We start from the raw sequence: 60,948 nt of genomic DNA on the forward strand, positions 1-60,948 counted from the left end.
ACAGCCCTAGGCTGGGGTTTTCCCACCTCTAAGGCAAACCAAACCAGCCAGACAAAAAGGACTTTGGTCTCACCCCACTGGCTAACCACAAGTCACACAAGCAATTTCCTTAGACACTCCAGTCTCCCAGTATCACCACCAGTGCACTCGTCCTGGGGATGAATGGTTATGAAAACCAACACCCCAATAAAAGAAAAAGGTTCTCTCGATCCCAAAGGACCAAGCCCCAGACCCAGGTCAATATACACATCAGATCTTACCCACAAATCACGCTGTTGCCAATCCTTTAGAATCTAAAATCTAAAGGTTTATTTATAAAGGGAAAAAGGTAGAGATGAGAGCTAGAATTGGTTAAATGGAATCAATTACATACAGTAATGGCAAAGTTCTTAGTTCAGGCTTGTAGCAGTGATGGAGTAAACTGCAGGTTCAAATCAAGTCTCTGGAGAACATCCCCCGCTGGGATGGGTCATCAGTTCCTTGTGTAGAGCTTCAGCTTGTAGCAAAGTCCCTCCAGAGGTAGAAGCAGGATTGAAGACCAGATGGAGATGAGGCATCAGCCTTATATAGGCTTTTCCAGGTGTAAGAACCTCTTGGTCCTTACTGTGGAAAATTACAGCAAAATGGAGTCTGGAGTCACATGGGCCAGTCCCTACATACTTTGCTGAGTCACAAGGCATATCTGCCTTCTCTCCATGGGTCAATTGTGTAGCTGATGGTCCTCAATGGGCCGTCAAGCAGGCTAGGCAGGGCTAACACCAACTTGTCTGGGATATCACCCAGAAGCAGAGCACAATACAAAATACAGACAGTACAGAGCCAATACTTATAACTTCAACTACAAAATGATACACAGACATACAGACAGCATAATCATAATCAGCAACCCATAACCTGGTCTTAGACACCTTAGATGACCCCCTTTACCTAAGATTTGGTGCCACTACAGGACCTTGGTTGCAACCCATGTTCTATATGGTCCCAATTTATATCAGTAACGTCACAGGAGCCCAGCAGGCTCAGGGAGTAACATCGGCACCACTGAAAACAGGAGTGGAGCAAACCTCACAATCCATGTGGTTACTGCAGGTCTGTCCAGCTGCCCCCCCTCCCCTGTGTCAGACTGTGGCAGGAGGCCTGGCAGCCCCCTCCTCAGCCACAGTCTGTGTGTGTCACAGCAGCCCCCTGCTCACTCCCCCATGGAGCCCTGATCGGGGTAAGCTGGGCCTCTGGTTGGTTTGATCCTTGAAGGGGTTTCTGGGCACTAACTGGGACCCCAAGTTTCTCCTCACTTGAGGAAATCCCTGTGAAACTCCCCCTTTCCGTGTGTCTTTTTCACACCCTCTGCCAGAGATGTTCCCCGCTTTTTCTCCAGTTTGGCTGGCACAAGTCCAGCGCGAGGGGAGGGGACAGCTGAGATTTCAGGCTGTCGTGTTATGGCGGGATTGCTGCTATAAATTGACAGGACCTGCTAATTCTGAGGAACAAACAGGGGAACGGGGCAGAGCTACAGAGTCAGGGAGTCAGGGGTGAAAGTCACTTAAAGGACTTACAGGTAAACAGGAGACCTGAGTGGGGGGGGGGGGGCCTTGACCGGAAAGGGCGGGGCCTCAGGTGGAAGAGGCGGGGCTTTTAGAGCCCCAGGCCCTTTGAATCGAGATTTAAAGGGCCCAGGGCTCCGACTGCAGTAGAAGCGGCTGGGAGCCCTGGGCCCTTTAAATCACTACCAGAGCTACCAGCTGCGGAGGCTGCTGGGAGCCCCAGAGCTTGGGGCCATTCAAAGGGCCCGGGACTCCGGCTGCTGCTACCACAGCAGAGCCCTGCGCCCTTTAAATCGCTGCCCGAGCCCTGTTGCTGGAGCCCCCGGGGCAGCAGCTGCAGCCTCCAGTGGTGATTTAAAGGGCCCAGGGCTACGGGCACGGCCGAGCTTACTCTCACTTCTGCAGGGAGTGAACTGGAGAAAATACAGGAAGGATTTCTAGCAAGGGTGACGTGTAACTAACCAGAATGAAGAATATTCTCTGCCGCCCTCGTCTAACTCTGGGCCTGACTCTCTCCCGTGCTGAGGCCCCTTTCCCTGTCTCTGGCCGTGTCTGGGGGCTTTATGCCACGGTAGAGCCCCGAAGGTAAAGGTGTGATGTAGCCTCAGCCCTAACAAGACTCAGGCCCATGTCACTTTCATCCTGGGTTTCAGATGAGTGACCCCTAGAAGTTGGGGGGCCACCGGTGCCTAGACCATGGCCCGGCCACAGAGGCCCCGCCCCTGCTCATCCTCTTCCCCCAAGGCCCTGCCCACTTGCTGTTCACTGCCCTCTGCCCCCTCCCCCAAGACCCCCTACCTGCCCCTCACTCTTCCCCCAAGACGCCACTCACCTGCTGCTTTCTCCTCTCTGCCCCTTTCCCCTAAGGGGGGCTGCCATGGGGCCATGGGGCCAGGCACCCATCACTTTTTCCTACCTTAGGTGAGCAGGGGGTGGGGTCCTTGGGGAAGGAGGCGGAGCAGGGGCAGGAAGAGGCAGAAAGAGGGCGGGGGATTGTGGGAAAAGGCTGAGCGGGGGTGGGTCGCAGGCCTTGGGGGAAGAGGCGGAGGTGGGATGGGAGGAGGCAGAGAAGGGCATCGGGTTAAGAGGCATAGCGGAGCAGGGTGCAGGCTTTCAAGTGAGCTACAGACCAACAGTGATTCATAGTAACTATTCAGCAAGTATTTTAGAAGACCTCGAACATTAGAGGAAATCATGACCTGCCAAGAGACAATTAATAGAGAGAAGCAGCAAGATTAATCCCATACATTGGATTGGTTGTACATTGGAGTCTCCTCGCTGTCGATAGCCCCCTGCTCGGCCAATCAGCACTGAGACTCTGAGGGGCAGGAGGCTGAGGGGTCTCACCAGATGTCCCAAAGGACGGCCCAGGACACCATCAGAGGGGATCACTCTCAGATCCAGCCCCACCTCTTGGTGAGGAGCTCTGCAATGAGAGCAACCCCCTCCCCTGCCCGCACTCCACACACGTCCCTCCTTGATAGAGGGAGGGAAGCTGGGAAAAGGGGGAAAGAAGCAAGAGAAGAGGAGAGAGGAGGGAGGAAAAGGGAAACCAAAAAGGACAAACCCCAGTGTCCCCAGGGATTCCAACCATCAAATCCTAGGTAGGAAATCAAATTCTGCCACCTGAAGCCAGTGTTTCCTGGGCCTAGAATGCTTCCTGCGCCAGGTGGATCAGCCTGAACAGGTTCCAAACCTCTCTGAGCTGCTTACCTTGTCAAAGGGAAGTTTGTTTTCAGCACAATTAGTGGTAGGAAAGGAAAAAACTCCACAAAGGTTCCTCCTCTTGCTCACATCCGTGAATCCTAATTCTCTCTCAGCCCTCGAGGAGAGACCTCGCGAAGGAGACTTGCAGCAGCAAAGCCGGGGGGTCTCAGAGACTGGCCTGGCACTGCAACTCGGTCCTGCCCGGCTGATGTCAGGGTCTCTCTGTGAGGTCACCCCCTCCCAACCACCTTTGTCCAATAGGCTGAGTTCCTGCAAAAGGCCTTTGTGATGTCACTGCCACACCCACCTCTCCCCTCTAAGCTGATGTCCTGCCGCTGACCAGCCTCGTTGGGTGTTTGAGTTGTTTCCCCTGGATCACCGCACTCAATGACTGTTCAGTCTGTGGATGGAGCTGCTACACAATAAAACATCAGTTTTTCATAAATTAGTAGCCTTAAGGCCAGAAGGGACCATTAGAGCATCTAATCTGACTGTGACGGTGCGGTTCTGGCGGGACCCAACTGAGAGTGCCAATTCAGGACCAATTGCTCAAACAGGGCAGTCACAGCCCTAGGCTGGGGTTTTCCCACCTTTAAGGCAAACCAAACCAGCCAGCCAAACAGGACTTCGGTTTCACCCCACTGGCTAACCACAAGTCACACGAGCAATTCCCTTAGACACTCCAGTCTCCCAGTATCACCACCAGTGCACTCGTCCTGGGGATGAATGGTTATGAAAACCAACACCCCAATAAAAGAAAAAGGTTCTCTCGATCCCAAAGGACCAAGCCCCAGACCCAGGTCAATATACACATCAGATCTTACCCACAAATCACGCTGTTGCCAATCCTTTAGAATCTAAAATCTAAAGGTTTATTCATAAAGGGAAAAAGGTAGAGATGAGAGGTAGAATTGGTTAAATGGAATCAATTACATACAGTAATGGCAAAGTTCTTAGTTCAGGCTTGTAGCAGTGATGGAATAAACTACAGGTTCAAATCAAGTCTCTGGAGTACATCCCCCGCTGGGATGGGTCAGTCAGTCCTTTGTGCAGAGCTTCAGTTTGTAGCAAAGTCCCTCCAGAGGTAAGAAGCAGGATTCAAGACAAGATGGAGATGAGGCATTAGCCTTATATAGGCTTTCCCAGGTATAAGAACCTCTTTGTCCTTACTGTGGAAAATCACAGCAAAATGGAGTCTGGAGTCACATGGGCCAGTCCCTGCATACTTTGCTGAGTCACAAGGCGTGTTTGCCTTCTCTCCATGGGTCATTTGTGTAGCTGATGGTCCTTAATGGGCCATCAAGCCAGCTAGGCAGGGCTAACACCAACTTGTCTGCGGTGTCACCCAGCAGCAGAGCACAATACAGACAGTACAGAGCCAATACTTATAACTTCAACTACAAAATAATACACAGACACACAGATAGCATAATCATAACCAGCAACCCATAACCTGGTCTTAGACACCTTAGATGACCCCCTTTACCTAAGATTTGGTGCCACTACAGGACCTTGGTTGCAATCCATGTTCTATATGGTCCCAATTTATATCAATAACATCACACTGACTCCCTGCATATCCCAGCCCGTCTGTGTATCACAATAGCTTCTTTTTGACTAAAGCATCTTCCCAAAGGCCTCTAGTCTTCATTGGAAGACATCAAGAGATGCAGAATCCATCACTTCTCTTGGCAGCTTGTTCCAGTGATGAATCACCCTCCCTCTTACAAATCTCTGCCTTGTTCCAATGAGAATTTTTCTGATTTCTGCTTCCAGCCATTGGTTCTTGTTATGCCTTTCTTTGCAAGACTAAAGAGCCCTTTAAATACTTGGTGTTTTCTCTCGCGAAGGCACTTGCACACTGCAATCAGCTCACCTCTAAACAGATTGAACTTTTCAATGCCTCCTTATAAGACATCTTCTCCATCCCTCAAATATGGCTCTTTTCTGCACCCTCTCCAATTTTTAAAACGTTATTTTTGAAACGTGGACACCAGAACGGGATGCAGTGTTCCAGTATCAGTCTCACCACTGCTGAATCACCTCCCTTTCCAGCCTCTGTTTATCTATCCATGAATGGTGTCACTGCCTCCCAAGACTTGTGCAGTCTCTCCGCCCCGTACAGTCCTTGGAAGGAACCCCCTTCAGTGTGACAGCCCTTCTTGGAGAGTCACGCTCTCTCGAGGGTAAAGGCCCCTCTGCTTCCGTGAGACCTGAGCATGCCTGTCTGCCATGGGCCCCTCAGGGAGTCCCCTCCCTCTGGACCCCCGGGGCCTCTACTCCCAGAGGAAGAATGCAACCCCGTTGTCTAGACTGCAGTGATGCTCAGCCAGTATAAAAAAGAGGAGTTTATTGAACATCTGAACACAGCACAGGAAACTCTCAGGGCCTCAGGCCTAACCTCCCTCTGCACAGCCCAGCTAGGTCTCTCCTGCATCCATGTGGGCTCTGGCTGTTTTCTCTCCCCAGTCCAGAAGCCCCCTCTTTCCAGCTAAGCATCCGATATCATCTTCCCACGAGCCTCTGTCCTTTGTCTTCTGTCCCAGAGAAACTGGCTGCCTGGGTCTCCTCTCTCTCTTTAGCGCGAGGGGAGGGGGAGAGCTGAGATTTCAGGCTGCTGTGTTATGGCAGGATTGCTGCTATTATTTGACAGAACCTGATAATTCAATGGCACAAACAGGGGAACGGGGCAGCGCTACAGAGTCAGGGAGTGAACTGGAGAAAATACAGGAAGGATTTCTAGCAAGGGCGACGTGTAACTAACCAGAATGAAGACTATTCTCTGCCCCCCTCGTCTAACTCTGGGCCTGACTCTCTCCCGTGCTGAGGCCCCTTTCCCTGTCTCTGGCCGTGTCTGGCGGCTTTATGCCCCGGTAGAGCCCCGAAGGTAAAGGTGTGATGTAGCCTCAGCCCCAACAAGACTCAGGCCCATGTCACTTTCATCCTGGGTTTCAGATGAGTGACCCCCTAGAAGTTGGGGGGGCCACCGGTGCCTAGACCATGGCCCGGCCACAGAGGCCCCGCCCCTGCTCATCCTCTTCCCCCAAGGCCCCGCCCACTTGCTGTTCACTGCCCCCTCCCCCAAGACCCCCTACCTGCCCCTCACTCTTCCCCCAAGACGCCACTCACCTGCTGCTTTCTCCTCTCTGCCCCTTTCCCCTAAGGGGGGCTGCCAGGGGGCCATGAGGCCAGGCACCCATCACTTTTTCCTACCTTAGGTGAGCAGGGGGGTGGGGTCCTTGGGGAAGGAGGCGGAGCAGGGGCAGGAAGAGGCAGAGAGAGGGAGGAGGCTTGGGGGAAAAGGCTGAGCGGGGGTAGGGCGCAGGCTTTGGGGGGAAGAGGCAGAGGGGGGATGGGAGGAGGCAGAGCAGGCCATCGGGTTAAGAGGCAGAGAGGAAAGGGGTGCAGGTTGGGCCCCCACTTCTCTGGAGCTTCGCTTCCAGCACTCGAAAGATGACAATGGGCCCACAGAAGGGTGACTTGCCCCACATCCCCAGTGTTCCCCCCTGCATGGGCGGCCGTTTCGGGGAGGCTCAGCCACCCCTGGCTAAAACACAGGCCTCGCTGTGAGCAAGATTTGAACCTGCACAGGGAAACCCTATTGAATTTCAAGTCCAACACCTTAACCACTTGGCCAGCACAGCTGTGAGCAAAGCAGGCCCCTAAGGCCAGAGAAACACCCAGGCCTGATGTCATCTGAACTGCAGAATTCAAACAGCAAACCTGGCTCCCAAAGCACCAGGGGGAATTTGGGGCTCTCGTTCCTTCGCCGTGTGGTTAAGCACCAAACCAGCACCCTCCTGTGGGGTCTGTCATTGTTCCTCTCCACACTGTAACCATCCAGACAGGGAGAGGTTCCCTGACCTGACCAAGGTCAGACAGTGAGGTAGAATCCAGCTCTGCCCCCCACCAGCTCCCGGCTCTATCCGCCAATGGACTGACTTTCTCGCTGGATTAAACTGTTTGTACTGGACTCTTTTCTCTATGTATAAACAGGACTAAGCCACAACTGGACTGTCCGACAGGAGAATGGGCCATGGCTCCCTTCCCCTGGACCCTGGATTTCTCACCACTTCAGAGAAACTTGTTAGTGGAAAAATGAATCACAGTCAAATGACTACAGATTATGAACCATTTGCTGTTGCCTTGGCACATGGCCCCACCCAGCCTTTTCCCCTGAGTCAGGAATGATAATTTATTGGTTCACTCTGATTTGTTTCAGTTTTATGTTAGCATCTATTGCCACTAATTGGTCAGAGCCCGTCACTTCCGGAAGTCCAAAACGTTTCCCCCCTAGCTCCCATTTCGGTACCTTTGATTTTCCTCAGTCTCCTTCAGAGCACTGGTTTTCTTGGCACCAATAACCAAGACTGATTTCCAGATCAGGAGACGTGTCCTCCAGCTGCTGGAACTTCCCTGTATCACACCTAGAAAGAAACAGGATTTTCCCCATTAATCATTATCATATTTTATTGTCGTATTTTACTCTGAATTTCTTGCCTGTGACAAATGCTGAATTGAGGGACTGGAGAATGAGTCTCCGTGTATCCAGCCACAGAATAGCTGCAGCCCCAGCAATGGCTCTGCAAGCTTCCCCGAGGTGTCCCGTCAATGTGCTTCACCCCGATTTACCGTGACCAGCTCTGGGGACAGGATGAGTTCGGTCCCATGGGCAATTCACTCCTCGGCCTCCATGCTTTGATGGCCAATAGATTCCAGTGTTCCTGCTGGTCATTGTTCTGTGGCCATCTGCCCACCTGCCAGTGGACCGAGATCAGCTCCTCTCACACCAGCTCATTCCTCACTGGTCTGTGAATGGTCACCACGTCATACAGACGTTTGTTCACTCCTGCCGGCAGGGCCGGCTCTAGGTTTTTTGCCGCCCCAAGCAAAAAAATTTTTGGCTGCTCCCCCCCTCCCCCGCCCCCAGACATGAGCCCTCCCCCGCCCACCAGTGCCCCCCAATCACACCTCCTGTTGCCCCAGGACTGGGCTCCCCCCCAAATGTGGGATCCGCTACCAGCACATTGCAGCCGAGCTGAGACTCCATCCCCATGCGGGTGGAGCTGCTGGGCAGCACGGAGCGGGAGTACTTCCAGGTGGCGGCGCGGCTACGGGGTGGCACAAAGAACACGGCCCCCTCCCTGGGCTTCGCAGCACTGCTGGTGGCCAAGGTGGATCAGTTCGCGCTCACCGCCCTCACCCCCGACATGCTGGCGGCCGAGGACCTGCTGCTCTTTATTTATTTAGAGAATCTAAAAGCATTATCTAGAATCTCTAAATGAATCAATCTAAATGAATTTATTTAGAGATTCTAAAAGCATTTAGAGAGCTTTGAAGCTAAAGTTTCCAACGAAACCAACACTGACCAGACTTAAAAAGAAAACATTCACTGCTAAGGAGATCCCAAGCTGAAGTCGCACAAACAGTCCTGACACCAACCTTAGTGCTCAGTTCATGCCCACGCCAGTGAATAGAAACAGATAGTGACCAACATCCAAACCCCCTTAACTCTGACCCTGGGGTTTTCATAGACATCCATAGGCCCTTTCAATATTAAATTGAGAGGAATGCGTAGAGAGCACTCTCCCCTTAGGGCAGACACATCCCTCTCCTTTACCCTGGCAGAGGGGGGTCTCCCCCATAGCTCTTCTCCAACATCCGACCTTTCCTTAGGCCAGGGCTGGGCTCTCCCACTGGAGCTACTCATTGCTTCATGGATTGTGCTCCGAAATTCAGACAAAAAGAGGGCAATCCCAAGGCTCATGCAGACCAGGTGAGAGATTTCAGGAGAGATTAACTTTCACTTCAGAGAAAAAAATGCATGAAAACAGTTTTATAAACAAGTAGCTAAAGACACAAACCAAACCAACACTGACTGTGACACCTCCCCCTCCCCCTGAAATGCAGAGGAGATCCCGTGCTGAAGTCACACAAACAATCCTGCCACCAGTTCTTCTCCGCTAGAGATACAGTGTCCCTCTGACGCTGCCACCTCCTCCCTCCCCTCTTCCCAAGGCCAGCCCCTACTGACCACTCTCTGGGCTGGAGTGGTTCTGCCCCTACACCCTGTCCCCTCCTCTTCGCCAGGCCAGGGACAGGAGAATGGGCTCAGTGTGCAGCTCCCCCCTGGGTTTATATCTGGTGCCTCCCTCCTCTCACTCCCCTCTGCACAATGTCAGGTTCCTCCTCTCTAACCCTCCGAGGAGTAGCCCCAGCAGGGAGATGCAGCAGGGGCGGGGGGAGAGAGGCAGTTTCTGCAGCCCTCACAGCAGGTCCCAGCAGCCGGGAGAGGAGCTGCCAGGGCATCTCTGCTGGGTCCCAGGCACTCAGGGCAGAGAAGCAGCTCCCCAGGCTGGCGTCGTAAATCAGAGACCAGGTGCGCTCATCTCTCTGACCCTTTTCCTCTCCAGACCACAGGCGCCAACTTCCCTCAGTGCCGGTGGGTGCTCGCGCCCCCCGGTCCCACCCCGACTCCACCCTTTCCCCACCCTCATCCCACCCCCATTCCAACCCCTTCCCCAAAGTCTCAGCCCCCTCCCTGCCCCTATTGGACCCCTTCTCCAAATCCTCGTCCCGGCCCCACCGCTTCCCCAAGTGTGCTGCGTTCCCCCTCCTGCCCCCTCCCTCCTAGCCAAGCGAAACAGGTGCAAGCGCTGGGAGCTAGAGGGGGAAGCGGGCACGCGGTGCGCTCAGGGGAGGAGGTGGAGTGGAGTGGAGGTGGAGGTGGAGGTGAGCTGGGCGGGGGGACAGGGAGCTGCCCAATTTTTCGGAGCACCCACGGAGTCGGCCCCTATGCTCCAGACTCTGCCATCTGAGCTACAGCCAGCTGGGGAACAGGGAGCTGCAGCCTCTGTAACCAAATGGGAATGTACAAAAGTGGGTCCCATTGCCCAGGCTGAGAACTGCAGTGACGTCTCTGCTCAGTGTCAGGCGCCCAGGACAGAGGCAGCTCCCTGGGATCCAGGCCTGTCCCAGCCAGACCAGGGCTGCTGGGGAGTGTGAGAAATGGTCCCAGCCTCCCCCAGGGCTGAGCTCTGCCCCTAACGCTCTGATTCTCTCTGTCCCCAGTGACTGTGACTCTGGATCCAGACACAGCTCATCCCCAGCTCGCCCTGTCTGAGGATCGGAAACATGTGAGATGGGGACGCAGCCGGCAGGATCTGCCCGACAATCCTGAGCGATTTGACACTGAGCTCTGTGTGCTGGGCTGTGGGGGATTCACCCTGGGGAGACATTGCTGGGAGATGGAGGTGGGGGATGGGGAACGCTGGGCTGTGGGGGTGGCCAGAGAGTCTGTGAGGAGGAAAGGCTGGATCATTCTTAACCCTGAGGGGGGGGATCTGGGCTGTGCAGCGGTGGGGGCGTCAGTTCCAGGCTCTCACCTTCCCTGAGACTCCCCTGCCCCTGAACCAGGTCCCCAGAAGGATCCGTGTTTCTCTGGACTGTGAATGGGGGCAGGTGGCATTTTTTGATGCTGATAACGAGGCCCCGATCTTCACTTTCCCGCCAGCCTCTTTCACCGGGCAGCGAATCCATCCCTGGTTCTGGGTCTGGACAGGATCCTGGCTCAGACAGTGTTGCTGAGACATGGTGGGGGATATCGCCCTGGAGTCCCTGAAATCAACCTCTCTAGTCTCACACACCCTTGTTTTTGTGACATTGGAAGTTTCCTGTTTCCTTCAGGCTTTCTGCCATGCAGTGCACCATGACCCTGAAGGCCCTACTAAGTGTCTGCCCTGCCAAAGTATGGAAAACAAGGGGTGGCTTCTCTGCCTCCTCTAATCTCATCCACCCAAGGCTTTTGCTGCCGTAGGTCACTGTCCTCTGGCACAGGAGGACTCTGGGAATTCTGGCTCAGACGATGCTACTGAGACATGGTGGGAATAGTCCAATGGGCATGAAAAAATGGGTGTCTCTAATCACAGTCATCTTAGTCTGTGATACTGGAGGCCTCTCATCTACCTAGCCTCTGGCTTATCTTTATGACCTTGGAGGACACCTGTTTACCCAATCCCAATATCTAATCTCTATGACACTCCCCTCCCTCCCTGCAGCCCCAGGGATGGGAAGGGGTGGGGGTGTGAATAACTCCTGGAGCAGCAGCAGGTGCATAGGGGCCCTGAGGGGCACGTGTGGGGGCTGCAGGATGAGAACTGATGGAGGGTCAGGGACAGAGGTGATGTGGGGGTTGGGGCTGTAACTGCTAGGTGGGCTGGGGGATCGGCAGCTGTGGGGCTGCCAAGGACACCAAATTAATTGTGATTTGGGAGGTGTGGGGAGAAGGGGGGTACTCTGCACCAGCAGGGAGCCTGGGAGATACAGACCCAGTCCCAGGGACTGGAAGGTGTGACCTCCAGGCCCCTGGGGAAGGGATGCTGTGGTGGGGGGGTGGGCAGGGGAGGGGATGTCATTTGGATAAAGATGAGCTGGCTGCAGGGAGGGGAGAGGAAGGTTTCATCAGAAGGGAGAGAAGAAATTAAAGGGGGGGCAGGAAATAAAGTAAAACAAGAGTAAATCAAGAAACCTGGGGAAAGGCGAGGGGGGTAGCGAACTAATGCGAAAAGAGTGAAAGCAAAACAATCCTGAAAGCGGAGACGCTCGGAGCAGAGGGAGAGGAAGGGGAGAGATCTGGGAACCTGAGCTGGAACGATCTGTGATAGGGAATGAAAGAGATTTGGGGCGGACAGAGAAATAAATGGATGGAAAACAAGCGCTAGCTAAAATGATGTGCAGAACTGGATGAAATAAAAGAAAAGGGAGATGGAAAGAAAACACGAGAGGGAGAGCTATAAAATCTTTCTGATGTGTGACTGTAACTCGTTAACGGGGTGAAAGTAAGCAGAGGGACTTACTGGTACCCCAGGTCCCTCCTGGGCAAGGTGGGGGGTGGCTCTGGTCACTGGAAGGGGCAGGGCCTCAGGTGGAAGGGGCGGGGCTGGGGACCAGGAGCCCTGGTGCTGCAGCAGCAGTAGCCAGGAGTCCCGGGACCATGGCAGCGATTTGAAGGGTCCCCCCAGAGATGCTGCCCCTTTTGCTACCCACATCAGTGGCCCTGCCGGGAGAAAAAAGGCAATTCAGCAGTGCTTTAACATCGTCCGTGTGTGGACTGGTACTGGCGGCCAGTTCTCATCGGTACACTGCACCAGCCCACACCAGCCCATTTTCACCTCTGCTCATTAATTTCACTCCAGAGTGCATTTGCACTTTAATGCCTTTCAGAACAATACTTCAATTTTCTGGATGTTTTCCCCACATGGTCTTGTTATGAAAGTTCCCTTCCAGTTCCCTTTAAGCCTGTCATTTACTTTATGTAAATAAAGCATATAAAAGTGTTTCCTTGTTTATTTCCCTTTCATTTTCCAGATATGATTTTTGAAGATAGTCATGGAATTTTTTTTCTCCTGAACTGGTTGTGTCACCGAACTCTAATGAGGATATGCATGTATGTCACTCTGGGTTTGTCTACAATGCAATGTAAGCCCAGGGTTATTGGGTCTGGAGTCAGCTGGCCAGGGGTGAAAGTAACGTAAAGTACTTACCGGTATGACGGAGTCCTGAGCGGGGTTGTGGCCTCAGCCAGAAGAGGCGGGGCCTTTCAATATTTAAAGGCCCTGAGGCTCTGGCTGTGGCTGGGAGTCCTGGCAGGGCCGGTGCAAGGATGTTTCGCATCCTAAGCAAAACTTCCACTTTGCGCCCCCCCCCCGTGCCCTCGCCCTGAGGTCCGCCTCCCCGCAGCAGCTCCCCCCCTCTGCCCTGAGGCACCCCCCTGTCCTAGCTCACCCCTGCTCTGCGCACAAGCACCAGCACCCTGAGCACGCTGTCGCTGCTTCACTTCTCCCGCCTCCCAGGCTTGCGGTGCCTAAGCTGATTGGCGCCACAAGCTGGGAGGCAGGAGAAGTGAAGCAGCCAGGGCATGCTCGGGGAGGAGTCAGGGCAGGGGTGAGCTGGGGTGGGGAGTTCCCCTGCGTGCTGCCCCCCCCCCAGTTGCTGCAGGTGGCCCTCCACCCAAAGATCCGGCCGCCGCGGTCACTGTCGAAGAAAATGGCGCCCCCCCAAATCCCAGCGCCCTAGTTGACCGCCTAGGTTGCCTAAATGGTTGCGCCGGCCCTGGTCCCAGGGCCTTCAAATCACCCCGGAGCTACCAGCTGCAGAGGTGGCTGGGAGCCCCGGGGCTCAGGGGCAAATTAAAGGGCCCAGGACTCTGGCCTCCGCGGAGCTCCAGGCCCTTTAAATCACTGCTGGAGCCCTGTCACCGCTACCCCAGGACGGCAGGGCTCCGGCGATGATTTAGAGGGCCCAGGGAAGCCAGTCTAGTCCGGCACAGCATACCAATTCTTGCCGGTACACCGTACCAGACCATACAGGCTTACTTTCACCTCTGCAGCTGGCCCATGTTGGAGAACCCTGGGCTTGAGCATCTACACTGTTTCTTAACCCTACATTACGATATTTCTAACCTAGGCTCAAATCTAATAAGAACATAAGAACATGAGAAAGGCCGTACCGGATCAGACCAAAGGTCCATCTAGCCCAGTATCTGTCTACCGACAGTGGCCAATGCCAGGTGCCCCAGAGGGAGTGAACCTAACAGGCAATGATCAAGTGATCTTCCTCCTGCCATCCATCTCCATCCTCTGACGAACAGAGGCTAGGGACACCATTCTTACCCATCCTGGCTAACAGCCATTTATGGACTTAGCCACCATGAATTTATCCAGTTCTCTTTTAAACATTGTTATAGTCCTAGCCTTCACAACCTCCTCAGGTAAGGAGTTCCACAAGTTGACTGTGCGCTGCGTGAAGAAGAACTTCCTTTTATTTGTTTAAACCTGCTGCCTATTAATTTCATTTGGTGACCCCTAGTTCTTGTATTATGGGAATAAGTAAATAACTTTTCTTTATCCACTTTCTCCACATCACTCATGATTTTATATACCTCTATCATATCTCCCCTTAGTCTTCTCTTTTCCAAGCTGAAGAGTCCTAGCCTCTTTAATCTTTCCTCGTATGGGACCTTCTCCAAACCCCTAATCATTTTAGTTGCCCTTTTCGGAACCTTTTCTAGTGCTAGAATATCTTTTTTGAGGTGAGGAGACCACATCTGTACACAGTATTTGAGATGTGGGCGTACCATGGATTTATATAAGGGCAATACTATATTCTCCGTCTTGTTCTCTATCCCCTTTTTAATGATTCCTAACATCCTGTTTGCTTTTTTGATCGCCTCTGCACACTGCGTGGACATCTTCAGAGAACTATCCACAATGACTCCAAGATCTTTTTCCTGACTCGTTGTAGCTAAATTAGCCCCCATCATATTGTATGTATAGTTGGGGTTATTTTTTCCAATGTGCATTACTTTACATTTATCCACATTAAATTTCATTTGCCATTTTGTTGCCCAATCACTTAGTTTTGTGAGATCTTTTTGAAGTTCTTCACAATCTGCTTTGGTCTTAACTATCTTGAGCAGTTTAGTATCATCTGCAAACTTTGCCACCTCACTGTTTACCCCTTTCTCCAGATCATTTATGAATAAATTGAATAGGATTGGTCCTAGGACTGACCTTTGGGGAACACCACTATTTACCCCTCTCCATTCTGAGAATTTATCATTAATTCCTACCCTTTGTTCCCTGTCTTTTAACCAGTTCTCAATCCATGAAAGGACCTTCCCTTTTATCCCATGACAGCTTAATTTACATAAGAGCCTTTGGTGAGGGACCTTGTCAAAGGCTTTCTGGAAATCCAAGTACACTATGTCCACCAGATCCCCCTTGTCCACATGTTTGTTGACCCCTTCAAAGAACTCTAATAGATTAGTAAGACATGATTTCCCTTTACAGAAACCATGTTGACTACTGCTCAATAATTTATGTTTTTCTATCATAAATCTGGGGCTCTGGTGTCCACACTGCAGCATGTAGACCTGAATCCAACCAACCCTATCCCAGATTCCGACCTGAAATGTGGCCGCTGTAGCCCTTTGACCATGTTGCAGTGTAGCAAAACTTTTCTGCCCACCCTGCACTGTGGGAAAGCCTCCATGAGTGTTCAAATCTTAATATACATCAGACAATCCATACAAGAGAGAGACCCCATAAATGCTTGGATGGTGGAAAAAGCTTCAGTTCCAGCTCATACCTTCCTAAACATTTCAAAATCCACATGGCACTGTATCTATAAATGCCTCGACTGGAAAAAGTTTCATTGATGATCAAACCTTGCTTCACATCAGAGAGAGAACCGATAAATACTTGGAATGCAAGAAAAGCTTCAATAACTGCAGGAAAAGATTCAGTCTGAGCTCACACATTATTCCCCATCGGATAATTCACACAAGAAAGAGCTTGAAGGGGTACCTTCATTTGGTGCTCACACAGCATCAAACGTCAGCAAGTCCATACAGGGAAGAGCCTCTCAGATGTCCTTAGCCTAGAAAATGCTTGGAGCTAACACCATAGTGGACATCAGAGACTCCTCCACACAGGAGAGAAATTCTCTCGGTGCCTTGACTAGGCAACATACAAGTTGTCAGTCTCAAAACACACAAGTTCAGGAATCATTTCCTTCTGGTTACAAGTTTCCACACTGTCAGTGGGCAACAAAATCAAATCAGTTTTATGGTTTCTTTGTGCCCTTGCTAGGGTATCAACTTGATTAGACAAAGTTGCTACACTCTCCCAGCAACACACTAAGCAACAGTACCAGAGTCACTTGGTGTCTGGGATCTTGTTAGGGCACTAACTGGATGCAACCTAATTACAGTGTCACTCTCCCTAGCAGACAGAAATTTAGGACCATTCCCTTTCTGGGCGTTAGTTGTAACCAGAACCAACTCTGAGACAACTGCACTGCCCTCAACCATCACAGGCTGAGATGCACCTTCTCTCTGCTCCACAGACAAAGAAGAGCTGGAGAAACGTTCCCCTTTAACAGACACACAGCTTGGGATATCCTTTCCCTTGTCCCAGCACACAGGACTGTTCACAGACAACTGCTTGGAGACTGGGGTAGCTTCCTCCATAGGCAAGTCATTACCCCTGACAGACACCGGCACATTCCCTTCACTGTCAGAATCCTCCACACAGGGAACAGGGAAGATATAGGGACACTCATTTTCCACTAACTTTGCCTTCCCCAACTGGTTAGACAAAGCCATCAGCTCACCCGGCTGCCTAGGCTCATCGAAACTTTCCTTGCCTTCTTCTCCCTTGTCCCACTACCCAGGGCTGGTTACAGACAAATACTGGGATAGAGGGGTGGTGTGTATTTGGTTGTCGTGGTAACAGAATCTTGTTGTTGCTCTGGCAACTGAGTTAGACTATTAGGGGATAGCCCAGCCAGTTTTGGCTGGTTTGGTTAGTTCAGTGTGTGGCAATAAATGGCTGCTCCATGATTTACAGCTCTCTGTGTCTCCAGTGATTTCTTCCTAAACTGCTGCCCGCAAGGATACAACAACGTGGCGACAACGGTGCGATCTCTATGCTGCCCCAGCAACAGAAGGACGTAAACGTCAAGGTAAAAAAAAACCCCACAAAACTAAAAACCTTGTTTGCTGCTGGAAGGGGGTGAGAATTGGCTTGTTTGCACTGACTGTGCAAACTGAAACTAAAACCATGGCTAAACTTACAGGGCCACTGAAATCTTTTGAGGAGACTACAGTGCAATGGCCTGTATATACTGAGTGTTTTGAGCTTTTTGTTATTGCAAATGACATTACAGAAGAGAAGAAGGTGCCAATATTCTTAAGTGTTGTAGGGGCTAAGACCTACTACCTGCTACGCAGCTTACTACACCCTGTTAAGCCAGAGACCAAATCTTACAGTGACACTGTGGAAATCCCGGGGTCCCATTTTTCTCCAAAACCACTGGTAATTGCTGAAAGATATATGTAAGCGGGGGAATGGTCCCGCTATTGTGGGGAACTTTCCTGGCTTCTGTGCTACCCCAGTGAAGTGGGCTAGCGAAAGGATCTGAGTCCTCGCTCCCACTTCCTTTACCCAGAGGCCTCCCTGCCCTTGAGGACTCTCCTGTTTGGCAGAGTTCTCGTAGCCCCAACAAGACTGGGCCCAGGATTCCTGGGGGGCTCAACCCCCAACCCTGCTGTGGCCACCTAGGACAGGGGCTAAGGTGTCCCCACTCCGGGGTACCCTCTCTGCACTGGGCACCTCCCTGACCCACTGATTATTCCAGACAATTTAAAGCAAATACAAGTTGTTTACTTAACAATCAATTTAAAGAAAAGAATAAGAATAAATGGGAACGGTTACAGGGAAACACATCACCCTGCTCTGCGGCAGGGAACATTACAAACAGTGTCTCTGGACATCAAGGCACTTTGCAGTCTGTTCCTTGTAGGCCCCAGGCCTCCTTCTCAGGCCCTGGCTGTGCTGCAGGGATGCTGTGGGTGGGACACTTGAAATGGTGGTGACCACACACCTCCCGGCTTTGGGTGGTGGGATCCTTCTTCCCAGTGCCAGCCCCCCGGCAGGTTAAGATCCCCCTCCCAGCCTGGCCTGCATGGACCCTTGGCTGGGGTGTCTTCCTGCGCTGGGCCCTTTTACCAAGGTTCCCCCCTTGGCTGGCCCCAGTTGCTCACCACACTCTGGCTCTCTGGCTGCAGCTCTGCTCCCAGCACAGAATCTGCTCTCCCTGGGCTGTGCCTCTGGCTCTCTGGCTGCAGCTCCGCTCCCAGCACAGGATCTGCTCTCTCTGGGCTGTGCCTCTGGCTCTCTGGCTGCAGCTCTGCTCCCAGCACAGGATCTGCTCTCTCTCTGCGCTGTGCCTCTGGCTCTCTGGCTGCAGCTCCACTCCCAGCACAGGATCTGCTCTCTCTGGGCTGTGCCTCTGGCTCTCTGGCTGCAGCTCTGTTCTCCAGCTCAGCTTGGGCCCCTGCTTCCTCCTTAGCTCGGCCCCACTCTGTCTGACTCCGGCACATTCCTGCTCACACACGGAGGACGGGACCCACACTGGCCTTCTGTCTCCCTGATTAGTCGGCCTGCCCTGTCAATCAGGCTGACCTGGAGCATTGGCCTCTTGCCATTGTTCCTGGGGACTGTCAGTCTCAGGGTCCTGATTTGCCATCAATCCCTCCCCTTTTAGTGCTGGGAGCTAGCAGCCAAAACACCCCCACTGAATGTTAGTAAGGGGGCAACAGTCCCCTTACATATAGGTTCCACAAAAGAGACCAGAAAGATGAAACAGTTGTACAATTTGTAGCAACTTTGAGAAAGCTTGCAGAACACTGTGAATTTAAGGAGATGTTTAATGACGCCCTACGTGATAGGTTAGAGTGTGACCTGCCCAGTGAAGCTATACGGAAGCGCCTATTGACAGAGGCTCAGCTTACCTTACCAAAGGCCATTGATATTGCTGTCTCCATGTAACTAGCTACAAAGGGGGCACAATCCATCAGTGCATCCCTTGGGGTGCATGAGGTGTCACAAGAAACTACCCACAAAACTGTGGGGAGTCAGAAATGTTACCGTTGTAGTAAGCTGGGTCACCCTGCATCAGAATGCTGGTGTAAGGACCTGGTGTGTCAACACTGTGGCAAAAAGGGACATGTTGAGTGTGCCTGTAAACAAAAGAAAAAGAGGCCTGGGGTCTGGCTGACCAAAAAGGGAAATCTGCATACCCTAGAGCAGACCTAGGATGACCAAGGAGACACCTCATCACAAGAAGAAGAGCCACTCCACGTTTTGTCCTGGGCAGTGGGCTCACATGAATACTGGGTAACCCCGTTGTTGGACGGCAAACCTATATGCATGGAATTGGACACCAGTGCGGCCGTTTCACTGGTCTCTGAGACTGTGTATAAAGAAAAGCTACAGCATCTTCCGCTTAAGGCAACAAAAACTGTTCTGAAGACGTATACGGGAGAAGCTGTGCCCATGTTGGGCACTACTGATGTTAAGGAGCTCAGTGGATAGGCTGCTAAATTGCCACTGTTTGTGGTGAGAGGTAATTACCCAGCCTTAATGGGTATGTCTTGGCTTAGGAAGATCCAGCTGAATGGGACAGAAGTGCACGAAATGACTAAAGAAGAAACCAGTCTGAATGCTGTACTAAGGAAACATGCTGCTGTTTTTGGAGAGGATCTGGGAAGTATGAAGGGAATCACTGTGACATTGAACATTAAACCTGACAGTCAACCAAAATATCTGAAAGCCAGAACTGTGCCATATGCCATCAGGCCGAAAGTTGAAGCGGACCTGGAGCACTTGGTCACAAATGGAGTCCTAATACCAGTTACCCCTAGTCCATGAGCAACTCCTATTGTTCCAATAGTGAAGAAAGATGGGTCCCTCAGATTTGCGGTGATTTTAAAGTCACTGTCAACCCAGTGTTATGTGCAGAGCAATACCCGCTTCCCCGCATTGATGACCTCTTCGCAGGCCTGGCTGGGGGACAAAAGTTCAGTAAGATTGATCTGAGTCAAATGTATTTACAGATGCATGTTGACGAAAAGTCCCAAGAGCTGTTGACTATTGTGACGCATAAGGGGCTTTATTGATACGGTCACCTACCCTTCGGAATAACATCTGCTCCTGCTCTGTTCCAGAGGGCATTGGACCAGGTCTTGTGTGGCTTGCCAGGAGTCCAGTGCTATCTGGACGACATCCTGGTCACTGGAAGGAATGAGGAGGATCATCTAAAGAATGTAAAGGCTACCTGACAAAGACTGGAAGAGTATGGCCTATGAGTCCGCAAAGACAAGTGTGAATTTTTCCAATCCTCTGTTGAATATTTGGGACACATCATTGATGCTACACGCCTTCATAAGGCCCCTGCAAAGGTTAAGTCTATTGTGGAGGCTCCCCCACCTCGAAATGTTAGCCAGCTTCACTCATTTCTAGGACTATTGAACTATTATGGAAAGTTCATCTCACATTTAACCACACTGCTAAAACCACTTCACAAACAACTTGGGCAGAACAAGACCTGGAAGTGGACTGAAGCCTGTGATGTTGCATTTAACAAAGCTAAGGGTGCATTGCTAAATTCTGATGTTCTGATGCACTTTGATCCATCCTTACCCCTACAGTTGGCCTCCGATGCCTCCCGTTATAGAGTGGGAGTGATCGTGTCACACATTATGCCTTCAGGAGAAGAGAGACCTTGTTTTTGCTTCACGCATTCTAAGCAAAGCAGAAACTAACTATGCCCAAATCGAACGTGAGGCATTGGGAATCATTTTTGGAATTCAGAAGTTTCATCAGTACCTGTTCTGATGGAAGTTTACTCTTCTCACAGACCATTGACCTCTGGCTTCAATTTTTGGACCTCACACAGGCATTCCCCCGTTAGCTACTAGTCTTATGCAAGATTGGGTATTGTTGCTTTCCGCACACACGTATGAAATAAAATATTGGAAATCCACTCTGCACGGCAGTGCAGATGGTCTCTCAAGGCTACCTTTGCCAGTCAAATGTGAAGATATTGCCCAGAAGGAAATATTTTACTTTGAACAAGTACATAGCACACCAGTCACTGCTACTCAGGTAAAGAAGGCAACTTACGTTAACCCAGTATTCTCCCAAGTTATGGACCTGGTGATGCATGGAACATCTCAACGAACCTCTCCAGTCTCATCCGACCTTGTTACCTACATGTCCAGGAGGACGGAGTTATCAATCCAGTCTGGTTGTTTGTTGTGGGGGAGGCATGTCATTATCCCACCGCCACTGAGATCACAGATGTTAGAACAGCTACATTCCGGTCACTGTGGAATAGTGCACATGAAGGAAATTGCACAAAGCTATTTTTGGTGGTCTGGATTGGACAGTACTATTAAAGAGAAGGCAAGGGCTTGTATGTATGTCAGGGTGTGAGGAATGCACCCCAGTGGGCACCCCTACACCCATGGGACTGGCCTGACAACCCATGGCAATGTATACACATTGACTTCGCTGGCCCATTTGAAGGAAGTATGTTCTTAGAAGTGGTAGATGCCCATTCTAACTGGCCAGAAGTCTCTGTAATGCAGTCCACTACTGCAGAGAGTACTATCCAAAAACTACGGAGACTCTTTAATCATTTTGATCTACCAGAATAACTAGTGAGCGACAACAGACCACAGTTCGTCTCTCAGGAGTCTGAAATTTTATGAAGGCAAATGGGATACACCACATTACTTCAGCACCATATCATCCATCCACCAGTGGATTAGGTGAAAGGTTTGTGCAGACAATGAAACAAGCTTTGAAATCAGCAAGGGAACAATTGACCATTCAAAAGCATCTGGACACCTTCTTACTATCCTATAGAAACACACCTCATGCTACGACCAAGGCATCCCCGGCTTGCTAATGATGGAATGACAGCTGCGCACTTGCTTTGATCTGCTGAAACCTTCTGAACCCCAACAAATTTTGCAATGTCAGCAGCAAGATCAAGTCATCAGGTGTACACCCAGAGCAAAAGACCAAACCTATAGCCAGCTTTTGGCTCGGAATTATACTTCTGGAGCTAAATGGGTCCCTGCCACTGTCATTGCTCAAACAGGACCTGTTTCCTACACTGTCCAGACTGCAGAGGACCTCACCTAGAGGCGCCATGTAGATCAGCTGTTGCCAGGTCATACCAGTCCTCAGGACACATCTTCAGTTGAATTGCCTGACTTCACCACTTCCAGCGAGACACCGAATCAAGAGTCACCTGCTCCTGACTTTCCCCCTCTATTACTGCCTGCGGTGGAGATACCCCTCTGTCTGGCATGAGCTGATACCCCATCCTCACCCTTTCATCCTACGAACCCTGAGCCCATTGTCAGGACTGCGCCCAGGACACTGTCAGGTGCAACAACACCAGAAATCCACTGTAATCCACCTAGAGACAGAAGGCCTCCTCAATATCTAAATCTTTAGCTAGGGCGAACCCACAGTTACAGGGCAAAATAATCCCCAGGGTTTAGCCGGGAATGGAGGCAGTCTACCCTCCTTCTCTAGTTAGTGTTTGCTTTATTTAGGGGATGCTCTCATTAACGGGGGAGGAATATGTTGTGTATTTGATTGTCGTGGTAATAGAATCTTGTTGTTGCTATGGCAACTGAGTTAGATTATTAGGGGATAGGCCAGCCGGTTTTGGCTGGTTTTTGATTAGTTCAGTGTGTCGCAATGGCTCTTTCCAGGTTTACAGCTCTCTGTGTCTCCAGTGATTTCTTCCTAAACTGTTGCCCCCAAGGATACAACACATCTGAGTGCTGGTGGTCACAGGTGTCCTCCAGAAAAGGCCAGGCCAGCTGGTCCTATGCTCCAGTGGCGCTCAGAACTCTGAATCCTGTAATCCCAATTAAAATCTTGGTGGGACTTGCTGGCACTGCATTGGTTTTCTGCGAAGTCATGGAGGCCCTTCTGCTCAGCTCCCCAGTTGCACAAGAATTTGTCTTTTTCCTACTGCTGGGTTACTCATGCCCACTCAAGGGAGGTCTTTGGTCCGGCTGGCTTGACAGGATGGACCCATGCAATAACTTGGGGTCCCACAACTTGAGTGTCTGGCTAGAGATACCTGAAGTTCTGCGGGTTGCGTTTTTCTCTGTGTCACCTGATGCTGACAGGCTTTTGCCATTGCATCTCCATGCTTTTCCTCTTGCCCACCTCATTCTAAAAAAAAAAAGGAGCGCCATGGCCAGGCTTCATAGTCAGGGGAAAGAACCAGGAGCAAGAGTCGCAGGCTGGAGCACAGCACCACTTTCTTCCTCTGGGCACCTACAGCAGGGGTGGCTGGTGCTGACAGCTCTAAAGGAAGGCTTCCACACCAAAGAGCTCCATAGGGTGGGGCAAGAGTAGGGGGGACCATGCCTAACTGTGGTCTGCAGACACCTACAAAGACACTGGGCCGATCTGCTCCACACCTCCTGGCACTTCAAACACGCATTGCAGGCCAACCGCAGACCAGCACGTGGGGTGTCTGCTGGCGTTCTGTGGCCAGCATCAGAATGTTGTGGGAAAGCAGGGCTGGCCCCCAGGAGGGGGCTGTTACCGTTCCCACTCAAGGTGCTCATTCTGGTGGGGAAGGAGGAGATTTTTCTCCAAGCAGCTTTCCCCAGCTGGCGAGAGGCAGAGAAATACCCAGGGTTCCACAGGTGCTATTTAACCAGCCCCCGGAAGCATAGGGGCAGGCACAGATTAGGAGGAGGGAGACTGCTCTACACGCTAGCTCAGGCATCCACCCACTTTGGCAAGCTCAGAAGCCCAGAGGCTAGACTGGGACTATCTAGGACTCACATGCCAGTCTTTGCTTTCCCCGGCCCCCCTGGAGCCAGAACCTTTGCCCCAGGGTTTTCAGCCAAAGTGAAAACTAAGGAAGCAGAACTACTATGGACTCAAACCCTCAATCATTAGACTCTGCTTTTAGACCTCACAAAACAGCTTTTTGAAGCATGTTTTTAGAACCATAAATGGATTCCATTGAGAGGACCCCTAAACTGTGGTTGGGATGCATGACTTTGTTCTTTCTTTCGCTCATTCCAGGTCAGCAGGAGAGCTGGGGGAGAGTCAGCAGCAGTTTGTAGCAGGGGGACATGGCGAAGCACAGGAACCTCAGCTGTGGGTTTCACACAGGAAAAGGCAGGTAATTGTTGGTGTGAATCTAGAGGGCCTGCCATGAGATGGCTGTCTGTTGCCCTCTTAATTCTGCATCACCCCTGCCCCTTACCCTTCTGCTTCGCTCTCTGTGATAGAAACCAGCAAGGGAAGTGGAGTCATTGCCTCTTCATCATGTACACCGGAGAAACATTGTTCCTTACATCCTCCTTATTAAGAACATAGAACAGGGGTAGACAACCCATGGCATGGGTGCCGAAGGTGGCACTCGAGCTGATTTTCAGTGACACTCACGCTGCCCGGGTCCTGGCCACCAGTCCGCAGGGCTCTGCATTTTAATTTAATTTTAAATGAAGCATCTTAAACATTTTAAAAACCTTATTTACTTTACATACAATAGTTTAGTTATATGTTATAGACTTATAGAAAGAGACCTTCTGAAAACGTTAAAATGTATGACGGGCCCGCGAAACCTTAAATTACAGTGAATAAATGAAGACTCGGCACATCACTTCTGAAAGGTTGCCAATCCCTGACATAGAACATAAGAACGGCCAGACTGGGTCAGACCAAAGGTCCATCTGGCCCAGTATCCTGTTTGCTAACAGTGGCCAGTGCCAGGTGACCTAGAGGGAATGAACAGACCAGAGCAATCATCAAGTGATCTATCCTATTCCCAGCTTCTGACAGACAGAGGTTAGGGGCACCATCTCTGCCCCCGCGGCTTCTTTTTTGAACCCCGCTATAGTCTTGGCCCTCACAACATCCCCTGGCCAGGAGTTCCACAGGTTGACTGTGTTGCATGAAAAAAACCTTCCTTTTGTTTGTTTTAAACCCGCTGCCTATTAATTTCATTTGGTGGCCCCTAGTTCTTGTGTTGTGAGAAGGAGTAAATAACACTTCTTTATTTACTTTCTCCACACCAGTCATGATGTTATAGATCTCTATCATATGATAGAAGATTAGGGTTGGAAGAGACCTCAGGAGGTCATCTAGTCCAACCCCCTGCTCAAAGCAGGACCAACACCAACTAAATCCCCTCTTAGTTGTCTCTTTTTCAAGCTGAAAAATCCCAGTCTTATTAATCTCTCCTCATACAGCAGCCATTCCATACCCCTAATAATTTTTGTTGCCCTTTTCTGAACCTTTTCCAATTCTAGTATATCTTTTTTGAGATGGGGTGACCACATCTACACTCATTATTCAAGATGTGGGTGTACCATGGATTTATATTGTCAATATGATCTTTTCTGTCTTATTATATATCCCTTTCTTAATGATCCCCAACATTCTGTTTGCTTTTTTGACTGCCGCTGCACATTGAGTGAATGATTTCAGAGAACTATCCACAATGACTCCAAGGTCTCTTTCTTGAGTGGTAACAGCTAATTTAGATCCCATCATTTGATATGTACAGTTGGGATTATGTTTTCCAATGTGCATCGCTTTGCATTTATCAACATTAAATTTCATCTGCTATTTTGTTGCCCAGTCACCCAGTTTTGAGAGATCCTTTTGTAGCTTTTCACAGTCTGCCTGGGACTCTTTGCAGTCTGCCAGGAGCAGAGGAGGGTGGTCCTCCTTCCCTCGCACCCTTTCCCCCTGTGGAGGCTGGCCTAGGGCCCAGTTGCATCCCTGGGAATTTTCTCCCAGGCCAACTGAGGGGTGCACCCCACAGATTGGGACCTCTGACCTAGATAATCATTTAACAAAATGGAGGAAACTGAGGTATACACAATATTCAAACGTTTTGTATGAATATTGTGTATACCTCAGTTTCCTCCATTCCTCCCAGGACAGCAGGGGACCAGCCACCTGGGCCTGGCAGCTGGAGCCCTGCCACATCTGGGGCAGCTGACAGGATTGCAAAGTAACATTTAAGCCTCACTTTTAGAACTCTGCACTGTCAGGATTTTTTTTTGCAGTAGATTAAATTGCTTGTTTGAGGATTGGCCCCTCCCCCTTCTCTCTCTCTCTCTCAGCTGAAGCCGCCCCCCCCCCAGGACTTACCTTTGTTTCCCTGCTGTGTAAGAGGTTTCTCATTGTCTTTCCAAGTGCTGTGCAGGAACTGCCTCATGGAGGAAGCACATTCCTTTGTGTAGGGCAGGTCTCTCCTGTTTGGCTGGAAACCCAATGTAAGAATGTGCCTCAGGTGGAAAAAAAATCCTTCCATTTGAGAGTTCTACCAGGAGATCTCTGAGGAAGGCTTCATTTGACTAAGAAATTGTGACTCTTGAGATCAGTTCACGACAGCTGGCATGTCTGCTCTGCCCAGTCTGGACTGCACCCAGGATGTGGCAGAGCCTTGAACTGAAGAAGGATTTTATCTTTCATGGGACATCTAAGTGTTATTATTTCCAGGTCTGCAGGTCACAGCTCAGCCCTGATGTGACAAAGGGCGGGAGGGTTCTTGGTTTTTCTGTGTTTTCCAGTGGGTTGCATGCAGAGGGGGTGGGACTTGGTGTCCCCAGGTGTTATGGTGTTACGGGTTTAACGAGGTGAGGGGAGAGGCAGTTTGTTGGGACACAGGACCGGAGAGGGAACTTGGGACCCCGGCCGATGGCCTGGAGGATGGAGACCCCAGTGACTGGTGACCCGGAGACCCAGCTCAGGAGTCACAGCCGGTTCTGGCCAGTGGGAGGACAATGGGCTGCGGGGAGAGGACCCCGGTGACCTGACCAGCCGGCTCCAGCCAGAGGGGGGCTGAGAGGAGAGGAGACCCAGGTCTGCCTGTTTATGACCCTGTTTCCCTGGAGAGAAGACAATGGACAGAGGCAGGGCTTGGGGCCAGGGATATTGGAGGCCCAGCTGCCCCTCACCCAAGCCAAGCGCTCCCCCAGCCCAGTCTGGAACTTGAGCAAGTACAAACACTTGGGGGGAGCATTTGCTGCCCCCCCCAGGTACCCCGAACTGTCGCTGCTTACCAGGAACACTGCTTTTGAATCACTGCAAAACTGCCTGCAAGGAGAGAGACACTGCATCTGCCGGGTTACTGTACTCTGACAATGCCTTGTACTAGTCCGTCACAGTGACCGATTTTCTGACCATCGGCAGTTTTTAGCTGCTCAGATAAAGGAGAGGCGTGAGGGGCCTCTTGGTGAATCTAGGTCTTTTCCTCACTGCGAAGTAAGGTAATTGTTTTGTTTTGTATGGAACCACAAATTCTGTGTTGAAAACTTCTTCATGTGTAACAGAGACAATGGGGGGAAGTCTGCCCAAGGAACAGTGGTCGAGTTTCTGCCTGGACAGCTTGTCTTTGAAAGGAGAATTGTAAGTATTTCAAATACTGTTTACAATGCTTTGCACCATTTTGGGAGTTTTGTGGGTCTTAAATGTTTGTTTGCTATAGAAACTGTATGGCCTAATCTACAATTGAAAGAGACCAATGAAGAAATAACTATGCCTTCCCTCAGGGGTTCACATACAACAGCCCTGAGGTTTCCTGCTGCAGACTGCTTTTCCAAAAACACCTCAACCTTTCTTTCTTTGTGTCCAAATTAAAAATAGAGAGTTCACATCGGTAGCAAAATGTGCCAGGAGTGGCCGCACCGTCGCGGTTTGCTACCCTAGCCCAGAAGACGTGAATAGCAGAGGTAGCAAATTATTACACGCATAATCTCCATCTGCCACAATTTGCTACTCCTGGACCAGGAGATGAAATGGTGGAGTAGCAAATTTCGACATGATTCTCTGTCTCGATTTGCTTCCCCTGCACTACACGGTGGGACAACAGACAGCGTCAGCAAACTTTGACAGGGGGCAGCGAACGAATAGCTAGTTCTGCTAGAAGTAACAAACTGCGTCAGAAGGGGGGCAGTTAGTAGGTTCCCCCATGGCTCCTCTGCAACCAGGATGAGGCTCCCTGGGCTGGGGGGAACACGGAGGCGCTGCTCCGTGGTTGTGCCAGGGCCCCTCCTAGGGTGTTTGTGACACTCGGTGAATGCGACTCTGGATGGGGAGGAAAAAAAACCTCCTCGGCCTGGATGGAAGAAAAGAAATGCAGATCCCTGCCTGTGAGGGGGGTACACCCAGCATTGTCGGGGTGGGGGTGAGAGAGCAGGACTGGGGCGCGGGGGGAGTGGAGGAGCTGGGAGTCAGGACGCCTGGGTTCTTCTAGCCACAGGCGAGCTCCAGCTCGGAAAGTCCCGGGTCCCACGGAGTGTTGTTGCAGGCGGGGTTGGTGTTGAGGGGCACGGGAAGGGGCTGGATCAGCTGACCGCTGGCTGGTGGTGCTGGGAGGAAGGAAGTGGGCGATGGGAAAAGCGGAGTGCGGCAGCTGCTGCCCCTGGATTTGAGTGGTCAGCAATCAGGGCTCTTGGAAGCCGGGGGCTGAGTAGCTGCTGCTCCCGAGTGGGGTCTGGGCCCGGGAGAGACCTGCATTACAGCCCCCTCTGTGCCTAGCAGAGATGGGGACTTTCTCCAGTGGCTGGAACTAGCCCCCCCGCGGGCAGCCTCGGGCTCTGCCGACATCCGGAGCTGGAGACTGCAGGTGATGGGGATGGGCCGGAAAGTGACTCTGTACAAAGGATCCCTGGGGAGCCTCAGACCTTGCAGCCCTGGGAATCTGCTCTCTGGCTGTGAATGCACCCGGGGGAGGGATGGGAGCTGCCTTAACAGGAAGGGAGCCAATTTCCTCTGCTCCTCTCAGAATCTGCTTCTTGTTGCTGCCAGCTCTTGTGATTTTATTGAGAGTCTTTAGGTAATTGGTGCTTTTTCTTAAAGCCATTGGTTAGGTGAACATCTCAGCTTTCGCTGAAAAATAAAGTTTCTAGCCCTCAGGTTTGACCTGAGGGGTCAGAAGGCAGAAAGCAAAACAAATTTATTATTAAACACCCCTCCCCCATGTTTATAAGCCTATCTTATTATTTGTTAATGTTTATTTTATTATTATTTTTGTCCCGACTAGTGATTTTTCAAAGTTTGAGGTTGGCAGTACTGTCTGCTCCAGGAACTAAGCCGGAGAGCAGATTGCAGAGGGGTTTCAGGGAAACCATAAGTATTTGATGGAGAGAGCAAGAAGAATTTGTGCTTTTTAGGAGAGAACGAGTTGTGAGGATAACTACATTACAGATTGTGAGGTGCAGCTTGGCCTCCACTCTAGACCCCCAGAGAAGTACAAAAGACCACAGACTCCTATAAATAACCATTTTAAACTACAAGGAATCCGGTGGCACCTTAAAAACTAACAGATTTATTTGAGCATAAGCTTTCGTGGGTAAAAAACCTCACTTCTTCCGATGCATGGAGTGAAAATTACAGAATGAAATGAATAGGCAGCAGGGTTAAAACAAACAAAAGTCAACCTGTGGAACTCTTTGCCAGCGGCTGTTATGAAGGCCAGGACTATAACAGGGTTCAAAAAAGAACTAGATAAATTCATGGAGGATAGGTCCATCAGTGGCTATTAGCCAGGATGCAGAAGGATGGTGTCCCTAGCCTCTGTTTGCCAGAAGCTGGGAATAGGTGACAGGGGATGTATCACGTGATGATTACCTGTTCTGTTCGTTCCCTCTGGGACACCTGGCATTAGCTACTGTCGGAAGACAGGATACTGGGCTAGCTGGATTGTTGGTCTGACCCCGTCTGGCCATTCTTATGTTCTTATTTCTGGTGGCTGTGAGCACCCCAGGATCTCACGTTGCCTGGAAACTAACTTGTAAATTTCCCCCTGTTCAAGGTGACCCTCGTTTCCCATTCCCGTTATGAAAGCTGAAGCCAAGCTGCCCCAAGGAGAGGTGGCTGCATTTCTATGCGTAAGGATGGGGAGCAGGAAGAAAACTGAAGAGCTGCAGGAGGCTGAGGGGCCATATAAAGATGTCAGGCAGGAATAGGCTGAGAGAGGCCTGGGGAAGTAGGGGATACAGAAGGGACACTGACAGAATAAAGGGAATCAGTGCAGGAGGATAAGGTGGGGCAATATGAATATGTGGGGGCGGGGCAGGGGAAGATGAGGTGGCCACAGAAATCAGGTTGGCAGAAAGGGAAAATGAGGAGTAGGATGCTGTGAAGGGAAATGGGGGGAGAGGAGACTGAGTGCGGAAGGAGACCAGTCGGGGACGGTAGAGAGATAGGGTAGTGATAAGTGAAGAAATTGGGGAGGGATACCATGGCAGCTCCCCCACCCCCGGGGATAGAAGCTAAGGCAGTGATCCCCAAACTTTTCACAGTTGCACCCCCCTTACCCCTGTCTGCACCCCCCACCCCACCCCACCCCGCAGGGAGCTGGGACATGTCTGGGGGTGGGGGCACAGACAGGGGTAAGGACACAGAGGCTGAGGCCACAGCTGTGGGCAGGTCTGGGGCTGTGAGCAGAGCCGTGGCTGGGGGCCGAGGCTGGGGGTGGGGTTGGGACCAGGAGGAGCAGAAGCCTTAGCTGGGCCACTGTTGGGGCCTGAGGCTGGGCCAGGAGGCGGGGCTGGGGCTGGAGCAGAGCTGGTGGTGGTGGAGTGGGGCTGGATGGGGCTTCTGCCCCACCCCCTGTGTGGACTGGCTCAGGCCCTGCTGCATCCCCCTGAATATTCCTCCATGCTTTTCTCGAGGGGCGCGTCCCATAGTTTGGGGGCCTGTGGGCTAAGGGATGTCACCTGCAAACAACCTCTGGGAAATTTTGGACCTGACATGCTTAAACATGCTTTGCGGGTGGGCAGCTTCCCTCCAAAGTCTCCAAAACTAGAAGGCAAATTGCCACCCCCTCCCCGGCCTCTCCTCCAAATGATTATGGTTTAAGCCAAATTTGTGATTTTGAGGACTGACTCCTGAATACTGAATATCCAGGGTGGGCAACATTAAAAAAGGACTTGGCCTCATCCCTCCTGGGCCACACGTCCAGGTCACATTCTGGTCTCAGTTAAATTCTGGTGTCAGCCCAGATTCATGGCAAGGAAGGACAGAGGCTGACTCCAGATCTGGAGGAGATGAGATCTGTGTCCATCCTGAGGTGGGGAAGAGGAAGGAGGCTATTTCATTTTTTTCTGCCACTGGAGGGCTCTGGTTATTATACAGGGAGGAGAGAGACAGGTTTTCTGGGGTCTTTACTTCCTGGGTCAGATACTGAGATGCTGCTGCTGGCTTCTGCTTCATTTCTGGTCATCCAGAAGCCCGGGCTGGGCCACTACTGCTCCCCAGTGAGATCTGTGTGGGGAGAGACCTGCATTAACCCCCCTCTCTGCCCAGCCAGGGGGGACTTTTTGCAGTGGCTGGAACCAGCCCCTGGGGCAGCCCTAAGCTCTGCCAACACCAGCCCCTGAGCCGGAGCCTGCAGGTGAGGGGAGAGACCTGGGGGAAGGGCTGGGGCCGGGCAGGAAAGTGACTCTGCACCTTGCCCCATCTCTGCTCCCCATGGGTCTGCCCTGGCTTAGCAGCTGTAAGGAAGCAGCAGAAGGGCTTGCCCCTATGCAGGGTTAGGGGCCTCAGGGTGACTAGTGGGGGGTCCCCAGCGAGGATTGGCTGAAATCACCCCAGCACCATAACAGAGGCAGCCAGCAGCTTGACCCAGAACATTCCCCCCCCGCCACACACACACACACATTCTGCCCAGAGGGAGAGCATGGGGGGGGGGTAAACGCACCAGGAGAACACATGTGAGGCAAGGAGGCAGCCTGTGATAGCAGGAGCCAAAGGAGGAAGGGTCGCGTGTCCCCCCAGCAGCGCGGGGACCAGGCGGAGGCAGGAACCGGCTTTTCCTCTTCCTGCTCCTCCCCTTCTCCCCAGGAAAGTCAATCTGTCCTGGGATCCTGCAGGGAATGGAGCTGGGCCGGGCTGTGAGCTGGAAACATCCCATTCTCCGCCCCGCTCCCCCCTCCCTGATTGCTCCTGCTGCCCCTTCCAGTCTCTCTGTCCTCCTCCTTTCCCCTCTACCCTCCCCTTCTGGCTGGGAGACCTATTGTCCCATTCCTGGCGGTATTTCCTTTCCCATAGCTGGATTGCTTTCTGCTCCTGGTATTGGTAACAAATGCCATTTGGAGCTAGTGTGACCGGATAGCAAGTGTGAAAAATTGGGATGGCGAAGGAGGTGGGCAGGGGAGTGGAAGGGGCAGGGGGGAGGGTACAGTAGGCACCTATATAAGACAGAACCCCAAGTATCGGGACCATTCCTATAAAATCGGGACATTTGGCCACCTTATTTGGATCCAAACTTTCTGCCCCTAGTCTTTGGGCGGGGGAGGGTGACCAGTTTCTCTAGCTATGACACAGACATGGCATTGTAAGGGTTACGGTACCCAACATGCACTATGCTTAATCTCACAGCTGGGATTCCGATGGAAGGGAAAGATTTTTTTTTATTTATTTTTTTAAGTGGAATGAATATAAATTAACAGTCGGTAGGGTCAGTCTGCTATAACAACGCCCTCCTCATGTAGTCAGTCCACCTATCAGCCTCTGGGGGATATTCTGAGCATTGGGAGCAATGACTGAAACTAATGGGTTTTTGTGTGTGAGGGGGCGGGGGGGTTCACACCGGTAGCATCTGACAACACTGGGGTTTGCGGGGTCCAGGTCCAGAGCTGGCACTCTGGGTACGTTGAGTGACAGTAGGTGGGAAAGCTGGGGGCAATGTCTGAAATTTAATATTTTGTGTACGTCTATAGAAGTGGTTCTTAGTCTTTCCAGGCTACTGTACCCTTCTCAGGAGTCTGATTTGTCTCATGTACCCCCAAATGTCACCTCACTTAAAAACAACTTGCTTACAGAATCAGACCTAAAAACATGAAAGTGTCACACAGCACCCGGTTACTGAAAAATCGCTTCCTTTCTCATTTATACCAGATAATTATAAAATAAATCAATTTGGAATATAAATATTGTACGTACTTTTCCGTGTATAGTACATAGAGCAGTATAAACAAGTCACTATATGAAATTTTAGTTTGTACTGACTTTACTAGGGCTTATTATATAGTCTGTTGTGAAACTAGGCAAATATCTAGATAAATTGATGTACCCCTGGAAGACCCCTGCATACCCCCAGAGATATGTGTACCCCTGGTTGAGAACCACTGCCCTGTAGTGTGGGGGATATTTGCAGCTGGGGGTTGGGCCTCTGGCGACAAGGTGGGTTCTGTTTTTATTCGTTTCCCTTTTCACACCTGCCTTGCTGAGGTTGGACTGCAATGGAGACAAAGTCTAAGGGCCACATCCTGCTCTGGATGTGAATCCCAGGGATGCTGCACGGGCAGCTGCAACACAGGAAATCTGCCAGCTGTGAGAGCGTTTGTAGTCATTTGTAAATATAGATATGAAATCTTCCCCCCTCCCTGATTCTTCCAGGAGGGGCTGCAAGAGCATCTGTGCTGTGCAAGAAACGAGCAAAGAGAAGCCAAAGATGACAAGGAGAGGCAAAGAGTGGAACAGCTGGTGGGTGCTCAGAGTCGTTCTCCCCACCCCGGCACCAAGGTTTGCCTAGGATCAGAGTGCCTGGAGTGATGTGGCAACCGCAAGGACCCTCCTGCCGGCCTCAGCCAGGAAACCATCCCCACTGGAATCCAGGGAGGAGGGTAGGGTCATGCATGTGGAGGGTACCATGATGCTCTTGGGGAACATTTGCCAGTGTATGGGCCTTGTCTGTGAACTGGCCCAGAGAGACCCTGCCCAGAGGCTGCTCAGATATTATAGTGGCTGGGATTTCTCTGGAGTGCCTAGAGAAGATGGAGAGAGAGGAGAGAAAATGTGGGCTGACTGGATGGAGATTTTTGGCTCAGTGCAAGTTGTTGAGGTTTTTGTCCTGTTGCCATTTGTCCCTGCCCTGGGCCCTTCAATCTTTCCTGTTCTAAGTGAACTTCCCCATCATACACCACTAGGGACCCTGGGTTTTAGCCAATATTTCCCCTATCTGCTGGGAGGCACATGTAGGATATTCCCCTGGTTACCTTGCCACCCTCTCCCTGTAACTGCAGAAACAGACAGAAGCCAAGAGGCAGAAAATCATCCGGGAGTGGAAGAAGCTATGTGGGTTTCTGGAGGAGCAGCTTCCCGCTGTCCTAGCTGGAAGAGCTAGACAGAGCAATTGTCAAGAGAGGGGATGAGAGGATCTCTGAACTGTCCCTGGAGATTTCCCTGCTCAGTGAAATGGGAGGAGAGAATGGAAAGGAGCCACTGAGCCAATCCGTACAGGTGAGACTGTGCCACTGTAATGATAATACACAGCATTTCTTTTCTGAAACTTTTTATTAAGGCAAAGCTACAATAAAATGTTAGCTTCCTATATCATACATGACTTATTCAGCATCATGTTAATATTCCAAGAACCTGGCTAAAGATTCTGACTCGTTGACTGGCAAGCCCTCCTCCTCTGAGTACACTACAAGGGATGACCAAATTTCTAAACACATATCCTCTTTTGGGCACGTCTCTTGTGTACGTACTTGGTGTGAAAGCTGTTTCATTACAAGAAAAGTCCATATTTTACAATACCACAATTCCATAGGACGAGAAGTCACATTTTTCCAGTAATAAGCAACACTTAGCTTTGGTGCTAACCATAAAAAAAAAATTAATTTGTCATTCTTTTTTAAATGTACTGGACTTTAAGGAAGCAGTTCAGGAGATCTCTGGGAAGCTGTCATTTTGTTATAAGATAAATCTCTTTAATAATTGCCTCCCCAAACTGTTTAGTTCCTGGACACCACCACCATATGTGCAAGTATGTTCCCTTTTCCTCACCATAGTGCATCCCTAGCAGTAAAAATATGATTGATCTTAACTTGAGTCAAATGCCATCTGTACAGTAATTTATACAAATCTTTGTGAGCTACAGAAATTGAAGATGTATATGTATATCCCCTTTCCCACTCAATCAATATCAATATATTTGCCCATATCCCTCTCCAATGTTTTTATCTTGGTTGTTTTCCTATCAACATCTTTTTCAATTAAAATTGTATATATCTTAGAAATTAAACCTTTTGTTCCAGATTCCTCCTGGATTAACTCCTCAAATGTGGTCAAAGGTCTAGATAGAGACGTCTTGTATCCAGATTTCACAATGGAATATTTGATTTGTAAATATTGAAAATATGGGATCTTAATTATTATTAGCTATCTCTTGATATGATTTCAAATCGGGCCCCAGGAACAGCTGTCCAAACTAAGTCATCTCAGCTCTTACCCATAATGCGTAGTCACTTTGATATTTCCTAATGATAAATTCGTGACTAGTAATAAAAGTAGCTATGGGAGAGGGCCTCAGGTAAAGGAATTTTTAAAAAGTTGCCCAAAGCTGCTAAGGTGGCCTGGGTGAATGGGTGATTTTTGATTTTTGGTGACCTACATTTCTTTGTAACCTAACAGTTACTATCAATAGCTATATTTGGGCTCTTGTCTTGTTCGAGTTTTACCCAGCATTGGATGGTCTATTGTTAATGCAGTTGATCATGTCTTTCAGTTGTGATGCATAATAAATAATAAGCCAAATTAGGGAAAGCTAGTCCACCCAACTGTGTAGGTTTATTCAGCACTTTAGAACTCCCACTTTGTCTTGTATGTTTCCATATGAATTTTAATAGTGCATCCTGCCATGTTTTTAAAGCATGCCACAGGCGCCAACTGGGATGTACTGAAACAAAAATAACAACTTTGAGACGACATTCATCTTTTACGAGGCTACCCTACCTAGCCTAGAAATTTATTATTTGTTCAATTTCTCCAACTCTTACATTGTTGTTTTTTCCCACAATGGAGAGTTGTTTGCCTTAAAAAAAGATTTTACAATATTTATTCCTAAATATTTTCAAAATGTCATTACCCGTTTAAATTTCTGTCGCTGATAGCAGTTTGTTTTGTCCCTTTCAGGAATATTAATTCCTAAAATTTCAGATTTATCATAGTGTATTTTGAAGACTGATACCTGCCCAAATTCCAGAGTCAATTCTCCTCTATCATTTTGCATGATGCTTCTGGATCCTGCAAATATAACAAGATATTATCAGAATACAAAGCTATTTTTGTGTTCTAATCCAGAAGACATTTTGATGCTCTTTACCAAGAGGCTGTTTCTTACATGTGTGGCAAATGGCTCCATTGCCAGAGCAAACAGTGAATAAGGGACAGTTCTGTCCCTTACTTCTAGACAAATTAAAAGTTGCAGATTGATGACCATTAGCCAAGGCAGATGCACGAGGATGAGTATACAGGGCCAATATGCCTGTGGAAAACACATTTCCAAAACCAAACTTTACCAAAATATGTCTGATGTATTCCCCTCCAGCCAGCTGAATGCTTTCTCACCATCCAAACAAAGCAGCACACAGGAAAAATTGCTAGAATTAACATTCTAAATGAAGGCTAGATTTACATTAGACCTAATTTCTGATGCACCGGTTTTGGTTCATTGATTTCTGGTCTCACACGGCTGCTGTTTGCTAGGCATGATTTTAACACAGTCCTTGAGTTATATCAGTAGCCTTTTTTGTTTGGACTAATTCAGTCTTCCTGTCTCTCTTTTGCATCTTTTCCCATCAGTGTTTGTTATTGTAGGTTACTGTGACGTTTTATGAACTTTCACTCACTTTTGACGGTTAAGCTCACAATTAGGGTAAATTATCACAACAGGGGATGACATGTGCCAGCACATTGCACAGGAATAAACTTTTGTGTTGGGCAGTGGCATGTCCCAGCTACTTCAGAACTATCCAAGAGTCACAGTAACAAGACCTGTGACTACATACACATTTTCAAATATCAATAACGAGGGCCCTACCAATTTCACAGTCATGAAAAATGAGTCACACAGACTGTGAAATAAGCCCTTCCCTGTGAAATCTGATCTCTCCCTGCTGCTTGGAGCACTCCAACCAGGGGGTCCTAGCTCCAGCTGGGCTGGGGAGGGACAGAACTTGTTCATCCCCTGCACAGTCACTCTCGGGGGGAGCTCAGACCCACCTCCACCTCCGGGAACCTCCTGCGGCTGCAGGAAGCGCCACGGTTTCTGCCTTCAGAGTTCAGCTGAGGGTGTCAATACTGTGAATCCTCTACAATGAGGTTTGTGATCCCCCTACAATCCACTTTTGGGTCGGGACCCTCACATTTACAACACCATGAAATTTCAGATTTAAACATCTGAAAACATTAAATTTACCAATTTGGCAGGGCCCTATCAATAATTTATTCAAATTAAGAGGCAGATACACCATGTGAGAGTGGGTTTTGTTTACTATAAATTGTTAGAAAATTCAATCTCACTTATTTTGTTGAAATTTAAAAAAAATTAAATGTGCATTGATGAGGGTTTTGTTTGTTTTTTTAAATCTTGGCCTTTTGAATAAGACATTGGGAATAAGGAGCCAACCTTAACCTGTGGAATATTCTTTGCATTCATAATTCACCCTCATCTCACTTGTTTACTTTCTCTTGGAACAGGATTTCTTCTTCCCAAACCTGACATGATTTCCAAGGTGGAACAAGGGGAAATGCTGTGGGTCCCAGATCTCCAGGGCTCCAAGGAGAGGGAGATCTTGAGAGGTACCTGTGCAGATGAGGAGTCCTTTAAACTGACTCAGAAACGATTCTTGAATGATGGAAACAGCTTGTAATCCCAAAAATGTCTCATTACCTGCCCCACTTCTGGATTGTACTCGGCAGGTGTTGTATCCAAATGACAGATGTCACTCATGTCTTCACACCCACCATCACTGACACCTGGCAGCACCTCCTTGCCACCTGAGATAGGATGTAGAGGTTCCATCCTCTCTATTCTCTGGGAAAAATTTTTGGAGATTCTGATTTTTTTTTTTGAGCTCCCAACAGTTCATTTCATTTGTGTCTTCCCCCCCCCCCCCCTCCACATCCACCACCCCATTTGCTCTGCCCCTTTCTGAGGTTTCCCTCCCTCCCTTTCCCCACCCTCCTGGCACAGGGAATGACTCGCATCTGGATTCTCTTTCTATCCCAGCAGGTGATGGGGATAGAAGGTCCTGATGGGGAAGGTCCTGAGCAAGTGGAACAACACTGGACATTACCGGGAAGATCTCAAGGGAATGTGTCCTTGAGTCCTCAGCAGGAAGCAGCTTGTGAGAATGAGCACAAGCCAGAGAACCATCAGGATAACCTCCCCATGCAGGAAGTAGGTAAAGGTGTTCATTTTGGGGGAGGTTGCAAGGACCTTGAGAGAACAACAGTCCAGCAGAGAATCTCCATGGAAGAGAGAAAAACCACATGCACCGAGTGCGGGAAAAGCTTCAAACGGAGATCAGACCTAATTAGACATGAGAGAATCCACACAGGAGAGAGACCCTATAACTGTCCCAACTGTGGGAAAAGCTTCAGCGATAGCGCAGCCCTTACTTTACATCAGAAAACCCACACAGGAGAGAGACCGTATAAGTGCCTCAATTGTGGGAAAAACTTCACTCGCAGCTCACGCCTCATTGAACATCAGAGAGTCCACACAGGAGAGAAACCCTATAAATGCCTCGACTGCGGGAAAAGTTTCAGTGTGAACTCAGCCCTCATTAGACATCAGAGAATGCACACAGGAGAGAAGCCTTATAAATGCCCTGACTGTGAGAAAAGCTTCAATGTGAGTTCATCCCTTAAAACACATCAGAGAATCCATACGGGCGAGAGACCCTATAGATGCCCTGACTGTGGGAAAAGCTTCAAGGAGAGATCAAGCCTTATTAACCATGAGAGAATCCACACAGGAGAGAGACCCTTTAAATGCTCCGAGTGTGGGAAAAACTTCCGTGTGAGCTCAGCCCTCATTAGACATCGGAGAATTCACACAGGCGAGAAACCATATAAATGCCTTGAATGTGGGAAAAGCTTCAATGTGATTTCATCCCTTTGTACACATCAGAAAATTCACGCGGGAGAGAAACCATATAAGTGCTCCGACTGTGGAAAAAGCTTCAATATTAGTTCGTCCCTTATCACACATCAAAGAATCCATACAGAAGAGAGACCCTATAAATGCTCCAGCTGTAGGAAAAGCTTTAATATTAGCTCATCCCTGATTAAACATCAGAGAATGCACACAGAAGAGAGACCCTATAAATGCACCAACTGTGGGAAAAGCTTCATTCAGAGCTCATACCTTATTAAACATCAGAAAATCCACATGGCAGAGACGCCTATAAATGCCCCAGTCAGTAGCCATAGTAAAAATAAACCATTTCCTGATTTCCGTCCTACATCAGTGACATTTGGTTCCCAAATATGTGGCTGCCCCTCTCTGGGGTGAGGATACAGCAGCAGACAAACCTGAACTGATGAGTGACTCTGGTTCTGTTTGTCTAGAACACCCCAGGCAGAGCAGAATACCTGATCCACTTTGCCTCATTGCTGCAGGCCCAGCTGCTGAGGCGATGTGCCTCTCCGCCTTCTACCTGATGGGCAAAGGAAGAGAAAAGAACAACTCTGGAAATTCCGTCTCCCCTTCCCTGCCCTTTCATGGAGATTAGCAGAAGAAAACTTGGGTCCCATATTCACTCTAGAGACCTGTCTCCACCTCTCTTCTTCCACCAGCCCCTGGGCTGGGCTCTCACACTTAACTGGAGTTGTTCCCTGCAGTGGGGTGTCCCTGAGGGCTAGTAACTCCTTCTCTCCCCAAATCCCCCAGGGTGCTTGTTTCTTGGGGGATCAGATGTTAACAGACCAGGAGGGATGGGTGATGGGCAGGTAATGGAGAAATGTAATGTTTGGGGTTGATGGAGATGGGAACCAGAAGCAGTCAGATGCAGAGTGTTGAGGTTTCCAGTGTGTGGGGATCATGGAATAACAAGTGTGGAAAGGGATGGGATTAGGAAGGTACTTCTCCTATATTTCAGCCCCTCTGACCCTTTCCCTGTCCTCTCAGTATTAAGAAAGCATCACTGAAGGGACACAAAAACTAGGGGTCACCAAATGAAATTAATAGGCAGTAAGTTTAAAACAAACAAAAGGAAGTATTTCTTCACACAAAGCCTGTGGAACTTTTTGCCAGCAGATGTTGTGAAGGCCAAGACTATAACAGAGTTCAAAAAAGAACTAGATAAATTCATGGAGGCTAGGTCCATCAATGGCTAATAGCCAGGATGCACAGGGATGGTGTCCCTAGCCTCTGTTTGCCAGAAGCTGGGAATGGGCAACAGGGGATGGATCACTTGATGATCAACTGTTATGTTCATTCCCTCTGGGACACCTGGCATTGGCCGTTGTCGGAAGACAGGATACTGGGCTAGATGGACCTTTGGTCTGATCCATTATGGACATTATATGATTTCCAAAGGGACGCATGGGCCAGGCCCACCTCAGCTTTAGCCTCCAAAGGTTTGTCTAGAGTAAGAAAAGTGGTGAGGGTTAGCTAGCGTGTTTCCCTCTGATCCTGACTGAATCTCCAGCACTTTCTCTATGCTAGACCATCCCTGAACATCTCCTGTATATTGTTGCCTCATTAGCAGGGTGATTGAGTCACTCTTAAGATTAAGTATGCTCTTTCAGGACAGAGTGACTCATTTCCAGTTATTCTCACATTGATCTGAATTGTACTGAAGAACATTACTTTTTGTACCCTTTCTTCTGTTTCCAAGATGTTTCAATATAACACAGAGCAGGAGCAGGGCTACATAAATGTGTTGTTTCAGAATCTGTGATACCTGAAGGTGATGGGGTGAGTCAAAGGGATTCCATTCTTCCCCCAGTGGCATTGTGATTCCCCTTTTTCCCCAGCAGCATTAACCTCTATGGCTCAGACAGAAGCTGTCTTCTCTCAGTGCTACCCCTTCACCTCCCAAAGGGTCACAAGGGAACATGGTGTGAAAATCTATTTTGATTTAAACAACAAGGAGTCTGGTGGCACCTTAGAGATGAACAGATTTATTTGGGCATAAACTATTTTGATTTAGAGTCATCAGATGTAACATGCTCTGGGATTAAATTTTATGTGAACTTCATACGCTTCTCCCTGTAACGTGGGTTTCTCTCTTTCCATTTGGTCACATAAGTGGATATTAGTTTTGTTTGACAGGCTATAGCTGATACTTATTCTGGTCTTCTTGAGACAAATTACCATTGGTGAGAATAGTCATTTCTTTGCCCCAACCCTTTGCTATGAGATTTTAGTGTTTTTTGAACCATGGGAATAATAATCATTGGCACAAACACTGATGGGCAAATGTCAGAGTCACCATCCGAAAGGCAGAGAATGAAACAGAGCAGGAGATGACTGTGTGATCCCTGCAGTGACATGAGATGGAGCCAGGTGGGGGAGAGTGTGGGAGATACAGCTCTGGGATAATGCAGCATTTGTACAGCTGATGCTGAGAACTTGGAACTCATTACACAGGGGACAGAGAGACAGGAAATATCCTTGTGGGGTGAAGCTATCACTGAAATGCGAAGAGTGTAAATAACATGAGAAGAGGGGTGAGCAAGGGTGTGGGGCAGGGGCAGGGGGTTACCAATTCCTGGGATGAAGCTGGGCAGAGGTGGGAAGGAAATGGGGATTTTCAATAGGCCTGTGTAGCCCTGAAGTCAGGCCCCCTAGGCACCAAGTCTATAGGGAAGGGAAGACCCTCATAGCCCAGCAGGGAACCCTCCCCCTCCCCATCTACTACAGTATCCTGTGTTGGCATTAAACGTGATAATTGCCTCTCTCGTCCCACCCACATCAGGGGACTTTTAGATTCCTCTGCAATCCACAAAACTGCCTGGGCTCCTAGGTTACTGCTGTAAAAGTTCCTTTGATGCCTAAGAGCAGGCACCCTGCTGCCTAGCTCTAGCTGCTCAGATGCTTATCGTGCTGAAGCTCCAAGCCGATCCTCAAATTGAGGGAAGATGGGTGCTCCTCTGCATCTCCCGCCTGATCCAGGAGCTGTTCTCTGAGAATGCTTATCTCCCAACAAAGTGGGAGGAGAACTATCACCTTTCACCCAGGGGTTAGGGTGCACACCTGGTATATAAGAGAACCTGGTTCAATTCTCCCCTCTGGGGAGGTGAAGGGATCCATATAGGGGTTTCTCACCTCTTCGGTGACTACACCAACCACTGGATTATAGAGTTATTCTTTATCAGGTCTGGTAAATATTCAGTTATTTAATTAAATGGAAACAATTTCTACAAGAGACCCACATCAATTAGGTATTGCTAGACAATTCCTAGTACCTCTATGCATTCTGCACTATGTATTGTGAACTAATAAAGATAATTTTATTTTCCAAACATACAAATGTATTAAGTGGCAAAAAGCAGTGCAGAAAAACAATGTGCAAAAACGTGCAGGCAATGTAAACAAAGCTTTAACATCAGTTAACAGAGTGGTACTTTAAAATTGGAAAGGCAGCAAATATTTCTGTCCATTTCAGCAGACAAATGCAGGCTGTTTGTGACTACACATGGGCAAACCATGCTTTGCACAGGTCAGTGTACCTGTCCCCCAGCATGGAGTGGTGGGGGTTAGGATGTGGCCTGAGATGCCACACGGAACATTGGGGATGTAGGGAGCTGCTAGCATGGAGTTCTCCAAGGACTGTGAAAGGTGGGGAGTCTGGGATTTTTGTACCTGTAGGTCAACCAGTGTCTGCAGCATTTGGGTTTGCTGCTTGAGAAGATCTATGTTGTCCTGGTGCAACTCCCTCTCCTAGGACTTCTCTCCTCTCTTTAGTTCTCCCTAGTCTTGGTCATATTGGGCCTCAGGGCCTTTTGCTCACAGGCCCGTGCAGCACTGACTTGCAGGACCTTGCTGACTATGCCCTCCCTAGTCCTCTGCTTTCTCCTCATCAGTGTCAGGCATTCTGTGGGGGTAGAGAGGACACCCCTTAAGGCTGCAACGGCAGAACAGCTGATTAAACACAGATATGTCACTGGATTTACAGTCACAATGGAAAGGGAGAGAGAAGGCTCAAAACTCCCATCCCTTATTCCCAGAAATGCTTTTAAGAAGAAAAGTTTGACACCAGCTGTAGAGCGCCTCCGCACGGCACCGCTCTGCAGCCCCAGTCACATTGTGTATGGCTCCATGAGTGGTGAGTGAGGAGGTGGCAGAAGGAAGAATTTTGGTTGCACAAAGCAATAACATTTCAGTCCCTGTTCCATGGGAACAAGTTCAAGGCAATGTCACTGAAGACTAGCACGACATTCCACGGGTGGTGGTGGTTTTAGCTGATCTCTCACTCCTGAGGGTAACAAAGGAACAGAAAGCATAGCTCCTACTGATGTCCTGAAGATGCCTGGGCCTGTATGCCACTAGCCTGTTTTCTGCAATGGTGCCAGCTGAATTCATCATGGACTGGCATGGCAAAGTGTCCTACCATGGAGGAAGAAATAAGGCAGCCCTCCCTAGAAGCTTTTGGGAGAGGATTTCAGAGCATCCCTATAAAAGTTTAATCAAGATGTCTCAGGAGGCTACAAAGGACATCCCTATGTACATAAACAAAGTGCCCCCCCCTCCCCTATGCTTAACCTAGCAGGGGAATAAAAAGCATGTGTCAATTCTACCTCTGCTTGTTGTACCCCTACTTCTTGTATGAATAAAACAACGAAAAGTCAGTACCTGTGGCTTGTTATCTTGCGGATGGGCCAGGCACCATCTTTAAACATTGTAAGGAAAAATGCATGGTTACATTTTCCCAAGGTACCTTCCCATTCCTTGGGTCCATCCAGGCTTGCCTGGCAGACTGTCTAGACTGCTGGTGGTGGCTTCAACAGGTCCTGGCTCATGGCTTGGCTGGAGCTTCCTGCTGCATTTTCTCCCCATCCCTGCACTTCCTCCTCCTCACTGTTCATAGCAGGGGTCTCTGTCTTGGGCTCATCTGAGGTATCTACAGTGGTTTTGTGGGGTCTTTTCCAAGGATGGCATGCAGCTCAGTGTAACAGCCCAGCACCAGATTGGTTGCTGCTCTCCCTTGCCTTGTGGTCCAGCTGATGCAGTTCCTTTGATTCCATGCGGCATTCCTGCTGATCCCTGTCATATCCCTTCACCTGCAGCCCCCATGCAGTCTGTTCGCAGATATCCATGTTACTACAACTGGTCCATACCTGGGCTTGCACAGCCTCTTCTCCCCCACAGGCCCAGGAGATCAAATATCTCCAGTCTACTCCTGGTGGGAGCACATTTAGTGCATGGCATTTGCATGGTCAGCTGGACACAATGGCAAGCTCCTTGTTGTCCTTGCCAAGGAGGGCAATCAGGAAAAGGCATTTCAAAAACGCGGTTTTTGAAAGGGGTGGTGGCTTCCAGTCTCTATGACCCTTGGGCAGTAGAGTTTACAACTGTGACCAGATCTGTGACAGTCATAGGGAATGGGGCTTTCTGGGACATTTGCTGGAGGACTATGAGGTCAGTAACAGGAGTTGAGCTGAAGCTTCTGCAGTGAAGGAGAAACTAATGAAGTTGGCTCATGACACAGCCAGAGGAACCGCAGTGACATCCCTGCTGAGTCTCAGGTGCTCAGGACACAGGCAGCTCCCTGGGATCCAGGACTATCCCAGCCAGAAGAACAGGGGTGCTGGGAAGCATGAAAAATGGTTCCAGGCTGCCCCAGGCATGAGATCTGCCCTTAACGTTCTGATTCGCTCTCTCTCTCACCCAGTGAATGTGACTCTGGATCCAGACATCCTGTCTGAGGATCGGAAACGTGTGAGTTGGGCAGCAGGATCTGCCTGACACCCCTGAGCGATTTGACACTGAGCCCTGTGTGCTGGGCTGTGAGGGGATTCACCTTGGGGAGACATTACTGGGAGGTGGGGATTGGGGGATACTGGGTTGTGGGGGTAGCCAGAGAGTCTGTGAGGAGGAAGAGACGGATCAGCCGTAACCCTGAGGGGGGCAGATCTGGGCTGTGCAGTGCTGCAGGGGTCAGTTTCAGGCTCTCACCTCCCCTGTGACCCCCTCCCCCCCCGCCTCTGAGCAGGGTCCCCAGCAGGCTCCGGGTGTGTCTGGACTGTGAGCGGGGGCAGGTGACATTTATCGATGCTGGTGACAAGGCCCCTGAGACACCAGGGGAGGGAGGGAGAGGAACATCTCACTGGGAACCCTGAAATCAGCCTGTCTACCCTCAGAAAGTGTAGTCTTTATGCCTCCTCCTGTGGACTTTCTATCGTGCAGTCTCTATGATCCTGGAGGCTGCATCAGGTCTCACCTCTGTGCAGCGTCTGGACTGTCAAACCATAGAGAGCATTCAGTGAGCGAGGCAGAGAAGCAAATTTCATTGCCCCTGGGATTGTGCAGCCTGTTTGCCACTGTCCTCTATGATCCAGGAGGACTCTGGGGATCCTGGGTTAGATGGTGTCACTGAGACATGATGGGAACAGCCCACTGAGAATGAAAAAAATGGGCTTCTCTAGCCAAGGAATCCTTGCCCCTATGACCTGGAAGGCTCCAGTCTACCCAACCATAGGCACCAACTTCTCCTGGTGCCAGTAGGTGCTCGCACCCCCTGCCCTGACTCCACCCCTGCCCCTGCAGCACCAGGGATGGGAGGGGGTGCAGAACCCCTGGAGCTGCAGGAAGAGCTGAGGGGCAGGTGTGGGGGCTGCAGGATTATAATTTGTGGAGGGGCTGTGGACAGAAGTGATGCTAGGCTGGGGAGCAGAATTAACAGCTGGGCTGGGTACAGGCAGATGTGGGGGTGGCAGGGACACAGAATTAATTAACGGGGGTTTTGGGGAGAAGCTGTAGGCTCTGCACCAGCAGGGAGCCTGGGAGAGGGAGACCCAGGGACTGGAGAGTGTGCATTCATCCCAATATCCAGTAGAAATGAATGGCTAGTGTAGACACTTCCTACATCGACAGAAGGGAGTTTTCCATTGATGCAGTTAAGCCATCTCTGGGAAAGGCAGTAGTTAGGGCAACAAAGAATTCTTCCATTGACCTATCTGCGCCTACATCCGAGGTTAGATCGCCCTAACGACATCACACAGGGTGTGAAAGTTTTCACAGCTCTGAGCGCTGTAGCTAGGCCGATCTAGTTTTAGGTATAGACAGGCCTCAAGAAGAATAAGGATATGTCTATACTACAGTCACTACTACAGAAGAGCTACAGCTGTGTCGCTGAAGTGCCATAGTGTAGATGCTTCCAACACTGACAGAAGTGGTTTTTCCATGTTAATCCTCCTTTCTCGTTAATCCTCCTTTCTGAGAGGTGGTAGCCAGGTCAATGGAAGAATTCCATTGTCTACACTGGAGATTAGGTCAATCTAGCTGTGGCACTCAGAGTACAAAATTTTCCTTAGCCCTGAGTAATGTCACTAGGCTGATCTATGTTTAAGTGTAGACCTGGCCTATGAGGGGGTTTCCCTGGTGCTAGCTGAGAACACAGGGTCAGAGGGATTGGCTGGCAGCTTGGCATGTGTGAGGCAGAGAACTAAGAGATGCAGTTGTGAATGGGATCCTGGCAGAAAACTATGATACAGCGCTTGCTTCACGCACAGGGATCCTTGGAACAGCAGATGTGGATTTCTGAGTAAGGAAACTGCCTGCAGTTGTTTGTTTCTACCGTGTTCAGGGCACATGAATGTGCGGGCATTCTTTGTAAATAATAAAGGTTGCACCAAAGATAAATACCTGACTCCTATAATCAATTTCTCCACCCACTAGAAGAACCTGCAAGGCCCCAAGCACTGGCTAACTGCTGAGGTCAAAGGACCAGTGGTACAACCCAAGTCTGAATCTAGACCTATAGCAGTAAATGAGTTGTTGGGAAACATTTTCTGGGCATTCCAGCAGCAAAGAGCCTGTGCAGAGGAGCAGATTGCTGCTCATTGTGGACTTCAGCATCTGCAACTTTGTGTGCTGAACAATCCCCATTGTCCCTTCTCCAGACACTCCTCTCCCCAGATCCAGAAAAAAACCCAAACTAGAATCCCTGGCCCGTATTCCCCCCCACCCCCAGCAGAACCAGTCCACACAGTGACGAGGAGCTCAGTATAGGCCCAAGGAGAATGATTGGAAGAGCCTAGGGCAGCTGGAATGGGGCAGGATGGGAGTGGGATTGTTACTTTTCCTTTGGTCTACAGAGTTTTGCAAAGATTAAACCTAAAATCTTCTTTCCAGATCTTAGCTGGTGTTTTGGATGGGCTGGGCTGTAACCTTTAGATTGTGATGTCCTAAAGTTTAGGAGATTTATTATAATATCACCCTTCAGCTCAAGAGTTGCTCTGGATTAATGTGTTGCTGACGTTTTCATGCCTTGTCACTAGCACAAACCAGGTGCTTCTGACCTTAACCCATGGTTCCATGTAGCCTGTGGTTCCATGGTTCTACATAACCCCTGTAGCCAGGCTGGTCCCAGGCCGGTGTCTAGATGTACAACAAGACACAGCTAAGCCAAGGCTCCTCTGCACACACATTGTCACTGAAATAACTCAAGGGGGTTTAGTTCCCACCTATTGTGGCTTCAGTGCATACACCCACCTCACAGGTGTCCTTTTGCCTCAGGGTCTTAAGGCCGGTAACCAAAAGTTCCTTTAACGTGCCCCTCCCTTCTCCCCCCGCCCCAGTCACAGTGAAGACCCAGAGTTCAGCGGTGCATCTGCAGAGTTCACCTCTCCCCCTGGCATGGGGTGGTGGAGGTTTTGGGGGGGGTGCACCTTGCTCACTCAGCTGTCCAGCCATTTGCTGTGGCACGGTCTGCCTGGCCAGCCACTCACTCCTTCACCAGCCACTTGGTCAGCTGTCTGCTCACCATCCCACACTCTCTGGGACATCTTGAGGTCCTATCACTTAGCACAGCTCTCAATGATTTCAACTGTTAGGCAGAAAGCCTCATTGCTAGCAAGGACAGGGCAGTCTATTGTATCAGGGGGAAAAAGAACAGGAGTACTTGTGGCACCTTAGAGTAACAAATTTATTTGAGCATAAGCTTTTGTGATTGTCCCACAGTAGGCCTAATGCTGAGTCCTGATTATCAGTGATTTCAGCTCTGTTGGTGTGTAACAAAACTCCCAGTTGAGTCTTAACTGCTGTTATTACACAGTAAAGATCAAATTGTCGGGGGCCCACACCAGCAGGCACAAGTATATCACCATACTCTGATGACTCCACTGGGTATCGGCACCCATGTCCCCTGCCTACCGAGTGCAGTTAGTTGAAGATGAGTCCCTCAATCAGGGTATGCCAAGCACTGTTCTGCTGGCCTTGATTCACATAACAAGGATAACAACCCTTTAGTACCCCTGCCCCCAATAACAAAGTGACTTGTGATCCAACGCCAGCCAAAAGTGACCATTTGGGCAAATCAGCCCCATTATGCTGAGCACCTACGCAGGGTGGGTGTGCCTCAGCAACCAAAGTCAAAGTCCTCTTCCCCAGCTCATCACTAGGTGTTGGGGAGAGCTCATCCAGACCCTGCTTACATTAAGAATGTCCCAGTTCAAGTGAGGGTACGTATCAACAGCACCTGGGAGGTATGATTCTTGGGTACATGTAAACATGCGGACACTGCTGAAGCTAGCACACTACCAATAGCAATAAGGCTGCAGCAGCAAGGGGGTGGCTTGGACTAGCTGCTGTAAATGTAAACAAATGTGTTTGTCTTAACGATTGGCTGAACAAGAAGTAGGACTGAGTGGACTTGTAGGCTCCAAAGTTTTATATTGTTTTAGTTTTGAGTGAAGTTATGTAACCCCCCCCCCCAAAATCTACATTTGTAAGTGCAACACTCATGATAAAGAGATTGCACTACAGTACTTGTAATGAGGGAACTGAAAAATACTATTTATTTTATCATTTTTACAGTGCAAATATTTATAAAAAAAATAATATAAACTGAACACTATACTTTGTATTCTGTGTTGTAAATGAAATCAATATATTTGAAAATGTAGATAAACCATCCAAAAATATTTAATACATGTCAGTTGGTATTCTATTGTTTCACAGTATGATTAATCACAATGATTTTTTGTAGTCAATTGCATGTTTACTGTGATTAATCTACAGCCCTAAAATAAACCATTAATGCTTTTTTTTAAAGCAATATAGCAACAAATACAAAACACACAGAACTACAAAGTTCCCCTCCCTCTGGATCTACTACAGGATTTGAATCACGTCTCTTCAGATCCCCAATGCACACCCCACCACTTCAGCTCTGGGAATAATTGCTGTACTGTGTATGGACCAGCCGGGACAGGACACATGCTTTTCTGGTGGGTTACACAAGTATTTGCTGGTCATCGGTAGATCATTTATGATCAGGACTCACTTTTGCTGGCTTCACTGTGGTGGAGGGGTAAGGGAAGCTCCTTAAAAGTGTGTGTGGGGGGAGGAGGGGACAACACCAATACCTGAACCATCATCCCACCCCCTGCACTGCCCCTTTCCTGATGCCCCTGTGCCACCCCTTCCCCTCAAGCTCCCAGTCTTGCCTGCCCCTTCCCCACAAGGCCCCACCCCCGGCTCACTCTCTGCCCCTCCCCCTGTCCCGCCCCTTATGGCCACTAAGACGAGGGCAGGCATAACCCTCCCACTTATAAAAGTGATGGGGCCATGGCCCCCTGGTGTGGTGTAACCGTTAGCAACAGGAGCCAAAGAACAGAGTATTTGACACGTTGAGACTAAAGCTGGTGGGGATGAGTAGCTAATACCTGGGGCTTCCACACTACAGACCCTAGTTCTAGTCCCCGTTTTGACCTTGTGCAACTTCTCTGTTAACTTATTAGCACAATGGGCTGCAAAGGTGTCCAATACCAGATTGCGTTCTAGGGCTGGGCACACAAAGTCATGGACAGCCCTAGGAGATGGGACGCGCCTGCACACACACAAACAGCTCTCAGTAGAAGTGAGACGATTTGTGCGCGTGGCTTCTGGCTTGTTTCACTATACCCCAGCCCAGGTGCTTTGTCCTTGTCATTGGAGAGCATCCCTCCTCCACCAGTTCCACTCAGCAGTCTGGGAATTCGCAGTAGACAGTCAGCTGCAGGTCACATGGACTGAGGGATTCATCTTTCCAGCCTCCTCCTCAAAGCTCCTGGAGGCCACTTCTGTTGGCCAAAAGTAACTGCATGTCACATGTGTCTGACTGATGGCTACAATTCTCAGGCAATACATTCACAAGCAAAAAAAGAAAAAAACCCAACCAGCAGCAGTGAGATCCTCTGCCTGAGCCCATCCACCAGAGCTGACAGCCTCTGACTGCCAAGAAGCAGGAAGACTGACTGGTTAGAAGGAAATTTACAACCGTGTAACCAGTTTGCCTTACATAATCATGACAATGTATCTCATCATGGTAGGAGTCAGGATCTAACACACTATTGTATCCAGCTGCTCATGAAGTAACCACCTGCTTCCCCAGCAGCATCTCAGCATCCCATCGCAGTTACAGCTCCTGTTCTGGTTCCAGAAGGCCACTCCCCAGATTCACTGTTGAATCTGATCTCAAAGCCACTCTGCCGCAATAGACTCTTGGATGCAGTGCCCAGCCACATGAAACAGCCGCAGAATGAAGGAGTGTGACTGATGGCTAGAAATCTCCAGCCACGCATTATCCAGCAAAACAGGAGCAGATACATAATTTAGGTTCACACCATCCAGCTGCAAGAATGTATTAATTCCTCAGTGCAATACATTAAATAACTGCACCATTGTACCAGCTATACGGCAGCCCCTGTAACTAGCCACATCCCTGGCAAGTGCTAGTCTCACCGCAGCTAGAGTTGCATTTCTGGTCCCAGGTGGCTGCTCCCCAGCGTCATCCAGGCCCCCGCTGTCTGTCCCCAGATCCCCTTCTGAAGCCAGACTGGACAAGTGGCCTGAGAGCCTTGGGGCCTGGAGTTCTCTGGTTAGCCCATCCCCCCATACAGTGCAGGACCCTCAGCGCCAGCTCCCCGCACACCTGCTGCCATCTGCAAAGAGCCAGGAGTCCCTGAGAGCTGGGGAGACAGTGCAGGGGAACAGAAGCAGAAGGTGCCGGGCTAAGAACAGGCGTGACAGCTGCTCTCTTGGCCAGCGCACCCAGCACTGAACCAGGAACACCTAGAGCTCTCTGTTTATCCCACACCCTGGGCAGTGCTGGACCCCTAGTGCACGATCCCCTCACTCCCGCTGCCCTTGGCCACTGGGCCCCAGCCCTCACCCGGGGGACAGGAGCTTGGTCTCTGTGGGCCAATGAGTCCTTGGCCTCTCTGCTGGGCTGACAAAAAGGGAGAAAATCAGTGCTGGCCTTGCTGGGCGTGGTTGTGTGAGATGGGGTCACCTGCCCCACTACGGCCCAGGCTGAGATCCCAGCAGATTCCAGCCTGGTCCCTGAGCCACTATCAGATGGACATTCAGCCTCTGTGTGCTGGTAGGGAGGCACTGGGTCATTGCCCTGGGGGAAGCTGCTGCGGGAGGGAGGAGATTTTCTGCTCACAGCCCTGATGGGTTGGTTTTACTTAGTTCCCCACCAGATAAGGAGCCGGGACTGACAGAGATTGTGGGTGAGGGAGAGAGATTTGTGTCTGTTTCCTCATCCCTTCCTCCACAGGGACCTGATTAGAAATGGGCTCCCTAGTGGAGAAGCTGGTCTAGGGACTAGCAGAAGCAGGAGGTAGATGGGGGTCTGGACAGCTGTGTCCAACAGGTGAGCACAGAAAGCAGCTGGGTATTCAGAGGCAGCATTTTAAAGCAGGCCTGAAAAACGATACACTTTCACTCCTGTCTGCTTGTAAAGCGAAATCTGCAAACCCCAGACCCAGCAAAGGTTTTTAGGGGGAGGGGAGCCCCTCTTGCCTGCAAGCAAACAGCCTGATCCCCCCACAGCTGCCTTGACTGCCAATAACAGAGGCAGGTCCCACAGCTGCAACCAGTAAGGGAGACAAAACCAGCTATAAAAGGAGAGAGCACAGAGAGGGTGAGGAGGCATGGGCAGAAGGGGCTGGGACAATGGAGTCCTCTCTATATTGGGCTGTCTCTCCAGACACAGCCCAAAGGAACTGATGCAGACTGCTAGGCCTAATCAGATCCCAGGGGCCAACTGAAAAAAGCCAATTGGGGGTAGTAGAGACCCCCCTGAAAGACCACATCAAGGACTGGTGACATCACCATTATCACCTGCCTCTGCACAGACTGACCCAGTGACTGGGGGGAGGGCCAGTGAGATGATAATCAGAAAAATTCTGTGAGTGTCCCCATCTGTTCCCTTATCCTCCGGGCCCAGGTTCTGGCTGCAGAGTTTCCCCAGACTCTTCACTCAAAAGCACACTGGTTCAGATTAAAACATAAAACAAGATTATTAACTACAGAAAAATTTAAGTTAAGTGATATCAAACAGCTCAAAGCAAGTTACCTAGTAAATAAACAAAACCACAAACTAAGCCTAAAAACCTAGAAAGATTGGATATGAATTAACAATTTTTCATCCTGACTGATGATACAAGCAGGCTTGCAGGTGCTGAAGGCACAAGCGGCACTTGCTTTGCAGCTTGGGCTCCCTACCCCTGTTCCTAGTCATTTTCTTTTGGAGCTCCTTTCAGCAGGCATTCAGCAGTGGGAGAGTGAAGAACAACAAATTATGTCACTCCCTGCCTTACATAGCTGTTCCATATGGCAGAAACCTTTTCTTTCAAACTTGGTTCCTAGGCCAGTTTGTGGAAAAACATAGGTACCCATAACAGATCAGTGTCATATGGTCTGGTCACATGCCCTTGCATACCTTGCTGAGTTATAGCACCCATTACTCATCAGCTGTCTGGAGCGTTCTCAGGAAGGCTCAGCAGGTGGGGGCTGAGATTCTCCCACACTTATTGTTTCCCCTGATGGCCCATGACCTAATATAGGCCCTTCCCAGCCAGCTGTCTAGACTGGAAGCATCTTGCTTAGTCGGTATCACCCAGGTGTAACTACATTTGAAATAAAGATACAAAAGCTTTGTCTACACTAGCAGTGTTAAAGCACTGCTGCAGCTCTTCTAGCACTCTAAAAACCACCCCCACGAGGGGCGTAGCTAACAGCGCTGGGAGCACGGCTCCCAGTCTTGGTGCCGCGACTACACTGGCACTTTAGAGCGCTGAAAGGGGGAGTTTTTTCACACTCCTGAGCGAGAAAGGTTCAGCGCAGTAAAGTGCCAGTGTAAACAAGGCCAGAGTCTGATTCATAACTTCAAATACCAAAATGATACATGCATACAAATAGGATACTCATATTTAGCAAATCAGAACTTTTCCAATGACCCCTCTGGTACAAAATGCATCATAATTATGCCATAATAATATCATAGTAATATTACTATGACAAATATGGGGTGTAGTGTCACAAGCAGTTTCTCTCTCCCTTCCCCCAGCAGGTTAGCAAGAGGCAGGAAGGCCCATCAGTTCAGCAGCCAGGGCTGCAGCAGGGAGGAGGGGCTGATTGGGACTTCTCCTCTGCCTGGGGTTTGCTTAGACCAGGCAAAGCCAGAGGGTCACGGATCAGCTGCTGCTGGAACCTGCCCCTAGAGATGGGCAGTTGGAAACTTGGGAGCCAAATGCCACTGCTGTGTGTGGGAATTAGGAAACAGAGTTTTTACTAAGGCCAGCCCTAGTCAGGACACTGAGAGAATTTCTCTCCTTTATGGAGGAGTCTCTGATGTCCAATGTGGTGTTAGCTCCAACTAAGCATTTTTCATGCTAAGGACATCTGAGAGGCCCTTCTCTGTGTGGATTTGCTGATGCTTGATGCTCTGTGAGCACCAAATGAAGCTTCCCCGCCATTCAATCTCTTTCTTCTGTGAATTATCTGTCTGAGCTTACACATTATTCCCCATCAATCTTTTTCTGCAGTTATTGAAGTTTTTCCCACAATCCAAGCATTTATGGGTTCTCTCTCTTATGTGGACTGTCTGATGTCAAGCAAGGTTTGATCATCAAATGAAACTTTTTCCACAGTCAAAACATTTCTAGATTCCGTCCCATGTGGATTCTCTGACATTTATGAAGTTATGAGCTGGGACTGAAGCTTTTCCCTTCATCCAAGCATTTATGGGGTTTCCCTCGTGTGGATTCTCCCATGCTTAATAAGGCTTGAGCGCTGACTGAAATTTTTCCCACAGTCTAAGCATTTAAAGGGTTTCTCTCCCGTGTGGATTCTCCCATGCATAATAAGGCTTGCGCGCTGTCTGAAACTGTTCCCACAGTCCAAGCATTTAAAGGGTTTCTCTCCTGTGTGGATTCTCTCATGTTTAATAAGGCTTGAGCGTTGACTGAAACAGTTCCCACAGTCCAAGCATTTAAAGGGTTTCTCTCCGGTGTGGATTCTTTCATGGCTAATAAGGCCTGAGGTCCGACTAAAACTTTTCCCACAGTCCAAGCATTTATAAGGTTTCTCCCCCGTGTGGGTTCTCTGATGTATAATAAGGGTTGATGGTGCACTGAAACTTTTCCCACACTCAGGGCATTTATATGGTCCCTCTCCTGTGTGGATTTTCCCATGACTAATAAGGCCAGAGCTCTGACTGAAACTTTTCCCACAGTCCAAGCATTTATAAGGTTTCTCCCCCGTGTGGATTCTCCCATGCTTAATAAGGCTTGAGCTCTCACTGAAACTTTTCCCACAGTTCAAACATGTAAAGGGTTTCTCTCCCTTGTGGATTCTCCCATGTTTAATAAGGCTTGAGCGCTGACTAAAACTTTTCCCACAGTCCAAGCATTTTAAAGATTCCTCTCCCGTGTGTGTTTTCTGATGCATAAGAAGGGCTGATCTGTCACTGAAACTTTTCCCACACTCAAGGCATTTATATGGTTGCTCTCCTGTGTGGATTTTCCCATGGCTAGTAAGGCCAGAGCTCTGACTGAAACATTTCCCACACTCCAAGCATTTATAAGGTTTCTCTCCAGTGTGGATTCTCTGATGTACAATAAGGGCAGACGGTGCACTGAAGCTTTTCCCACAATCAGAGCATTTATATGGCCTCTCTCCCGTGTGGATTCTCCTATGGCAAATAAGCCCTGAGAGCTGACTGAAGCTTTTCCCACACTCAAGGCATTTATAGGGTCGCTCTCCCGTGTGGATTCTCCCATGGCTAACAAGGCCTGAGTGCTGACTAAAAGTTTTCCTACACTTCAAGCATTCATAGGGTCTCTCTCCTGTGTGGATTCTCCCATGCTTTATAAAGCCAGACAGCCAATTGAAGCTCTTCCCACAGTCCAAGCATTTATAGGATCTCTTTTTTTTGTGATTTAATTGCTGGGCTGGGGTTTCCTTGGGACTATTGCCTCCTCTCCCACATTCAATGGATTCATCCATTTTCTTTCTTGGGCTGCTTCCCAGCTTCCTCTCTGACCTGTGCCAATTACTCCAGACTGTTCTCTGTTCCAAGCATCGGGAAAAATTACTGTCAGATCTCAAAATGGTCCCCTGCATTTCCACTTGCTCAGGACCTTCCTGCTGTGGATTCTCCTCCTCATTCTCACTCTGTGTCTTGTCACCTGCTGGAGGAGAGAGAGAATTCAGGTAGGAGTCATTGCCTGAGCTGGTCGAAAGGACAGAAATGGGAATAGCAAAGAGGGAAAACAGAACACAACAACTGTTGGGGAGACTGAGAAATTGGATTCTGCCACCACATCCCATCCAAACACTCACAAGGAAGTGAAGTCAGGGAGGAAACTCCTGACAGCTAACAGGGTGGGTGGAAAGCCATGAGCAATTATCTGCCATGCTGACCACAACCTGACCTGAGTGAGATGAGGCAGAACTGAGGGGGCTCACAGCACATTTTGGAGATTTTCAGCCTTTTCCTTCATTTGCCAGTTTCTGTGTCAGTGTCACTGACTCCTCACCTGTGTGGGTGTCTCTTGGGATCTTCCTTTCCTTGGAGGCTTGGAGATCCGGGACCCACGGCTCTTCCCCTGCTTCCAGCCGGGCGACTAGGTCAGGTTTGGGAATGGGGAGTCCTGCTCAGGGGGTAAAATCAGGCATGAGCAGAGCACACAGAGGATTGGTGGAGTATTTGTCACAAAGGGCACATTTCGAGTTTAACTTGACCCCATTATTTGCTGGGGGGTTGTGGGATCTGAACAGATGGGACCATGGTCACTGAACCCCCTTGGAATCAGGCGATGTCTGGAGGGGAGGGGGATTTGTCACACCCTCACTGGGAATTTTCAGGGTCTGTGTGCTCTGGGGGACTTGCTGAGGCACATGCAGCTCTGAGGTTACCCCCCTGCCTCTGTTTAAACCTCAGAGCCCTCCCCACACATGGAGCTGGTCCCATGAAGGAAGGTACACAGAGAACCTGCTTGAAGTGATAATGAATGCAGAGAGGATAATACTCTGCTTCTGCCCCCATTACAGCTGGAGGGATGGAGATGAATTAGTATGTTCATTAGCTCCATGACTCGCTTATCCCATTGGATGGGGTTTGGAGGTGAATGGTTCTCTAACCCCGGAGCTGTGGATTATATGACCCATTTCCCTCTAATCTAACTGACCAGATTCAGAAATGCAGGCTCCATGGCTTCAATAGCTGAAGGGTCAGGAATCCTTACCCAGCGAGGTAACAGTCTCATAATTCTCCTGCATGACATCCCTGTAGAGGGCTCTCTGACCGGGGTCCAGCAGAGCCCCCTGCCCCTCAGTGAAATACACAGCCACCTCCTCGAAGGTCACCGGCATCTGAAACAACAGGTGCTCCCCACTCAGTGCCTGGTGCCCCAGACACAATCCCACTATTCATGGGGTGAGAAGCCCGAAAATAGGACAGCTCTGGGAGGGCCAGAGGAGCAGAATCCCACCCCCACCCAGCTCAGGAGGCTCCAAGGAACAGCGAGAAGGTGAGAGTTCTTTGTCCCTCCCAGCAGATGGAGGAGGGCCGGGTCTTCTCATTTACCACCCTCCTAATAGGCACAGGCTGATGTGGGAAGCAGAGCTCCACACAGGGGACAGGGACAGGAATCCCAGCACCTTCCCTTTGTATTTCTCCGCAGTCTCTGGGTAGTGGGTTCAGGCTCCAGCACTCTGGCCTGTTTTCCCTGCCCTGTCCAGGGGGGTTGTTTCCTGTTTCAGAAATGGGGGAATGTTCACCCCACCAATGGGCCTGTTAATAAATCAGGTCCTAAGCTGAGCTTGTCCCAGCAGGTTTAACACACCCTGTCTACCTCCCTGCCTCACCCTGTTTCCTGCCCCTCCCCCTCTACAGCAACCCTCCCCACCAGCTCCCCACAAAATCCCCTACCTGAGCTGGATCCACCACAGCCATTTCCCTTCCTTGTCCCCTAGGACGATGGGATGATCTGGAGCAAAACAGGGTCGTTATTCTGCAGCCTGTCAGGGTGAGAAGGGCAATTGGGGAGGTTTCTAAATTAGCATTAGTCCCTTTCACACCCCAATTCCACCCCAGGCTCTTTCCCTGCAGAGAGTCACTCTCAAACTGGGGGTCGGGACCCCTCAGGGGGTTGCGAGGTTACTACATGGGGGGTCATGGGCTGTCAGCCTCCACCGCAAACCCTGCTTTGCCTCCAGCATTTATAATGGTGTTAAATATATGAACAAGTGTTTTTAATGTATGGGGGGAGTGTCGCACTCTGAGGCTTGCTGTGTGAAAGGGGTCACCAATACAATAGTTTGAGAACCACTGCTCTAGACTCCGCCATGCTGAGAAAACCATTACGTTATTACAACAAAGACCTGATCCCCCAGATTTCCCCCCCCCCCGCCCCCGGACTAAACCCATGAGACACTTTTAAACCATCCCAGGAATGGAATCTCTGAGCCAAATGCTAGAAAAGAACAGAACCAAAGGCCCTGCTCTGGGGGATCCCCCTAACACTGTCCCCAGGGCAGAGCATCCCCCAGCAGCGCGGGCACCAGGCAGAGGCGGGAACTGGCTTTTCCTCTCCCTGCCCCTCCCCTTCTCCCCCGGAAAGTCAATGTGCCCCGGGGTGCTGCAGGGAATGGGGCTGGGCAGGGCTGGGAGCCAGGAACCTCCCTCCTCACTGATCGCTCCTGCTGCCCCTGCCAGGCTCTCCACTCTCCCTTTTCATGGAAGAACTGGTTACTGTCCTGCCATTCCCATGGATGTTTCCTCTCCAATAGCTACTGACACTGCTAACAGGAGTGTGCACCTGAGTGTGTCGGGGGCAGCAGACACCTGGGAGCAGAGATAGGGCAGAGCAGGAGCCATTTCTGCAGAGTCACTTTCCTGCCTATAGGTCTCTCTCATCACCTGCAGTCTCTGGCTCAGGAGCTGATGCCAGCAGAGCCCAGGGCTGCCCTAGGGGGCTAGTTCCAGCCACAGGAGAAAGTCCCCCCTTCAGCTGGACACACAGGGCTTTAATGATGGTCTGTCCCAGCACAGACCCCACTGGGGAGCAGCAGCTGCTCAGTCTGGACTCTCAGATCACAATGGAGGTAGCATCAAGTGCCCCAGGAAGCCCAGCTAGCTCTAGGGTTCCAGTATCCTGAGCTCAGAGAGCGACTGACACTGGCCTCCTCTGCTTTAGCAGTTACCAGAGCGGCCCTGTGCTGCCCCTGCAGCCCCAGGGACAGTCAGGTCGATACTGATCTCATTTGCCCATCTGGACTCACAGTGGAGTCGGAGACCCGGTTCAAACTGGTATTTTATACATTAAGGTCGAGACTCAGTTCCAGTTAAATTTGTTTTACCGACTGAACCTCAACGGAACTGCACAAAAAAAAAGGGGGGGGGGGAAGGGTGCTGTTACCAGTTAAAATAAAGATTTGGCATTTTTAAGCTCATTATTTAAAAAAACAAACAAACAAACAAAAAAACCCTACAGTGATCTTATTTTCATTTAAGAGAAGACAACAAACTAGCCAATGGGCTGGTGATGGCTCCCAGAACAGCCTGCCCCAGGATAGTAAGAAGAGAATGAGAATAGAAGGGGACCAGCCCACAAGCACAGGGAGGACAAGGGGAAGCTTGGGAGCTGCCCGCACACCATGGGAGGCAGAAAGAGGGCCCAGAGGTAGAGGAACCATCTCTGAGATGCCCCCCTGGGGACAGAAGAGGGGGAATGCTCCCTGGGCCCTGAAGTTCAGAACTCTTCAAGTCACAGGGCAAAGGTAATGGCTCCCCAACCTTCTCCCCTTAGACAGGCCTCCGCCCACCCTCCCCAACCCCTGGGGCAGCTCCTCCCTCCAGTTCTCCCACGTTCACGCTCCAAGCTGCCTTCCCCACTGAAGCCACCTACAGGGCCCCCTCCCAACCTCCTCCAGGCACTCTCTGATACCCACCTCCAATATTTTTTTTTAGGTTTCTCAAACAGATTATTTAGGAAAAAATACTCATGTACATTTGACAGCCCAAAAACACTAGGAAAACTCATGTAAAGTTAAAGTTACCAAATAAATAAATAATCAAAAATCAAAACAGTTTCCATTTTAAGTTGCAGCTCTTTCTTGGATTTACCTTCACTAAATTGAAATAGGATTTAAACCGGTAACTGAACTTCTATTTCTGTGGGTCGCTTGAACCAGAAATGAAACTGAACCTATTGAATGGAATTGAACCTGAATCAAACCAAAACAAATACCAGCTGGATTCCTTGCCTGCTGTTCCTAACAGTGACTCTGTTTTAACACAGAAATCAGAGCAGGACCCTGTTCAGTCCTGTCAGCCCCGAACATTTATCATTAAGGAGTCAGAACCCCCAAATAATGAGACTGTCTTAAAAAAAAAAAATAAAGATGACTAAGGGCCGGTCACTACCATGGAAGATCGGCGACTTCAGCTACGTTATTCATGTAGCTGAAATTGCCGATCTGCTTACTGCGGTGTCTTCCCTGCGGTGTGTTGACGGGAAACAGTCTCCCATCGAATTCCCTCGTGCTTCTCCTTGAGGTGGAGTACCGCAGTCGACGGGAGAGCAATCGCTGGTTGATTTATCGTGTACTAGACGCAATAAATTGACCACCTGCTGAACTGATCGCTGCCCCGTTGATCTGGCCGGTAGTGAAGACATGCTCTAGATTAGGAGCAAGTGTGCACGCGAATGGGGGTGGGAGCGGGAATATTTGCCTTGTAAATTCTGAGCCCTTAGGACAGGTCCGCACAACATACGGCCCGTGGGCCACAGTGGGCTCACTGTGCAGCCCGTGGGGGGCTAGTAGGCAAGCGGCGGGGTGGGGCAAGCCAGTGGCTGGCTGGCTGGCGGGAGGAGTGGTGAAGAGGACAGAGGCAGGCTGGAGAGTGAGGGTGAGCCAGTGACAGGGGGCAGTGGCAGAAGGAAAGAGGCCAGCGGCGGGCAGGCAGGTGAGCTGGTGGTGGGGGGAGCAGGGGAGCTGGCAGCGGACAGGCAGGTGAGCTGGTGGCGGCGAGGGGGGGGCTGAGGAGGCAAGTGGGCAGCGGGGGGGTGAGTAGGTGAGCTGTGGGGGGCTGAGGAGGACAGTGGGCAGGCAGTGATGGGGGGCAGGTGAGCTGATGGTGGGGAAGGGGGGCTGAGGAGGCGGGTGGTCAGTAGGCAAGCCGGGCGGGTGGGGGGGTAGGTGAGCTGGCGGTGGGGGACGGGGGCTGAGGAGGAGAGCAGGCAGGCAGTGATGGGGGGCAGGTGAGCTGATGGTGGGGAAGGGGGGCTGAGGAGGCGGGTGGTCAGTAGGCGAGCCGGGCAGGTGGGGGGCAGGCAGTGGCAGGGGGGCAGGTGAGCTGGCAGCAGGGGTGGGCTGAGGTGAGCAGGCGGGCAGTGGCGGGGGGGGGCAGGTGAGCCGGCAGTGGGGGCGGAGGGGGCTGAGGAGGCGAGCGGGTGGCGGGGGGTGAGGCGGTGAGCGAGCGGGCAGTGGGGGGGGGGGGCAGGTGAGCCAGCAGCGGGGGAGGGGGACTTTATACTGGGGGCGGGGGTGAGGAGGCAAGCAGCGAGTCGGTGGCTGACCTGTTCTACTGATCTTGTCTCTCATAAAAATTGATCCTTTTTGCTGCTTTTCTCTGGGCTGGGGGTTGTCCCAGTGCTGCAAAGAGGGTGCTCCCAAAGGAAGGTGCTTGCTCCTAACTGCTCTTCTCTAGTCAGCCCACTTGACAAGTTTGATTGTCTCCTTGGTCTGGCTCCCATCCCCTCTCCAAGGGTTGCAGCTGTCTGGAGGTGCTGCCTTCCATGCCTTCCTCATTCACACCTCATTCATTCAACAGGGCAATTGATTACAAAGTTGGGGGAAAATCTTATTCTACTTCTAGCAAAAAGACATTTTTCTTTTACCTTAATTATACTACCTTAGGGGCCTGCTACAACATATTAGCAAGGTTCAATACAAAAATCACATACAAGTACAAATGTTTTCTTTCAACAGAACAGTTTTTTTCATTTTTCCATGATTCATAAAAAAATAAAATATTTAC

At 50.0% G+C, this 60,948-nt stretch overlaps 2 protein-coding genes and 1 non-coding gene across 9 annotated transcripts; 1 reads left to right on the forward strand and 2 right to left on the reverse strand.

The window, feature by feature from the left end:
• Positions 1-6,810: 6,810 nt before the first annotated feature.
• TRNAS-UGA lies at positions 6,811-6,892 on the reverse strand. Its single transcript has one exon. It is a non-coding gene; the product is annotated as a tRNA-Ser (tRNA).
• A 5,785-nt stretch (positions 6,893-12,677) lies between these two features.
• LOC123344808 (zinc finger protein 664-like) lies at positions 12,678-39,739 on the forward strand. Of its 7 annotated transcripts, XM_044981283.1 has the most exons (7): positions 12,678-12,693; positions 16,658-16,772; positions 23,729-23,828; positions 33,068-33,154; positions 33,694-33,910; positions 37,154-37,255; positions 37,686-39,739. In XM_044981283.1, the coding sequence occupies exon 7, from the start codon at positions 37,692-37,694 to the stop codon at positions 38,973-38,975; it is 1,284 nt and encodes a 427-aa protein (XP_044837218.1). In that variant the 5' UTR covers positions 12,678-12,693; positions 16,658-16,772; positions 23,729-23,828; positions 33,068-33,154; positions 33,694-33,910; positions 37,154-37,255; positions 37,686-37,691; the 3' UTR covers positions 38,976-39,739. The 7 variants fall into 7 exon arrangements, with proteins under 7 accessions (XP_044837218.1, XP_044837219.1, XP_044837220.1 ...); XM_044981284.1 differs by lacking the exons at positions 12,678-12,693; positions 16,658-16,772; positions 23,729-23,828 and adding an exon at positions 26,922-27,070 and having other exon boundaries at positions 33,068-33,294; XM_044981285.1 differs by lacking the exons at positions 12,678-12,693; positions 16,658-16,772; positions 23,729-23,828 and adding an exon at positions 26,922-27,070.
• A 9,332-nt stretch (positions 39,740-49,071) lies between these two features.
• On the reverse strand, positions 49,072-56,317 carry LOC123344817 (zinc finger protein 2-like). Its single transcript, XM_044981293.1, has 4 exons — positions 56,150-56,317; positions 55,442-55,555; positions 54,946-55,093; positions 49,072-49,693 (listed from the first exon to the last, which is right to left on the reverse strand). The coding sequence occupies exons 1-4, from the start codon at positions 56,274-56,276 to the stop codon at positions 49,672-49,674; spliced, it is 411 nt and encodes a 136-aa protein (XP_044837228.1). The 5' UTR covers positions 56,277-56,317; the 3' UTR covers positions 49,072-49,671.
• Between the last annotated feature and the right edge of the window lie 4,631 nt (positions 56,318-60,948).

This window comes from Mauremys mutica, chromosome 12 (assembly GCF_020497125.1).
Source record: "Mauremys mutica isolate MM-2020 ecotype Southern chromosome 12, ASM2049712v1, whole genome shotgun sequence".
Taxonomy (NCBI): domain Eukaryota; kingdom Metazoa; phylum Chordata; order Testudines; family Geoemydidae; genus Mauremys; species Mauremys mutica.

Bases quoted from the DNA above. Each gene is read 5' to 3' on its own strand.
- LOC123344808 (XM_044981283.1), top strand. From the start codon at position 37,692: ATGGGGATAGAAGGTCCTGATGGGGAAGGTCCTGAGCAAGTGGAACAA.
- LOC123344817 (XM_044981293.1), bottom strand. From the start codon at position 56,276: ATGCCGGTGACCTTCGAGGAGGTGGCTGTGTATTTCACTGAGGGGCAG. The intron at 55,556-56,149 runs GTAAGGATTCCT...CCCCCTGAGCAG, and splicing joins TGAGACTGTTACCTCGCTGG to GACTCCCCATTCCCAAACCT. The intron at 49,694-54,945 runs GTCAGAGAGGAA...TTTGGCCAACAG, and splicing joins GTCTGGAGTAATTGGCACAG to AAGTGGCCTCCAGGAGCTTT.